The sequence below is a fragment of the Nuphar pumila genome, chromosome 1 (genome assembly GCF_984573655.1).
Source record: "Nuphar pumila chromosome 1, dmNupPumi1.hap1.1, whole genome shotgun sequence".
NCBI classification, from domain to species: domain Eukaryota; kingdom Viridiplantae; phylum Streptophyta; class Magnoliopsida; order Nymphaeales; family Nymphaeaceae; genus Nuphar; species Nuphar pumila.
Genome location: NC_143249.1, coordinates 6,645,417 through 6,717,505, shown reverse-complemented (window position 1 = coordinate 6,717,505; position 72,089 = coordinate 6,645,417). Strand labels below are relative to the sequence as shown.

The 72,089-nt window shown below is 37.3% G+C and overlaps 1 protein-coding gene across 6 annotated transcripts; it reads left to right on the top strand.

Annotated features, from left to right (window-relative positions):
• Nucleotides 1-27,263: 27,263 nt before the first annotated feature.
• LOC149847821 (uncharacterized) lies at nucleotides 27,264-53,914 on the top strand. Of its 6 annotated transcripts, none has more exons than XM_090002814.1 (17): nucleotides 27,264-27,448; nucleotides 27,612-27,946; nucleotides 28,112-28,162; nucleotides 28,651-28,887; nucleotides 31,130-31,228; nucleotides 31,325-31,380; nucleotides 31,689-31,800; nucleotides 46,932-47,111; nucleotides 47,275-47,535; nucleotides 49,208-49,420; nucleotides 49,505-49,699; nucleotides 49,781-49,900; nucleotides 49,986-50,381; nucleotides 50,474-50,572; nucleotides 50,670-51,208; nucleotides 51,454-51,501; nucleotides 53,612-53,914. In XM_090002814.1, the coding sequence occupies exons 2-16, from the start codon at nucleotides 27,815-27,817 to the stop codon at nucleotides 51,485-51,487; spliced, it is 2,724 nt and encodes a 907-aa protein (XP_089858940.1). In that variant the 5' UTR covers nucleotides 27,264-27,448; nucleotides 27,612-27,814; the 3' UTR covers nucleotides 51,488-51,501; nucleotides 53,612-53,914. The 6 variants fall into 6 exon arrangements, with proteins under 6 accessions (XP_089858940.1, XP_089859011.1, XP_089858862.1 ...); XM_090002885.1 differs by having other exon boundaries at nucleotides 27,598-27,946; nucleotides 53,617-53,914; XM_090002736.1 differs by having other exon boundaries at nucleotides 27,598-27,946.
• Nucleotides 53,915-72,089: the final 18,175 nt, after the last annotated feature.

Genomic DNA, 72,089 nt, shown 5'->3' with positions numbered 1-72,089 from the left:
GTCACATCACAGTTCCATTTCTCTTCTCTAGTTTAGCACAGATCATGTCCTTTGTATTCCTTCATTCAAAATGAATTTATTATCAGTGAATCAATTGACTAAATCTCTGAATTGTTCAATAACTTTTTATCCTAATTCTTGTGTTATTCAGGACATGAAATCGAAGATGAAGACTGGACAAGGTGAAGAAAGAAATGGGTTGTATTTTCTACAACCAAACAATAATATCCAAGCCTCTCTTACCACCAGAACCAATCATGAACTATGGCATAGATGATTTAGACATCCCTCATCTTCAAGAATGAAATTAGTAAAATCATATTTGAATTTAGCTTTTAAATTTGATGAATCTAATTATTGTGATACCTGTCATAAAGCCAAACAAACCAGATTGAAGTTTTCTTTGAGTGAGATTAATACAGAAAGTGCTTTTGATATGATTCATTGTGATATATGGGGACCCTATTCAAAGTCCACTTTTTCTAGTGCACACTATTTTTTAAGCATAGTGGACGATTTTACAAGAACAACCTGAGTTTTTCTTATGAGACACAAGTATGAAACTTTTGGCCTTATAAAAGACTTTTTTAATATTGTCAAGACCCAATTTCTTAAACAAATCAAGATACTTCGTTCTGATAATGGATCTGATTTCTTTTCAAATGAGATTCAAGATTTTTTCAAAAATAATGGTATGGTACATCAACATAGTTATGTTTACACTCCCCAACAGAATGGGGTAGTTGAACGTAAACATTGACACCTTCTTGAAGTGACCCAGGCTCTCCATTTTAATCAAACTTACCTATACGGTTTTGGGGTGAGTGTGTTCTAACCGTAGCCTATCTAATCAATCGAATACCAACACCTAAACTTGAGGGGAAAATGCCTTTTGAAAAACTATTTCATAAAAGACCAAATTACAAACACCTTCATGTTTTTGGTTCATTATGTTATGCAACCGACACAGGCCAAAATAAAAGCAAATTTGACTTGAGAGCCCGACAATGTGTATTTCTTGGATATTTAGAAGTGCAAAAGGCATATAAGGTGTACGATTTAGAAAACCATCAAAGATTTACTAGTAGAGATGTAATTTTCCATGAAAACATATTTTCTTATAAATCTATTGAAGAAAAAAAGGATGAAGTTGTGTTGCCTAAGCCTATAGATCATGCCGAAGATCAAGGAATTGTTACCATATCACACCCATTATAGGATCCAATACCTGAACTACCAACCCATGAAACTTCAAATTCTTCCACTCGACTAAGAAAACCCAATACGTGGTTAAAGGAATTCTATTGCTCGTTGATTTTTTCACCAAGCCTGAACATGTCTTCAACACAAGGGTCCAAACTAAGTACTCATTTTTCATTATCAATGTTTGTTTCCTTAAAAATTTTTTTTAAGTAAACATTATTTCTTTCTAGCCTCTATTGCTTCTACTCATGAACTTGGCACTTTTGAATAAGCAGTTCAGCATAAAGTGTGGCAGGATGCTATGCACTAAAAAATATGTGCTTTGCAAGAGAATAATACTTGGATCATTACCACTTTATTGACAACATGAAACCTATCGATTGTAAGTGGGTGTATAAAGTGAAACATAAATCTGACGGGTCAATCGAACGATAAGACACGGTTGGTCACCAAAGGAAACTCACAACAAGAAGGCCTTGACTGTAATAAGACTTTTGCCCCGGTTGCAAAGATGGTCACGGTAAGAACTTTACTCGCAGTTGCGACTGCTCGCAATTGGGTACTTTGTCAAATGTATGTTCAAAATGCATTTCTACATGAAGATGTATATATGGAGATTCCTCCAAGATATGCCCAACAGGGGGAGAATCGTGTGTATAAACTACATTTATCCCTATATGGTTTGAAGCAATCATCGCGAAACTGGTACCACAAACTTTCTAATGCTTTTAAAAGTTTCAAGTTTAAATAGTCTCATGCAGATCATTCACTCTTTACTTATGTTAAATACCATGTCTTTGTGGCAGTTTTAATCTACGTGGATGATCTAGTCATTGCTGGCAACAATTCAAGAGAAATTGATAAGTTAAAGTTACATCTCTCACGGTTATTTCACATGAAAGATTTAAGAGTTCTTAAGTATTTTTTGGGTATTAAGGTCATCCGCTCAGATAAAAGAATCTATTTATCTCAACAGAAGTATGCCTTGGATATCATAACCGAGATGGGCCTTCTTGGTGCCAAACCCGTCTCTTTTCCCATGGAGCAAAAACATGGTATGAGTCCAGAATACAGTGATCATATACATGACCCTCATCACTATCGTCATCTAGTTGGACGATTGATATATTTAAGTGTCACACGAGTGGACATCCAATTTGCAGTGTTTGTCCTGAGTCAGTTCATGCAGCAACCAAGACTCCCACATTTTCAAGCTGCCCTTCGAGTGGTTCGATTTTTGAAGTTACAACCCGGACAAGGAATATTGCTGCAAAGCAACAATCCTCTTCACCTTACTGCGTTCTGTGATTCAGATTGGGCAGCCTGTCCCCAAACGTGGTGCTCTGTAACCGAGTATTGCATATTTTTGGGTCATACTCCTATCTCTTGGAAAACAAAGAAGCAAGCCACAATTTCTCGTTCGTCAGCCGAATCGGAGTACTGTGCTATGACAAATGCTATATGTGAGGTTGTATGACTTAAATTATTATTGACTGACTTATGTGTTGAGTACACACAACCGATCACTGTATTCTGTCAAGCAGCTTTGCATATTGTCACAAATTCAGTGTTTAATGAACACACTAAACACATAGACATTGACTGTTATGTTGTGCATGAAAAACTAGCCCAAGGTGTTATTCAAACCTTTATCTTCACAGTCAAGATCAAGTGGCAGACCTCTTTACCAAGGCGTTGGGAAATGAAGCCTTTCTTCATCTTCTCGACAAACTAGGTGTATGCAATCTCCATGCACCTGTTTGAGAGGGAGTGTTCAGAATATCGGATTATCAGAACTCTCGTCTGATTAGAGTTCTGAATTTTCGACAATATCAAAGAGTTCAAGATATCAAAGTGTTTAAGATAACCTTATATAGTTATCTTATCTTACTTGTACATGTTTTACGTTTTTCACATGTATAAATACCCATGCATGCTGTATGGAATACAATGAAATAGTTTTTCCTCTATTTTCTCTTCTCTTTGTGTGTTGATGTTCACAGTGGCAAAGGACATGCACCTATAATTTTCAAACTCGTGATTAGTGACATCCTATCAACTTGGTGACACATTCACAGGTCGCCCTTACCAGATAAGTGCGGCTCTCATGGGCTGGAATTTGAAGGATTTTTGTAAAATACGAGTTTTAGTAGCTCGGATCCATGAAAAGAAAATGGATGATAAATCACTTTAGAGAGAACAAGAAATGGTTCTTGGCCTTCACAGTAGAACTGCCAAATGGGAAACCGAATTTTAGATTCCACACACAAACAAACTTGCACATAAACACACATATGAAAAAAATAGGGAACCAAACAGGTCGGATCATGAACAGATAAATACAATGGGGAATCGGATCTGGAACTGCCAAAAAATTGCAAAACCTCCATCAAAAGAAACTTTGTTAGCAAATTTGGGCTGCCAGGAAGTCCTGCCACCGAGCCTGCTTTAGACATGGCTGCTTCTGAGTGTAGAAGTAGAACTCCAACTTATTTGCATCTAAATCAGACCTTTCGAGCGGGTTCTCCTTCCATGCACATTGTACATGTTTGGGTCTGAAGGCTGGAAATTGCATTCAGCCTTCTAGGTTCTGAGAGGTGTTTTTGGAAGTACACGATTTTGGAGGCTGCTTAGGCTCATTTGATCAGCCTGGTGATATCCAATTCGAGGTCCAAACATAGGCTTCACTGGATCACCTCCACGCCGTGCTGGTCGAGCATTGTTCGTTAATGATGTTTCGCAAACTGGTTCAATATGGGCCCTGGACCCAAATCCATTTGTAACAATGATGACAGAAGATGTTGCCCGAGTCTCAGGGCCAAGCAAAACTCAAACTATTAACATCACCAACCACTAGTTTTTTTTCTTTCTGTTGACATGCAATTATTAAACTCATTAACCACTAACTAAAGACTTAAAGATGTCGATGTTAGGGTTTTGGTTGGATGTCCAACCAAACCCAAATACTTTTCCACATTCAGTATAAATTTCTGGATCCGGTCAATCAACAAGATGTGATTTCAGCTAGACTTTTGGATGTGAATCCAAATTCAACTCCAAATCTGACCAACTGTATTTACATCTAAGTATTAATCTGAGTAAGATAAATAGTTATCTAGATCCAGTTTGAATAGAGGCTTTCTTAATCCATATCCAAATCAAACCCTAAATCTGAAATAGGCTACGTGAGTCCATACCCAACACAATTCCACTCCTGATATGCATTTTTTAAACCATCGTATCTTCAGGGCCGGGAATTGGTGTGGGACGCCTCTCTCTCTCTCTCTCTCGCTCTCAACATTGTCAGAATCATAATCAGGCATGAAATTGAATTTTCAAAACGATTCAGACTCTGAACTGAATAGAGCTGAATCGGCCTTTTTTACTTTTTTTCATACAAAGTCATTAAAAATTTAAAAATATTATGTAAATATTAAAATATTTTAAAAAATACTAAACCATTTCAAAACATTTAAAATATTACAAATCGGCTGAGGGCTGAATCTGCTACAAACCATGTATCAACATATAAACTATTTTTTAATTTCAAAACAATAGAATCATAAAGTTAGCATAAATACCTATCCTTTTGAATCTAACTTCTATCATCCATGGTGACTAGATGCTTCTTTCTTTCGATCACTATCTTAAAGATTATACAAAGAACAATTAATATAGAAGTTAAAAATAAATACTTAATATACATATATATAATTAGTAAAATACTGGTTAAATATCTTTTTTCCTCACTCAACATTGCTTACTGTTGTAGGAATAAATACAGTGGGTACCAAATACCTGTTACTGCCAGAAATAAACAGTTTTGTGCCAGAAATGGCTTTCCTTCTAGAACAGAGGAGGTGATGAGCTCAAATCCAGTCACCTCCTCCTTCTAGGAAAGATTAGAAGTCATTTTTCCTGATTATATATCAGCTCACTCTATGCTTAGACAAACCAAGCTTGAATTTGCTCAAACTTGACCAAGATGAACCTAAGCCTTGCATACAATGTACTGAGTCAGATCTAGGTCAAGGATGACCTGGACCCACCCATATAACTAATGACCGGGTTAGGTCAAGGCTAATTCTTAAATTTCAGTTATCATATATATATATATATATATATATATATATATATATATATTAAAGTATATATATAATGTGTGTTTGTGTGTGAGCAAGGTCACAGTGGTTGGAGACCTTAAAACAAAAAAAATACACCCAAAAAGTATTTTTCAGCATTAGTATATGTTTTATTTGGAAATATTTTGTAAGGCTATTCGAATATAAGGAACAATTTTGACAAAAATATCGAGGATCTGCCGTAGGTATAGATATAGACATGTATCAAACCCACATTTCAGAGTAGTCTTAAGAACCGGTTAAGTGTTGGTAGCAAATGGATAAATTACGCATCAAACAACAAGTTTTAAAATCTTATGCTTATGCTTTATAATAAATGGGTTCAACACTACTACACTAGCATCATAATGATGCAAAACATAAAGAAAAAAAATCTGAAATATCAATGTCTATTCTGCATAATTGCAACAGAAAATCATAGTGCCACCAAGTGAGTATATAACTGAATGAATTTCACTTGTAAATTTCTTGATTTCTGGATGTCTTGGTTCATGCCAAGAATCGCAAATGGCATCCCCAACTTGAAACAGAGAAATGTTAATCATTCTGCTTTTAAGTCAAGTTGCAACTGATGTAATCACATGACCCAACTAGTTCCAGCTCACAGTCGTTATTACATACGGTAAGTTGCCTTGACCAAATGTGGCCACAGGCCTAGTTGTAATCAACATACATTAAAACTATTAACTATAGTAGTCACAAGTATGGCAAGAAGCCAAACCTGGTGCACCTAAAGAGAACGCACAAGGCATAGTGAAGAGGAGTTTAATTAGCAAAAGTAAGAGAATGCTGCTGCTACAATATGCAATTAGCAAACATTGAAAGGAAAACAATCAAATGCAGTAATGAGATCACCATCCAATTGATAAAAGAAAATTTCATCCACCATGTCAATGTAGACCCAATGACCATTATACTGAAAAAGTTTTCATCTTAACACACAAAATTTGAAAAGAAAAACTAGAAAATCCAAAAAATTTACCTTTTTCAACAGATAAAATACAGGAAAATGTAGACCATTACTTTGGAACGAATATGGTCAATATGTAATAAAGTTAGAAATAGAAACAAAGTATATGTAATAAAGATACAAATAGAAACAAAGTGATCATTAGAATATGATATAACCAATTTGTGTGTAACAAAAGGAAGGAAATAATAACGGGGGAGAGAGAGAGCATGAAAGTGTAAACTAAATTCTGAGAAGTATTTAATTGATTTGAAAACTTAGAACTTGAAGGATCAAAATCAAATGCTTTATTTTCTGTGAGACACAAATAGAAAAGAAAAAGTACAAACAAGAAAGGATAAACAAACATTTTATTTAGTATAGGAGAACTTTATAGAAAAATAAAACATGCAACCCACAAACTAAAAAGTACAAAGGAACTCATTTTATGAACCAATATGTACTTGAATCTACTGATCATTTAAGATATAAAAAAATTTAGAACATAAAATGCAAGAATAAGATATATCATGTGACACCTGATATGTCTCCAGAAGAAGTCATGTTTTTCAGGGATTAAAAAAAAACATAAAGAAAAATCCAAAGAACAATTGTACTGCACGAAAATAGGGAAGAAATTAGGAGGGAAAAAATTGAAGCAGCAAAACTGTCCATGACATTGCCTTTTGAAATTACTAGCGAAATAGATTAGAATAGATATATCACCATCGAAAAAACCATACTTTAAGCTACCAACATGAATTTAAATAAAGTTGCAGATTGCTCATTATATCCACCACACTAGAAGATAGAAACACGTTGAAAAAGGAAAATATCGAATTCATCGAAACAGAACAAGCATCTTAAGAAATTGATAAAAGGAGAAACAAGTTTTAAACGAATGAGGTCAATACACATCACCCAAACAAAAAACTTCTACAGTGAACCTGATAAAAGACAAAAGAAGAACAAAGAACTATCCACAATAACGAATCAGACTCCATCAACCAAAAAAGATGAACACATAATCTTAACCTATTCTTTGCAGCTCACACAAACAAAATATTTATATTAAAAACAACAAACAACAACAACAAGGTGATTATCACAGCCACATTTAATTCCATGACCTCAAAACCCAACAAAGTAGAGGCTAAATAAACAAGCATTTAAAATCAACCTTAAAAAAATCTCAAGATTTTGATTTTCTCCAATAATAATTTAAAAACAAAAACGCAATCAAATCCCAATTCTAAAAAACCAAAAATAACTTGATCGAGGCATTCTTATTTATTAAAAAAAAGGATCAACAATCGTCATCAAACCCAAATCCCAACCGCCGGATTTTGATCATTTCTATGAAAAAAATGGAACAGAACGGAACAGAACAGAGAGAGACCTTGGATATGAGGGATGTAATGGCAGTCCTGGTGTGAGAATCTGAGAAGCTTCCGCCCTTCGTCCACTTCCTCCTCTCCCTCTCTCTGTGCATGGTGCAGGGAATGAAAAGGATGTAAAGAGTGTCGGGCGGGATCGGAGGGGATAGAGAGAGAGAGAGAGAGAGGTTTAGCAAACCCCAAGAGGGAGAAAAGAGAACATAAAGAGAACCTGTGGAAAAAAATGGATATTAAGAAAACTTATTCACTGGCGCAGTGAAAAGTTATATTTCTCTGGCGCAAATATAAGATGCGCCAGAAAAGATATTTTTACTGGATCAGATATAATGTACGCCAAAAAAACAATACTTTTCATTGGCGCAGACTGCAATTATTACTGGCATAGCTCATGAAGTGTCTCTTTGTTGACCAACTGACAATGAGTAAAGTCTTGCGAAATAGACACTAATTATCTCCAGTGAACTTAGTTACTGACAAGAGTTTTTGTTTTATAAAAGGTACACAGAGAACTTCTTTTAACATAAAAATCCAGTATTGAAAATAGGCAACCATGAGCTACTCCCAACCATGATCACTTTTGTTGGTCATGCCTTATCCTCAAATGTGACATGATGAATGACTCAAGTATTTGGGTACCACGAGTTGCCATGCAAACTGTTTAAGGTCATAGTTGCAAAAGCCTTTGAGATGTCATAACAAGTACATTCCGTATGGTTTTTGCGTTCACAAAACTGACACACTACCTGGTCATCCCTCTGACCATCACGTTGGGACGGCCAGCCCAACCCCTCAACCTAGCCATGTGGATTTTCTCTTGCACCAATATTTTGATAATTTTGAAAGGAGTTAAACCAGCCAGCCACTCTTCCATGGCCACCGTGGCAACAAGACCTCGACTACACCCTTTGTGAAAGAAGAAGGTTGTTATAGATGTCTCTAACTTGCTGAGGAGGTTTATGATTCAACTTTTAGTCTCTTCTCTTATTAAGTAAGAGATAAAAAACCTTACTAAATTTTGGGAGTTTGTTAAGAGTAGAAGTGACAATAGTTGTAATAAAGCCTTCATACTCTTGGGTTAAACCATTTATTGTAATGAACCATATATTTGTCGAAAACTGATTCATCAACCACACATATGAATTCTGCAAGAAACTTGACATGATTCAAATATTCTAGCACGTCATTCTTAACATTATGTTTTAATTGGAGAATCCTAAGACTCGAATGAGACACATATGATTGTTCTAAGGCAATCCATGCATTTCGTGTAGAGAGGTTTTGAAAAATTTGCCCCAACATAGCTTCAGTAACAGTGGCTTTGATCCAACTCAACGTGAGTTGATCAGTCTGCTTCATACTCAGGATTAGTTTTGAGAAGATCACCTTCTCTTACATACTGATACCATGTAAAGACACAAAACTCACTTGAGGGCAAAAACACAAGCACACACAAACAAGGAAAAACACATGAAAATATTAAAGTGGATTAGTCCAATACCTACGTCCACTGACTCTCTCTATTTCATGCAGAGAGGAGAGGGTCTCTCTTCATTTAAATAGACGTTTCTATGATGGATATTCCAAATCAAATTGAACCTCTTATGATTACATTCAACTTTAGAAAGAACTCTATAATTTTCAATCACCTTGGAGTCCATATTGAGTTGAGATTCACAATTGGATCCAATAGAGGACCAATTGACGTTGGGATGAGTCCTACTAGGGAGAGGTGCCTTCTCATTAGGAGTCTTCACCTCACTGGGACTCTTCACATTACATCTTGAACTCATATTAGACTCTGAGTCTGGACTGTTCATATTGGATCTTGAATTCACATTGGACTTTGAGTGATCTGGATCAGAACCTATTATCTTAACAAAACTATAAAAAAGAGGGCTGCAAAAGTTATATTAAATCTAAAGAAAAAAGGTTAAAATTTTTGTTTTCAAAGTTAGCCAGAGTTAGGAGAAGAAAAAGCAACTAAGAACAATTTTTTAAAGACTCTTCTTGGATAGTGGATCCAAGATGGTTCCTAGAGCACGCCCTTTAACAACCTCCTACAAGTTGAACGTCTCATATTTATTGTTAAGCTGGGAACAAAAATTAGAAAATTGTGCAGCATGAAGAGGCTTAGCCAAAATGTAAGCAATTTGATCTTTGGACAAGTATTGAACATGCAACAATCTTTGAGCCACCTTCGCTTGAAAAAAATAAACATCTATTCAATGCACTTTCTTTCATGAAAAGTTGGATGAGCTAAAAGATATGTGATACAAACATTGCCATACCAATCAGTATGACTTGTCAAAATCAACTCCCAATTCTTGTAGAAGATATTGCAACCATGAAGTTTTAGCCATGGCATTATCCACCATTCTATATTTTGGTTTTGTGCTTGAACGTGACACTACATGTTTCTTTGAGCTCCATGAAATTAAATTTCCTCCAAGATATACAACATAGTCATATGTGGACCTCCTATCATCTCGACATATGACCCAGTCAGCATCTGAATAAATTGAAATCAACTTGGAGTTCGTTGGCCTAAGTAAAAGTCCAAATAATATCATATGCTTTAAAGAATGAAGAATTCATTTTATAGTAGCCCAATGCTCAGTGATTGGATGATGCATGAATTAACAAATCTGGTTAACTAAGTCAGGGTAACATACTGAAGAGCTTTGACAATACTCGGATAGAGCATAGGGTTATCAAATTCTTCACCAGCAGAAGTTGAGAGTTTGGTAGTTGACTCCATTGGAGTAGAGATTAGTTTGACATCCACCATATTCGTTCTTTTGAGAAGATCAAAGATATACTTTCTTTAAGACAAGAACAAACCTTCAGAAGTGCAGACGGACTATGCGAAAAAAATAATGTAGATGGCCAAGGTCTTTTAGGTCAAACTGCTTTCCAACTGATTCCACTAGCCTTTGAACAAACTCATTAAAATTCTCAATGATTAGATATCATCCACATAAACCAAGACATAAACTCTCAATTGTTCCTTCCATAAAACAAAGAGAGAAAGATCTGTTTTAGAGCAATTGAATCCTCTTTTAACAAGAGCATTACTCAACTCTTGGTACTAGGCTCAAGGGGCATGTTTCAAACCATACATGGCTTTATTCCATTTGTAAATATAGTTAGAAAAATTTGGATTTTCAAGCCCCGGTTGAGTCATGTACACAGTTTCTTTCAAACTATAATTGAGAAAAGCATTATTGATATCAAACTGTTTCACATGTAATTCAGAAATAAGAGCAATAGATAGAACAATGCAGATAGGGATGGCAGTGGATCGGGGCGGGTGTAGGGGACAAGGTCTCCACCCTTGCACTGTCTCAAAATTTTGCCCTCCATCTCCTCCTCCATTCCTGCATGGGTTTTGATTTTAACATCCATCCTTGGTCCATTTCCCATTTCATGTCCTCCATCCTTGGTCCAAATGGTGGCAAGGCAGAGAGGGGCCTTGTTTTCTCGATCCTTCCATCATTGTTGCCTTAGAGGAAGGAGAGAAGAGAAATGGGTGCTCGCACGACTCGTTAGAGGAAGGAGAAATGAAAGATTCAAGAAAGAGTTTTAATTTAAGGTTATGAATATATATATATATAAGATTTTATAATATGTATAAGGGTATAATAGTAATTTTTAATGAGAATCGGGGATGAGGCGGGGTCGGGGCAAGCGTAAGTCCATCCCTGCCTCCATCCACATGCACAAATTTTGATTTTAACCTCCATCCTCGGTCCATTCCCCGTTTCATGTCTTCCATCCCCGGTCCAAACGAGCAAGGCCCCATTTCCCTTAGGTCCATTATCATCCCTAAATGCGGATGGTGGTAGGCTTAACAATTGGACTAATGATCTTAAAAAAATCCATAACTTATTCTTGGTGGAATCCTTTCGCAACTAACTGAGCTTTATACTGTTGAAGAGACCCATCAAACATTCTCTTTATCTTATAGATCCATTTGCAAATCTGAGATGAGTCAACTAGTACTAGGGTCTATGTACGATTTTTCATGATCACCAAATTCTTGCTTGCATTCTTTTTATCTTCATTCATGGCTTGCATTCACCTGGGTAAGAAGACATACCCAGTAAAAGATTTCTACTATCAAGGCATCTTCCTAAGTTCGCATCTGAGTAGTCAGTGACCTCGAGGTGATCAACTTTATGATACATCAATATATAGTCTTTTATCCCTTGCAAATACCCAAGACTTTCTTAGCAGCCTTCTAATGAGATATGCCTGGATTATACTGGAATCTACCAAGCATCCCTACTATAAAAGAAATATCAGGACGTGAACAAGTCTGCACATATTTCAAGCTGCCAACAACTGATGCATATGGATAAGCATTCATCTGTGCTTTGCCAATTTCGTTCTGTGGATAATTCTTTAGGCTCAATTTGTCACCTTTTGATATGGGTGATAGTATCGGAAGAACGATTCTCCATCCCATATCGCTTTAATACATTATTTATGTAGGATCTTTGGGAGAGGCCTAAAAAACCTTTTGTTTTGTTTCGACGAATCTCAATGTCAAGTACATAAGCAGCCTCACCCATATCTTTCATATCAAAATGTGATGCAAGAAATTGTTTTGTCTCTGAAAGTAACTTTATATCGTTGGTTTCCAACAAAATGTCATCCACATACAACATCAATATAATGAACTTACTCCCACTTTTCTTAAGGTATATACATTGATCAATAATGTTTTCTGTAAACCCGAAAGTCACAATGACTTGGAAAAATTTAATATACCACTGTTGGGAGGCATGTTTAAGTTCATATATTGATTTGTTAAACTTGCAAACCAAATGATCATCTTCAGATAAACCAAAAGATTGTTTCATGTATACCTCTTTATTCAGATCCCCGTTGAGGAACATTGTTTTCGCATTCATCTGATATATCTCTAAGTCATAATGAGCTATGAGGGCCAAAATTATTCTCATTGACTCTTTAGTTTAGAAAGGAGAAAATGTCTCATTATAGTCAATGCCCTCTATCTGGGTGAATCCTTTAGCAATCAGTCTTGCCTTATGTCTCTCTATGTTACCTTTGAAGTTATTTTTTGATCTTAAATACTCATTTACACCCTACGGGTTTTACTCCCTTAGGTAACTCGATAAGATTTTACACTTGATTCTTAGCGATTGAGTTCAACTCTTCTTTCATAGCTTTTACCCAGTGCGAAGATTGTTTGCTTTCAACAACTTTCATAAAAGTCAACGAGTCATCATCTATATCTATGAAATCATCAGGATCCTAAAGGTACACCACATAATCAGGATGTATGACAGATTTTCTAACTCTTGTGGATCTCCAAACAAGTCATTCTTCAGGCTCAGATTGAACCTATTCATCCTATTTGTGCTCTTTTGCATTGTCCACAATAGGTTCACTTTGGATTTGTGCATCAACAATTAGGTGATCAACCACATCATTATTAGAGATAATAATATGGCATCTTTCAGTGTTTTCTTTAATAGGTAATGAAGTTGGATCCTGTATTTTCTCAAAACCAAGGTTTTGAAGTGCACTTAATCCTACTGAATCATCTTTAAAAAAAAAATCCTTGTCCGTTTCAACAATCTGCGGTGAATGAGATGGACAGTAAAACCTGTATTCTTTTGATATTTCTAAATAACCAATGAAATATCCACTGATTGTTCTTAGATCAAAGGCTTTAATGCGGGGGTTATACAACTTAGCCTCTGCAGAATATCCTCATATGTGCATATAAGACTGGTGATTTTCTACTTGTCCACAACTCGTAGAGAGTTTTAGGCACAGATTTCGTAGGAACCTTATTCAAATATGCATAGCAGTCCTTAAGGCTTCACCCCATAACTTCATGAGAAGTGTTGAATAATTCAACATGGCCCTGACCATTTCTTTAAGCGTATGATTTCTTTTTTCAGCTACACCATTCTGGTAGGCACTACCAGGCATAGTATATTGAGGCACAGTGCCTTTTTCTTTGAGAAATCGCGCTAATGGTCTTTTCCTTTGCCCCATCTCAGTAAACCTACCATAATATTCATCACCTATATCAGACCTGACTATTTTAGTAACTTTATCAATTTATTTCTCTACTTATTTTTTAAATTCTTTAAACATCTGAAAAATATCAGATTTTTCGTAAATCAAGTAGAGATACATATACCTTAAATAGTTATGAATAAATGTGACAAAATATTTTTCGCCTGTATAACAAGGGGTAAAAGGTCTACATGCATCCGTATGAACTATCTCTAATATCTCACTACTATGTTTGACACCCTCTTTATATGTGTTTATATGTTTAGCCTTTATGCAGGCAACATATGGGTCATTGTCGGTAAAATCTAGAGATTTCAAGATCCCTTCATTTACAAATCTCTTTATTCTTTTTTTTAGAGATATGACTCAACCTTCGATGCCAAAGCATATAGGATTTATCATTAATCATGTTGTGTTTATTCTCAACTAATGTGTATTCAAAAGTTAAAGACTCCTCAGATTGGATCTTCACGTTCAATTTATACAAACCATCATAAACTAATGTAGAACTAATTTCAATAGAATTTCTGTAAATGAGTAACTTAGAATTTTCAAATTTAAAGCAATATCCAAATTTATCTAATCTTGAAATTGAAATTCAGTTTCTACTATATGATGGAACATAAAAAACATCATGAAGATCCAAATCTATGCCTGTATTTGAAGTGATTCTGCAGGTCCCAACACCCTTCACATGCAAACACATCTTGTTCCCCAAATAGATGCTCTTCTCATGCATTATTGGTTCCTTTCTGCTCAGGAACGACTATAGACAGTTGAAAATATGAGCAGTATTGCCAGGGACAATTCATCAGCTATTTTCAGGAATTTATAATAAATTACATTCATGAGAAATAAATGATAAATTACCTTTCTTTTCCAACTACTTTTTGTACTTTATGCAATTTGTTCTTCTGTGTCCCTTCTTATTACAAATGAAGCACTTTATGGGAGTAGAGTCGGATTGCTTGCCTTGAGATATCTTATTCACTGTTGCTTCTTCTTAGCATTTTTCTTGAATGCATTCTTCTTTGGTCCTACCTTGGAGTCATAAGAAGCCATATGTGCACTTTGCACCTTCTCTCCTTTCAATTTCTCTTCATCTTCAACACACTTGGACATAAGTTCATTGAATAGCCATTCATCATTATGTGTATTGTAAGAGATTTTGAAAGATCCATACTCCAAAGGTAAGGACGTTAGATTCAAATGCACTAGGAATGAGTCAGAAATGGTCAGCTTCATGTCATTCAGCTGAGACGCTATGTTCCTCATTTCCAAAATGTGCTGGCGAATATTACTCCCTCCATAATATTTTATAGTTATAAACTTTGACATTAGAGTACTCGCTCTGGCCTTATTTAAACTCACAAATTGGGTCTCAATGGCACTCAGGAATTCTCTCATTGTCCTGCACTGTGGGATAGCACTACAAATATTTTTAGTCACTTTAGATTGCAAAAGCAACAGGCTAAGCCTATTTGAGCGCTTCCACTTTTCAAAAGCACTCTTTTGTTCAGCAATGCTTTGATCTGTCAGGGCAGCGAGTTTATCTATCCTTAGAGCCAGATGTAAATCCATATACCCTAATATAAAAAGAACAATTTATTTTCAATCACTAAAATTAGATTCATCAAGAAAAGGTATAGAACTTGAGCCATCTAAAATCACAGAACTAGAAACTGCATGATAAAAGACATATATCAAAAAAAAGCATATACGAGACAAACCTGGTAGAAAAAACAATAAATAAAAGGCCTTCGATATGCTTATTTTTGGGCGAGTGTAGGAGGTCATCAGAGTCCTACTTTGGTAAGATCTTTGACACGCATAATCACTATGTCTACCGACCATAGTTGGTAAAATTGTGGCTTATGTGAAGCTAGGCCATCAACATATGGTACATTTGGATACACATGTGCAATGTATCTCAATACATTTGCCTCATTTTACCCTACCTAAATTTAAACCCGATAAAACTACCTTTGGGTCGTTTATCATTTTATAAATCTAAGTACAACAATAATATTGACTAAAGCTATATGATAGAACAAAAATTTGACAACATACGTGTATTCAGTCACTTTGGTGACATGAATTCACTAAGTCATCTAGCTATCCTTGATGCTAATGATATACATTCATTTATGTATGCATAATTATAAATAAAATACATGAACAATAACAAAAGCCAAGCTTAAATGGGTAAAACCCTGGGTCCTCAAGCAGGAACCAGTCTGAAAACACTCTGAATCGGTCTGAAACAGTCCTGAACCGGTCATCCAAGGGTCTGAATTGGTTCTGAACCTTATGAACTGATGCTAAGTATGAACAAAAGTTCATAAAACCCTATAACCATATGCCAAAATCCTTGTATCTTCTTATATTTACTAAAACAGGGTCTTAGCATCTCAGAACCGATGAAAAGCTGGAAAGAACCGGTCAAAAATGACTCTGAATAGGTCCCAATAAGGGCCAAATCAGTTCCTGATCCGGTTCAGGTTAAATAGTGCTTGGACGCTTACTGGATCTGGGTCTGACTCGGTTATAACTGGATCTAGGTCTGACCCGGTTACTAATTGGATTTGGGTCTGACCCGAAATAAATCGAATCTGGGTCTGACACGGTACTAACTGGATCCAGGTCTGACCTGGTAACTAACCGGATTCAGGTCTGGCTCGAAATGGACCAGATTCGGATCTGACCGAGTACTAACTAGATCCGAGTTTGACTCAGTTACTAACCAGATCCGGGTCTGACTCTGTATGAGCCGGATCAGACCCATACCCAAACCTGATCTGATTTCACTGATTAAAATCAAAAAACAGAAACCTGAGGGTTTTTGTTTACAAAAAATAGTGAAAATAGGAAAAGGGTTTACCCATTCGGCCTGTCGGTGACCGATGTCGCCTGTCGGTGACCTGCCTTCCGAAGACCCATGTCGCCTGCTTGGCGACCCGCCTGCCAACGACCCAGTTGGAAAAAATTCCAGTGATCCCAATCTGCAGAGGAACCACAGGAAAAGAAAGAGGGCTTTTTAAACCCCTTTACGGCGATCACCGGAGAGGAGTCTGACAAAACACCCCCCCTTACCCATGGCGGCGATGCATCCTGGTGTCGACAACATCAACTTTCGGTGATGACCCTGATGGAAACCCCCTTCCAACGAAAGGGTTCCATCAACATCCAATCAATCCAGATGTCGGTCAACCAAACGACATGGAGGTCCGACGATAGCGACACTCCAACGATGGATTTGTGCTGTCAGCGATGCCGATGATCATAGCCTCTCAGCGCTCAATGACAGAGGTAGGTAGCAAAAGGGGGTGGGGGGGGGGGGTTAAAACCCCTTTTCAGAGGTTGACGAAAAATGTCGGCGTTGAAACGCGGTGACCCCGACAATGGCTAATCACCTTGCAGCCCGATGGCTACAGGCAAATCTAAACCTTATGGTTTTTTTTACTCTATCGCCCCACGACGATAGTCACCGTCTACCGACGACATCATGTTGCTCCACGGCAACCTGCTGTCGACTGCCAGCAACGTCGCCCCACGGTGACTCCGCTCTACCAGAAAACATTGTCACCCCCTGGCGACAGTCGCCAAAAAAATGCCATCGGGCTCTCACAGTGAAAGCAGGTTGTGGGCCCATAACCCAATGTCGGGTTCTTTCTGCAAGGCACAACAAAACAGAGGGAAAGAATGCGTACCTGAGGTGGCCATCTGAGAACCGAATGATGGCTGGTGGTCGGCGTTGGTGGCTGGAATGGGATGAGCTTCGCTCCTCAGTCGGACTGCATTCCTCCAATGAGCGCAGGCTCCTTCAGTAGTCGGTGAGCAGGATCTCTCTTTCCCTCTTTAGTCAAAAAAATTAGAATTAGGTAAATTTCTATTCTTTTTGTTTTTCTCTTGATACTTGCTTATGCAGGGTTGCTCATGGATACCCTCTTTATAGCTGCAGCAAGGGAACAGATAGGGTAATTGTTCCCTCCCTGTATGTTTATCAGAAGGAACACCAAAAATGAAAGTTACCAAAATGTGGGTAACTGCCACAAATAGTGGCTTATCCCAACAAAAACTAGAACTCCTTGACACTTTCCATGATTTGTTGTTTGTTTCATTCATGGTAGGAAAGAATTACATCAGAATTGCCATGTAAAAACAAATAAGACCTTAGGAATATTTATGCATGAGCACCATTCCAAGGTACCGTCACATAGAAAATGAATAAGTGTAAGGTAGGTGAAGGCGAATGCAGATCCAGTCATGAGCCTTATGACCCTTAGGGCCAGGCTTATGGATGTTGTCACCTGTCTTCTCTAATACATTTTCTCATTTGCCATACAACATATTGACCAAAATACCCCCTCTTTCTTTGTGAATACTAAGATGGATATTGGCATTCAACCTCAAACCCACTACCCATCTTCCAACCTCCCAACACCCTCTATGTAAGAACCACCACCCATCTTCTGACCTCCCAACACCGATTCTGCAAGAACCAACACCCATCTCTCGACCTCCCAACACCTAAATAGCTCTTGTGTTCTCCAACCCTTTAACCTTACAACAGATCCAATCAAAATACCCATTACCACCTTAAACCATGGGATTGCTAGAAAGCCCCAACAATGGAGGGTAGTAGGATTTCAATGGGGCTTTCTGGTGATGTGGTGCTAGACGGTGATCACTATCAAAGGTGAGGGTTTTGCGGAAGCAGATCAGGTCATGCTGAACATGAGCTTTTTGCTCATGCCAACATCGTGGCCGTCTGTTTGCATTTTGGATGAATGCTACGTAGCATATAACTGTTCTGTTGACTTTTTAACTTTTCGAAATACAAAACGGATGGCCACAATGTTGGCATGAGCAAAAAAGCTCATGTTCAGCATGACCTGATCTGCTTCCTGGTTTTGAACATGCAACGTCCCGACACAAGGTGACGTGCAGTAGCTGCTCCTACTAGATCAGCGGAAGCCCAGTTGGTAAATGCTAACATATTTTCTTGAGAGGAACTTGAGCCTTTTCAAATATTTACTAACCTATACAGTCAAACTAAATATGGGAAACCTATCCCTTTCCTATAATAAAGATGATCATCAAAACTGGAAACCTATCCTTTAGAAATGAATAGAGAGAAAAAGATGGTACTCTCAAGCTTTCTTGTCGAGCGAAATAAGCCTAGAATCTACATCCCCAAAAAAATGGAAGGTATCTTTTTGCATTCAAATTTTAGCAAGTAGAATTCCATTTTTTTTAGTTGAAACCAATTTATATGCAAATATAAAAATGAATAATTGCATATTTGGAAACTTATTATCAAATTTACTCACTCTAGTGATGGATTAGGAAAGGCACAAAAACAAGATAAGTCACAGAATTAATAGTCTAATACTATCATACTAGTGTTGGTTTAGGAAAGGCATGCCAGCAGAAAATTTAAATGCACCCTAAAACATAAAACCCTAAGTTTATAAATATCTCATATATTCATTTTAGGGATCTTACACAAAATGCTCTATTGTTGGTGTTTGTTTACCTTTAGTAGGGTCCTCAATACCATTGTTGATGGTGCTGCAAGTTCTCTCAGAAACAACGTCGATGGTGCAATATGTCCAGAGAAGGGAGAGGGCTAGAGGCTGAATGGCTGCACAGGTTGTCGTTGAAAGTTGAATGGCTTATGGCATTGTCGGCAGTCGACACTCTCAGAGCCTGCAAATGACAAAAACCGTTGAGTTGTAATTGAGCTCCGCAATGGAAACCCTATCGTCTCACATAGAGAGAGAAAGAGCTCACAGGCTCACAACCTTGGTGAGTCATGTGCAGGCCGTGTCGTTGATGATGTTGTTCGAAGACTGCAACTTTGCAAAGACTAAGTGGAGTTCAAGGCTTCAAGAGTCAAAGAGAGAGAGAGAGAGGTAATGGGGGAGACGTAGACCTCACCAATCGTAGCCACCTCTGTCTAGCCCGTCGGCCACCACCCCCCTCGTCGTTGCCTGCTGCACCAAAAGGGGGAGAGCCGAAGAGGCGACTCAAGCGAGAGAGGAAGTTCATAGTTTCAGCTAGGGGTGCACGACTCAACTCTAGCTTGACCATGAAAATAAATGAGTCGAGCTTGAACATAAGACCAGGCTCGACTTAGATAAATAAGCCAAGCTTGATCAAGTTGTTGAAATCAATTAAACTCGAAAAGCTCAATTAGGCTGGATATATAGTACATATATATATTTGTTATATGATACAAAAAGTATCTTTACTTTAATGGCATGATTGCGGACTCCAACTGTAAATTATTATATATTTTTTGTTGCCCTTGATGTAAAAAAGGCTTGTGCTTGCTATTTTAGAGGTGGTAGGTTCAAATCTCGCCTCTTGAAATATTTAAAGAATTTACTTTTCTAAATTTGATCAAGCTTGGCTAGCTTGGAGCTCGGAGCCTAGCCGAGCTTGGACAACATTGTTCAAGCTTACCTCCGAGTTTGAGTAATGATATTTTTGGTTGAGCCGATCTTGAACTACCCAAGCTTGGCTTATGTTCATCCCTAGTTTCATCTTAACCCTAAGCCCTAAAATCCTTTCTAACAAGGTTATATATAGATACTACTGAATCATTGATCATTTTAAGATTAATGGTTCATATTTAACTCATATATCTTATGTATATTAGAGCAGTGGGAGGCTACTCGATTACATCCCTACTATATGTTACCCGATTGCTTGGGACCATCAATTTTTTGGCATTTTTTTGAAATTATGACCTTATATATGTGTTCAAAATGATTGATTTACTAGAGATTGACACTTGGATCATTTAATTCTTATGCATGGATAGGTTTTTATACGGTTCAAAAAATAACATTCTATATTTTTTATAAACTTTTGAGGCTTTAAATACAATTTTCAACTAAATAAATATTTCGTATGCGAGTGGCGGTAATGTGGACTATCAATGATTTTTCGAAAACATAAACAATGTTATATTTTCAAGAATGAAGAGTCATAATAGTCACGTCTTCTTTCAGCAGTTACTTTCTATTACAGTTCACAAATATCTAAAGATGACAATCACACTGCCTTTAATACATCTAAATGATATGTTCAGACTATTGTGTGCAAGGACATTGATAATAGATACTTTAACAAAGATAAAAGAAAATATTTCAGTAATCTTATGCGCTTTGGAGAAGATATTTTTACCTGCATTTTTTATCATCATAGTTCACCTAGCCATTCATCTGTCATGTGAAGCCAAACTTACTGGACCAGTACAATATCGTTGGATACATCTGATTGAGAGATTCCTTAATAGATTAAAGCGAATTGTGAGAAACAAAGCATGGTCGAAAGTTTTCATTGCTGAGGCGTATATTTTCACAGGATGTGCAATCTTTTGCTTACAGTATCTTAGTGGTATTGATGCTAGATTTAACCGTCTGGATAGGCATGATGATAGGTCCAACACGACAACGATACTTGGTTTGTCTGTATTCTCACATAATATTCACGTGAAAGCTGGAGGCGGTTCACCGATTATACTTTCATATTCGAGACGTGCGAGAGTTTATTAGTATGTATTGGACAACTACGTTGAATGTGAATCATATCTAATAGAATACAACCAAATAATCCACAACTTGTGCAATAATGTTCAACAAGCTACAATATGAAAGTGAGTTCGTAAGTTGGTTTCTATAGAATTATGAGGACACACCTTCAGAATTATGAAGTCTTGTAAGAGGACCTGAGTGTGAATCACAGTCCTACCAAACTTTTGATGTGAAGGGTGTTAGGTTTCATACATAGTCATAAAGTCAAGACCGTAGGTATCAGAATAATGAGGTGAAGATCTCGTGTGAAGGCGATATAGGGAAGCCTAATGTATAATATTACAGTGTCCTAAAAGATATTATCAAAATGAAATAATAGCAAACAAAATTTGGTTTATATGTTTAGATGTGATTGGTTTGATAATAGGTGCATGCATGAGAATAAATACTCTACATGTATCAACATGTCTCATAGAGCATACGTGAATGATCCTTTTATTTTAACTTTTCAAGCTAAGCAAGTATTTTATATTATAGATCTCATAATTAGAGAAATACATATAACGCAGTAGATAATACCAAAAAATATGTATGAGATTCTATCATCTTCAGTTGAACAGAATGAAAAATAGAACAACGATGTGTATCAGGAGGACAATTGAGGAAGTGTTCATTCATTACCATCGACAAAGATTTTATACCGTTACACCGAGATGATTTTGATGATGATTGAAAAATAATATTTATATGTATGATTCATCATGACAATATCAATGTTATGAGAAAATCTTATTTAGCACTTTGTTGTGATATGTTCTGATATTGTAGGGCATTTAAGAAACTGCAACATGTTTTCATCACAAATAGAAAAGGAAGACCTATGTTGCTAGAAAGTCTTAATTGGTTGGTGAACTTATGACTAGACTCAGAATTTGATATAAGTGCAGTTGAACATCTACGTATTAATGTGTTCATAAAGTATCTAGGGTCACAATGTAAGTACATGTGTTATTGCTCTGTTTATATTTTTATATTTGTATGTAATATGACCAATACAATATCAAATTTAATATTGTTTTTGTATGATAGTGAATATTCTTGTATGATTCAATTTGATATATTGTAGTCCGATATAATATTGTTTGCATAAAATTAACAGATATTGTTATCTCCACGATGAGGACGTGTGCATTCCTCCTCCTTCAGGATCACTTCACCACCCGATAAGATTGAAAATAGATCACACTTAGGTGATACTTCATTGGAAAAAGATGAGCTCTCCCTAACACCACATTCCACTGCAACTCTAGAGTCATCCATGAAGTATTTCTTTAGTATAATTAAAATTTTATTGATGTCATTGCTATTAATATTTGCAAGTAAATACAAATGAGCAATTATAGGTTCTTCTCAGCGTAAACATGAGAAGAACAAATGTGTAGTGCACCTGTAGCAACTAAAGCAACGAAAGACTTCAGTAACTGTCAAGTCTGGGTCGTGTGGAGTGGTGGGCAAGGGCGCTTCACAATTCTGTAGGAGACTTACGTGCATCGTCAAGGAAAAGGCCAAACTCATTCACCAGTCATGAATAAAGGTCTCAGAGAACAAGAAGACGTTGTTGCATGAGACAATTTTTGTAAGTATATTGCTTTACTATATTTTGATAAAATAGATTAATCCATAAAAATAGTGTTAGTATTAACTATTTTTTTATAATTTGGTGCAGACAAACTTTACTTTAAACGAGTGATCATCGTGTTGCCATAGATAAGCAACTTCAACTATCATATAAAAGAACACGAGAAATGTCCTACAAGCATTATAAGACGTTTCAAAACTGCACCGAAGCAGAAGGACATCCTTCCAAGAGAATCAACTATGAAGCATGAAAATATCAATGTAACTTTTTCACCGAAAGCTATTGGACGATAAATATTGAATATAAATTTATAAGTAAATAAATATTTAAATTTTTATATTTTCATCTACTAATTGATCTTCGTTTGATTACCAGATGTCCAAGAAAAAATCACTGAACAAAGCCCAACAAATGGTGCAACATACCACTGGATCATCTTCGTACCTCAAGAAGTTTTATATGAGGGTAAGTTTCTTATTCTCTAAGTTTATTTTTTTTTATATAGTAATATAGTGTTAAATATGTTTGATGTAATATATTCTAAATTTGTTTTTTACAAACTCATGAGGGAAATGACCGACGGCAAGTGAGTTCTACTTAGAGACGCACGCCGATTCAGATCGCAAGACATTTGCCTGCAATGAAGCATTAGAGAACTATATAAAAAACTCACACTTTTTAGTGACACATTCATTAATTCTATTTTATACATTATTTTTAGTTATTGATAACCAATTATATATCATCAATGTGCAAAACAAACTGTGATATGTAAAGATTGAAGATGATGAAACATGTTATTCACGAGGCATGTCGATGTTGCAGTGAGAAGTCTTTGCAAAAGTCCTCAAGGAGTGGTCTGGACATGTGAGAAGAATTAATGCATTTGCCATTCCATCCAACGACAAAAGCTAAGTTTTAGAGTTATCTTCTTAGTTGGAGGCGACATAGTTGAAGCTCGAACGACCCAAACATCAACAACAACGAGAGAGAGAGAAGAACAAAGGATGAACGAGTTGCAACTTAGACAAAAACTTAACCGAAAAATAGAAGAAAATAGAAAGTTCAAAGATGACATGTTGAATATAGTGGTGTTGCTCAACCCAAACCCCCCATCCTAGATCTCTTCACGATTTTGGTATGCCCCATTTCCTTATCATTTCTCTCTCTCTCTCTCTCTCTCTCTCTCTCTCTCTCTCTCTCTATCTATATATATATATATATATAGAAAGAGAGATATAGATAGAGAGAGAGAGAGAGAGAGAGAAATGAGTCTGTGCTAAATGAAATATGCTAAATCAAATATGCTTGTCTTCTCAAAAAATACATGAACCCAACTCTTGTTGCTTGCTCGTCAAGAGAGATGACCCTCTCTTACGGTGGTGAGGATGACTCTCGTCATCTCTCTCTCTCTCTCTCTCTATATATATATATATATATATATATATATATATATATATATAGAGAGAGAGAGAGAGAGTAATGGGTATGTGCTAAATGAAATATGCTTTTATATTTATATTTACCATCATGTGAAGCTGCTTGTCTTCTCAAAAACTAATTAAGTGTGAAATAATGTTACCTAATTTGATAATAGAATTGGTTTTTTGAAATACTCTTATTTACTTATTTATTTTTTATGGCATTGTTGTGAAGACAGTAAATGAGTCACATTCCTCTCAAGGCATGTTCAACTTCGACTACAAGGTCAACCTCTATCAAGTGCTTTATTGGCATATCTTAAATTATTATTAATGTATAGCAAGTGAATAATATTTTGGTGTGTTTTCATATTTACTTGAGTGTTTGTTATTTTGAGCATTATGTTCTTAATAGTTGTCATAGGTACTAACATGCTATTTTATTTCTTTATGGCAAGGAAACAAAGAGAAGTGGGATTAATTCATTTGCACATGAAGCTCATTGGTTGATTAATTCACTATTGAGTGAGTCCATTAGGTGAGAGATTCTAGCCAATTATGTTAATGATTGGTCAACTTAAATTTTTGTTTCTATTAATAAATATTAAAAGCTATCATATACTTTCATTTGACTCTGTAATTGTAATTGTTTTAATTGTTACTGTTTGAGTGATTCCATTTGCATTGTTATTGTTTGAATTTTGTTGAATGTAATATTTAAATTGTTATTGTTTGAGTGATTCCATTTGCATTGTTATTGTTTGAATTTTGTTGAATGTAATATTTAAATTGTTATTGTTTGAGTGATTCTATTTACATTGTTATTGTTGAATTTTGTTGCATTGTTATTGTTTCATATGCAACTTTTATAAAAAAAAATTAACACTAATATAAAAAATTATTTTTGCAGGTTTAAGGCTTATAACGTCGACATTCCTTAGTCCTCGTTATAGGTCTTAAACCCGTCATATGTTTTATAACGGTGACTAGTCGCCTTTATGAGCTATCACAATGACATTTCTGTATCGTTGTTATAGGTCTTAAACCCGTCATAGCCTATAATAGAAACTTCATGCTTGCGGTTATCGACTATAATGAAATTCGACTATAATAAAATTTAATTCTCTCCATTATCTCCTATAGCTGCAACTATGAAGTCACCATTAAAGCTTAGTCATCGTTATAGGTTCATCGCCCTTATAAATTAAGATGTTATTGAGATGTATCCTTTAACGACAACCTATAATTGTCCCTGTTATTATTCAATAGAAGCCAAAACTAGACGACCACTTTTCATAGTCATTATAAGTCTATAACAGCAACAACAACAAAAAGAGCAATAACGGTGCCTTTTGTCACCACTATTGACCTTCATCCATGTAGTGTGTTTCTTAAGTATATTAAACACCTACCCATATTAATATATAAGTCCATCATGATTACTGGTCAAAATGTGCATCATCTTGTAAGGACACATATACACACACATATTATTGTGTGAAGTCTTTTCATCGCTACAATAAAGAAAGAAAATAAAAGAAAATTGCCAAACAACAAAATGCATGTATATGGCAAAATATTAAATGTTTATCATAATTAATCAATTCAATCTCATTCATTTGTTCCTTTCAATAGTAATGGAACATGTGCCAAGGTTCATCCAAATTTGCGAGGGTGCGTTTGATTGCACTAGGATCTCAGATTAATGGATTTCTTGTTCAACCCTCCCACTTTCAAGGGAGGATCATGTGCAATGTGATTGCACACTTTTGATGTGCTGCTCACCTGATCACCCACGATCTTTTAATCACATTGCACCTGATCTGACTTCTCCCACTTTCTCCCTGGGACTAAAAATCCATGGTTTAGTGTTGTTTTGACCGTTTGATTGGAGGTCAGATATATCCTACCTTATTCAAGCGTCTGCATATCTTTGGGTGCAATCAAAAGAACAAAAGTTTTTCTTGGTCGAACTTTGGGTTTAGCTTGAATAAATTCCCAATGCATCCAAGTCAACAATGGTCACATTTTTCATGTTCCGTCTTTTGGTACATGTAAAGAAAATAGAGCTGCAAATCCCACCTAAATTGTGAGATTTCTGCATTGTATAACTGAAATTTTGTTAGATTTGGAACGATCATGGTCGGTCTAGTTGGATCAATGCCGTCATAATTAAGATGCACAACAATGTTTGGATATATATATATATATTAATGGGTAGATGCTAAACTCATTTGGTGCTAAATGGATTTTTCAGGCTTTTTTCATTTTATTTTTAAATTCTAACCGTACAGATGTGATTTATATACTTGATTTCATAAGGATCAGCTCTTGAAGCTATTGATTCCAAACACATGAGTGAGTTTTTATAAAGTTCAAAAAATCAACGGTCCAAAATCTTTGTAAATTTTAGAGGCTCCAAACATCATTTTTTTCATAGAAAACACATGATCCAAGCATAAATTTTTAGTAAATCGACCATGCCCAACATATTTATAGGACCGAACGGCATAAAAAGCACCGAAAAAGCTGAAAAACCCATTTAGCACGCTGTATAGTACCAAATAGGTTTAGCACGAACCCATCTTCGTGTATATATATATATATATATATATATATATATATATATATATATATATATAAGCCCAACCCTTTAATCTTCTCTATATGAAAATACATAGATTTACCCATTTTTATAAGATTCATTACCGTAGGAACATGATCATAACCGGATCCAGGACTAGGCTCGAGTCTTCCACCAAGTCGTGCAAAGTCCATTTAACTATCAGTAAAGCACTCGTGGCGGAATCCCTTTGGATGGCGTCTGCCCTACCCCGCCTCCTGCGGGTCCCACCGGCTCTCTCTAGCGGGCCTATAAATGGCTTGAGGGCTCCCCCTTCATTTTATCCTTTCCGCTAATTGCGTACGAAGGCGTTTTTTTGGGTTCACGATTTTTCCGAATTCCGAAATCAAGAATTCCTTTCTTCCTCGACAAGTATTTTCTTGCATTTGTGTTGAATATTTTATTTTTTTTTTCGAATCATTTTTCACGATTTCACGATCCAGAAAGGCAACGATTGATCTTCTGCGAAGGTTAGTTCTTGGGGCGAAAATTTCTGTTATTTATTTTTCCCGCAAAATTTCTTAATTTCCATTCATCGAATCTCTCTCTTTAAAGTTTTTATTCAATCGCAAACGGTGGCCGGTTTTTTATTTCTGCTTCTCGATCGGTGATGGTTCAGTTGGTGTCGAATAGGGGGCGCTTGGTTTTCTAGGGTTTGCTGGTTCAGTGGCGGAGGGGTTTGGGGCGGCGCCTCGTTTCTGGGTCAGAATGTGATTCGGGAGAAGTGTTTTGGTGATGCATCGGTTGTTCTTTTAGTTCGAGGTGGGATTGGTGGATTTGGGGATTCGCCGCTGAATCTTGGTGTCCCCACGGCGGGGTTGAGGTGGTGAGTTCGCATGGAGGATGGGGGCGGATTAGCGGCGTCGGCCGGGCATGGCTCATCGTTGCCGGTTACGTCGTCATCGCAGTCTTCAAGGAAGGAGTGGAAGGCTGGGAACGAGTACCCGCTCCTTGATTCTGGTAGCCAGGTAGATGGGGAAAGAGTTTGGATGTGTTGCGTTTGGTGGTTTTCTTTGTTCGGTCTTCTTTTTTTTGTTGGTTGGATGTGCTCGGAAGTACTTCTTCTCGCTTGTGTACTTTTCTTTTCCTTTTCAACTTTTGGGTTGATTTTTGCTATTCATTCTTTCGGTCAGGAGTTGGAACGGCCCAAGTTGAGCCAATCGGATGAGAAAACGATTTATGAGGTTCATTTTGTTGCCCTTGAATCTACTTTGGCTTTCGCATTTTCTGTAGGTAATCAGTTGCATGCTCTCTCAACTTCGTTCAAAACGTTGTGTTGACAACTTCTTTACGTCCCTGTTTTTTCAATGGTGAACCAATCAGAATTTCCCCCCTATTTACTGTTTTTTGCGATTTCTTTGTTTTTTTTTTAAATTGGTTGTCATTTGGATCGAAAAAAGCATGAACTTCGACTAATATAGACATTGAAGAAACCTTTATTTCAATAGCTGGATATGTCGTCTGATAGAAAATGTAATACTGGTTTGCTTGATTTTGGAGCTTTCTAACATGGAAACCGTTTTCCCAAACAGCATTTCTTCTGATATGTATGTCATCTGATATAAAATGCAACACTGGCTTGTTTGATTTTGGAGCTTTCTAACTTGGAAACCCTTTCTCCCATTCATTCTAGCTGATATGGTTGATTTTTCACGACATTGTATCATGCAAGGTGCAGCAAGGAACCATGCCTCTGGATGTTGATTTTTGTTCGATTACTATAGATAACGGGGTTAGTGATGACCCATTGCAACATAGACTGCAGGACGTCACCAGACAGAGAGAAGAACTGCAGCAGATGGAGATTGAACTTAGAGCCCGGATTATTGCTAGGACCGAGATTATGGAAATGAGGGAAAATTTTGAGACACAACTCAAGGAGCATGCTGAAGCCTGTGCTAAATTAAAGGTGTGTTCCTTTTTTTCATGTTTGTCTCATATTTTTTTATTGTGTATATCTTTTAAATAAGCAGTCATTACTTCAATATGTAGCAAGTTTTCTTATGGATGAGAATAACGTGTTAATAAAAAAATTTCATTGATAATTAACCAGCAAACGAAGTTTAAAACCTGACCCTGTCACTTTAGTTGCTATTTTTGTACGAATCCTTTATGGCTAACAAGCTAGCTTACACATGCACTCACACAGGTGAACTTGATAACAGGTGTTAGGGAAATCCGCAGTTCAGCTGATTGGTATCTGGTAGCCTGTTCGTCTTCCATTCTAACACACACACACACACAGAGAGAGAGAGAGAGAGAGAGAGAGAGAGAGAGAGAGAGAGAGAGAGAGAGAGAGAGAGAGAGAGAGAGAGAGAGACCCTTTCCCCCAACCCTTTCTTTTTCATTTGTGAGTGGCAGGGAATTCTTGAAAATACACCATCACTTTCTGTTTTTAGGAAAGATGAATACTTTTGAGACCTCCCTGCCCTCCCTCTTTCCTTTTTCATTTATGCGGGGTGGAGGAGGCAAGTAGATTCTCATAAATACCCTCTTCTTTTCCTTTTGCAAAGAGGGATGAGAAAGGGGGCTTGCCCCTTTACCGCCTTTTTTTTACTTTAAAAATAAAAAAAGTTTTTTTATTTTTCAATTGATATGGATTTTATCCAATCCAAACTCAAAACATTATATATATATATATATATATATATATATATATATATATATATATATATATATATATATATATATATATATATATATATATATATATGCGCCCATACATTCGTTTTTTGAGGTTGCCGTGTGTTTATAAAAAAATTTTGAATGGGGGAAGAGGGGACTTACCTGGATTCGCTGAAATTCTTTTTAGAAATGTGGGAACACCGTATATGAGCCTCGATCGTCCTTCGCCTGACGGGAAGGTTGGATCCTGGCAAGTTCTCTGATCTCTGTAGCTCGAATTGCACCATTGAGATGCTTGAATATGCAATAAAGATCAAAGTATATTAGTATCCGTTATTTAAAATAATAAAAAACAAAATAAAAGAACGAACAATCGATTTGAAAATCACATTTTTTGAACTCGAGGGTTCGTTCAGCCTTTAGGTTCATTTATCCTGACGACGCTCCTGTGTAGGGATGAAAATGATTGCAGCTCCGACAGTACTTCGACATAGGTAGGACAGCTCGAGAGAAGAGGGTGTAAGGAGGCTGTAGCTCATTCTCTCTAGGGTTAGGGCTCAGATTGGGGAATTCCAGATGATCAGGCTCTGGACGGAGGCCCCTATTTATAGTTTTTCGAGTGGGATATGTGACACCGGGTCTTTCTAGATCCAGATCCAACCCAAATGGGTCTAAGTCTATCCCAAATGGGGATAAAACCAGTATGAAAGAGTCCTCGCCTCCTGAAAACCGCGCAGGAGGGGGGTTGGGGGGTTGGAATGAGATTAGATGATCCTCTACTCGAGGTGCAGGATGACAGAGCTGACAGCCGTCCCATAGGTGGGACGGCACCGGGCGTGGCCATCCCTGGGTACAAGCTAAGAGGGGGGGGGTCATCATGGATAGGGACGGCCGAGCATGGTGTCATCCCCAAATGGGATGGCCATACACAGGGGCCATCCCGCATGGGGATGGCTACTCATGACCTGCCATCCCAAAGCCTGGGTTTAGGTTTTGGAGAAAAATGGGAAGAAAATTAGGTGTCTACACCGTGTTGTATGCTCAGTGCATGTACCCATGTGACATAGACCACATGTTAATTCCTGGAACACAATCTAGAAGCACATGAATCATGTCTGGGCTGGTCCTCTTCTTATGCATGTATGCATGTAAACTTTAATTTTTTTGGTCCCATCCAGAAAACTGCTTAATAGTTAGGTAAGGGAATTCAACAAATAATTACAGAATAAGCTTCTACTTAGAAAAAGTTCAGAATTCCATTTACATGAAACTATTTGCTATTAAAAATCAATCTCTTGCCACCGTCTTTATGACAAATTTCATTAATCTGATTGAAGGTTCTGCACCTATCTTCAACAAACAAATTAGAATGTGCCTGTTGCATTTCCTTTTGCACAATACATCTGTAATGTGCTGCTAAAATTTTTGGTACCTTCATGACTTTGTTGTGTGCTGAAGACAGTGTATTGCTTTGTTTATGTTTTTAAAGAATGTTCTATTAACTTGAAGTGTTCTAAATTTAAAAGAAGCAACTCCAGGAAAGCGAAGATTGCATCCGTGACTTGGAGAAGAAGATGGAAGATAAGGACAGAGAACTTCGTGCAATTAAACTTGACAATGAAAAAGTTTGTTCAAGATCATTGTCTACCATTTTTTTATGCCAGTTACTTCTGTATTGAATTTTCATACCTTTTCTGCCTAATGTGTTTTTATTCTTTTAGGCATGGGCCAAGGAAGACCTTCTTAGAGAACAAAAAAAAGAGTTGGCCACCTTTAGGTATGCATATTAGCTCCATGGAGGGCTTTCTTTTGTTTCATGATGTGTGAATTATTGTGGATCAACACCATATTGTTATTGTCATCATCGTCATCGTTGTGTATTATTTTTCTGTATCTGCAAATCCTATAATGTGTTCCATTAGTGAAGTGTCTGTTATCATAGCGACGTGCTTCGACTTATTGATCACTGTATTAGTGCCTAGAGAAACACCAGTACTTCTACTGATAAGTTTATTACCTTGGAATAAGGGTCTATCTTTTCCAAAATCTGTGCACTTGATGTTGACTATTTTTTTATCATTACAGGAGGGAGCGCGATAATTCTGATGCCGAACGAGCCCAACACCTTGCACAGATACATGAACTCAAAGCACATATTCAAGAAAAGGAAAGACAATTTCTTGAGCTGGAGGAACAGGTCTTACTATTTACCTTCCTAGGATGGATATTCTTAACTAACATTACAGTTTCCATTATTCGGTTCTTCAATTTCAGAAACTTCATCTCATTTAGAAATGATAAACATTGAAAATAAGATTAACAAAGTGTAATGTTGTGCAGCTTGTGCTTCATTCCATACTTTGAGTTGTTTATGTCATGAGAATGACGTGAATCCTGATGCGCTCTGGAATGGATGAAGAACCAACAAATACAATGTATTTGAATACATATTCATCATAGCAATAACAATGGAACACAAGACTTAAAAAATAAATAATTTTATTAAGAATGAAATTCGAATAATACAAAAGAAATGCAAAATTACAAAGTGCCTCACTAAAATCACTCAAAACACTCAATACACTAAAAACTACCCATACAGACCTCACATATGCACACACACACACACACACTTATTTATAGAGGGGAGAAGAGAGCAAAAGGAGAAGAGAGAGCTCCTTCTAGTCGTTGGAGAGGGTCCTAGCCGTTGGACACCTTCTCCATCGGCTAGAAGTCAACCAATGTTGACTATATATATATATATACACACACACACAAAAGAATACATCCATCTTAATACCCTCCCTCAAACTTAGTGTCTCATTTTAAGTTTGCAATTACAAAATGAGAAACCCATTACATAAAATGTTTTCATAGACTTTAGCAATTTCTTCCACTTGGTGCTTCTTTAGAGGGTGCTCAATCATATGCTCCATTACAATCAAAATCATCAATTCTCAATACGCTCGAAATGTCTTTAGAATCATCAATATCGCAAATATTTGAAGAACCTGTAAAGAGAGCAAAACAAGAACAATCTAACAAGAGATAACTATATATATATATTATAGAGAGAGGATGGCCAAACACACAAAGATATAATATATAGAAAATAAGTCAATTTAACAATTTTTCAAAAGCATTTAGAGGATGAATTAATTTTTGAAAAAAACATTAATTTCAAACACGATAGGCATTTATCACTTTAATCATTCATGAAAATCATGCACACATATATGTCTCACAAAAAGCATATTACTACATATCAGTCATGAATTTTCAACATTATCAATATCACGAAGAATTAACTCACAAAGATATTTAAATAGCAAATCATTTTTACACGGCGGAAGATAAAAAATGATTTCAATTACTCAATCAAAGATTTAAGAAAAATCAAATACACATTAGATCAATTTCATTTTAGAAACAATATTAGCAAAAAAAAAACACTTATGGACCAATTTTAAGCAATAACATATGCTTAGAAAACAAGCGAAAAAAGGGATCCCAATGAGGATCTACGCAAATACAGTAGGAGTGTACAAGCACTAGCTTTACAAAAAAGTAATACAAAGTGAGATCATTCTGAAGAGCAATCAGATGCACATAATAGCCACTATGAGCATAGTAATGAAATGCTTAGAAAAGCATGTAATGGAGTGTGCGAAATTACAAAAACAAAGCGAAAAAGCTCATACAAATCCAAGAGTGGACAATACAAGGGTACGCATAATATAAACACAAAAGTGCAAAAACACAAGTCCACTATGGGACAACACAAAGAGCCAACGAAGGGCAACACAAACAAGTAAAAAATATATTCTTTAATGAATATATGCTTGAAAAAACATAAACTTATACAAATTATGCAACACAATCAATCATGGAATAACTCATACAACTAAAGCATAATGCAAAATGCATGAAAATATTTCAATAACCATTTTTCATAAAAGAGCAAATGAGTTTAGAAAAATTATGAAGAGATTAAAAAATCTCATACATCATAATGAATGAATTTTGCAAATTAAAACAATAGTTTGACCACCACAAGCAATCATCTCTTAGGATTCCAAACCTCAAACACCAATTGTATCAGTGACTAGAATAAGAGCATAATCACCGTGCTACTAAAGGGCCAAAGACACACATGAAGGCATGTATAAACATTTCTTGTCTACATATAATGACACTTAAAAACAAATGTATCAACCAGAGTTACCAGAAGCGCCTAGGTAAAAGGAGAAGCGCGCTTCGGAAGCGCGAAACGTCGCGCTTCCGAAGCATGAGGGGAAGCGTCTCCCTTTTTTGGGAAGCGCGCTTTCCATTTATGGGAAACACACTTCCCATTTATGGGAAACGCGTTTCCCCCACGCTGCCCCATTTTTTTCATTTTTTCCGCTTCCCCCTCGCTTCCGGTTCGCTTCCTAGGTCGCTTCTGAAACGGTTCAGAATTTTCTTCTAAGTGGTACCACACTTCCCCGCTTTCTAAATTTTTGAAAGTGCCTCGCTTCTCGCTCCCGCTTCCCGTATCGCTTCCCGCTCCCGCTTCCTCGACTGGTAACTCTGGTATCAACGACTAGAACAAGTGCATAATGCCAACGAAGGGCTAAAATCACACACAAGGTGTGAATAAATATCTTTTGTTTACATATAATGATACTAAAAAATTAAGTGTATCAGCGACTAGATCAAGTGTATAATGCCAACGATGGGTTAAAATCACACACGAAGGTGTGAATAAACATCTCTTGTCTACATATAATGACACTAAAAAATCAAGTGTATCAGTGACTAGATCAAGAGTATAATGCCAACAATGGGCTAAAATCACACACGAAGGTGTGAATATACATCTCTTGTTTACATATAGTGACACTTAGATGAAAGGCATAATAGGACGAAACACTAAAGGTAAAAGAGCTTGTAATGAAAACACACTAAGGTTATCAATAAAATTATTAATTTTAACCATCTTCAAAGCACCATGGTTTCAAAAACAGATAGCTATCACAGATAAACATAGTTATAAGCATCCACAATAACAATGGTCATACAACAAATGAGTGATACACCACACTTAGATCCATTAATCAAACAACTATAAGTTAGAGCCAAACCATAAGTTGACAATCTAAACTGACATAAAATGAGGTGCACACAACTCAGTCCAAAAAACATCTCTAAATCAACAAAAGCATGTATGGATTTAGAGGCCAATCAACTATCAATCAGATTCAAGACTGGTAACAATGGTCATATAACACACTCAGATCCATTGATCAAACAACTGTCGGGTAGAGCCAAACCATAAGTTGACAATCTAAACTGACATAAAATGAGGTGCACACAACTCACCCCAACACACATCTCTGAATTAACAAAAGCGTATATGGATTCAGAGGCCAATCAACTATCAATCAGATCCAAGACTGGTATCAACACGACGCTCATACATTTTGATAATTACAAATTGATAAGATGATTTGAGGTGCACACATAACTCACCTCAACGGTTAAATCGGAATACCAATAATAATGAGTTCAAAGGCCAACCAATAATCAATCAGATCAAAGACAAGTGACAATACATCATTCATAACCCTTGGGAATCTAGATTGATACGATGACATGAGGTACACACATAACTCACCTCAACTGTTAACCTTACCCAACAACGAGGCCAAGAGAGATGATGCATCATATATAATTCTGTATTGGACAAAATCAATGCCATAAGAAGGCAATAAATACTTGCGAAAATCAATTTCCAAACAGGTGAGTTCATATCAAATAACCAATTTGAAAAAAAGTTAAAAGAACAAGTTTTTAATGCTTGTGTATCTTGATAAATTTGGTATCTCTAGGCACAATTCTTTGTCCGTCAAAAAGTTAAAGAACAGGTTTTTACTTATGGTGTCCTTATCCCACTTCAGTAGACCTGAGGAGGCTGAGGGCATAATAACTGCTCCAATTGAGTAGCCTTCCTATGTTACTAGAAGTATGCTAATCTACTTTTTATTCCCACGAAAGTTTGCAATGCCTAAGTCTTTGTCTCACCAGCACTTTGTTGTTTTGCTGTTCCATCATTATATTCTAGTATGTTGCACCTCTTCTTATTCACTTCACCTGTCCTGCCTTGGTCACCACAGATGCAGGTTGTGGGTTTCAGTGCATGACTTACTTGGTTCTAGGTTATGAGGCATGCAGAATTCTTGGTTGTTGGGATAGGATTATTTGGCAACATATGTACATGCTTAAATACGCACATTTGTCGAAAATCAAAGCTATAATTTAGTTTTTGTTCTGTTTATTGCAACATTATTCAACAAATAAATGTGTATAAACATAAACACGTATATGCTTGTCTATCCAAATCATGGATCATGCACATCACGAGATACATATACAAAACCCATGAAAGGCTGGCTAGTGAGTTGGACGCAGGTCAGGTTCCAGCCTAAGCAACATCTTCTTTATCAGATTTACCTTTCTAGATTCGGATGTGACCATGAGCAGGATTGATATGGTTTTAAACCAATCATACTTGGATTCAAGTTTCAGTTTTCATCAAGATCCAATGTGGTTGTTACAAGTCAAAAAGGTTTGGGCATCCAACCTGACTGGATTCATCTATAATATGCTGTGTTTGCTGACAGCTACAGTTGAACAAGGAAAACTGGCCAAAACCATTTGGCTAATGTTTTTATTTTGTGTTTCAAGTTAATATACCTCTTTTAGATATGATCATAACTTTGCATTGGGTCAGATGATATGAGGACCGAAGTTAGATTTACAATCACACACTTGTGAATCCATTTCAAGATACAATTTTTGGATTTGGAATGGTAGATTCTTGGTTGATCCGACATGATTCGATCCCAAACCCAAATTCAAAACCATCTCTTAAGGTCAGGGTAGGATTGGTCATGACCTGACCAAGTCCAGCAATTGACAACCAGCTTGTGTTGCCATTTTCAGGCTGTTGTAGTCTATGTCACATGGGTGCGAGTGCGGGGATACGGCACTTTAAAAAACCTTGGGTGTGGGGGTGCGGCGGGGCAAAAATGTAAAAAATTATATATATATATATATATATATATAATTTTGAAGTTTTAACAGTTAACATTGTCATAATATCATTCATCATGCATGCAATATATCAAATTAACAATTCTACATTTTTATTCTACATCACAAAAACTAACACCGCAATTAAATCAACCTAAATATCAATCAAATAAGTAAAGCAGAAAAGAACTAAATTACTTACCAAAAGTATATCCTACAATGTATATGACGATGAAGTAATGGACATGGCTTTCGGTGATCCAAAAGCCGGAATGACAGTCGGTAGGGCAAGGCCCATGTCGGGAAATATCGACATTCGACAGGGCTTTGCCCTTGCTGGAGAATAACAAGCCCCCTTGCCAAAAAGATTGCCGGCAGGGGCAAGGCCCTTGCCGAAAGAGGACTGTCGGCAAGGGCCTCGCCCTTGCCGGAGAAATGACCGACGATATGGGCAAAGCTCCTGCCAGAGAAAGCTCATCGATAGGGGTCCTGCCCCTGCCGAAAAAACAATCGGCAGGGGCAAAAACCCCTACCAGGAAAATGGCGATCGGCAGGGGCAAGCCCCTGCCTGAGGAGATGGAGGGAGGCAGGGCTTCGCCCTTCCTACCGAAACTTTGAGCGACAGGGGTGAAGCCCCTGCCAGATAGGACTCAGGCGACAGAGAGGGGGAGGGGCACGACAGGGTTGCCGACCCTTCAATAGCACAGAGAGGTGGGAGGGAGGGGCGGTAGGAGCCGCCGGCCACCTGTCGACCCTCAGGTAGGCCCCAAAGTAGAGGGGGAGGGCGGCGGGGGCCACCGGCCACCTGCCGGACCCCATCCCGCAAACAGAGAGGGAGGAAGGCGCGGCAAGGGCCACCGGCCTCCTGCCGAAGAACACAGGGACATGGAGGAAGGAGAAGACAGAGGGAGAAGTGGAGGAAGAGGAGGAGCGTACTTGCGAGCTCCGACCATCGTTGGGGTTGCGGGTGGCATTGACGTCGGCGATCGCCGAAGGTCTGCGATGAGGGAGATGAGGAGGTGGTGTCGGGCTCCCTTGAGAGACGTCGGGAGGAGAGGAGGTGAGCGAGAGAGCTGAGGAGCACAGGAGAGGAGAGGAGAGGAAAGGTCCGGCGGAGGTTGTCGTCGACGGAGAGATCGACATCGGGGTTCGGCTTCGAAGTCGGGAGGAGAGGAAGGAAGGATTAGGGCAAAAAAAATTTGCCCTAATTCTCTCTTCGCAGCCCTTTTGATCGGGCATTTTTTTGAAGTCCGAAAATCTGACCAAAATGACCCAGGGTCGGATTGACCACACCGGGTGCCACACGCGCACTCGCACCCGCGTCGAAGCGGGTGCGGCACCTGGTTTGCCGAATCCTTGTGACTTAGGTTGTAGTAAATTAAAGTAGAGAATCAGGTAATAATGATGATCTCCCAGCTAACCCTTTCCTTTGCAGCTCCATTCCTTTGGCAGTTCTTTCAGATCTTTCTCGACTTTGTTAACTACCTTTGCATTATGGTTTTTAGTGTTATGTCATAGTCCTGATGATATCCTCCCAGTTCAGTTTTTCTGGCTGGATATACTACGTCCCTCCTATGTCACATGGGTGCGGGTGCGGCACTTTCAAAAAACTTGGGTGCGGGGGCGCGGCAAATATATATATATATATATATATATATATATATATATATATATATATATATATATAAAGTCCAAAAGTTGGACATAAATGACCTTGGGTACGTTGACTGCACCCAGGGTCAGGTTGATCGCATCGGGTGCGGGTGCGATGCGGGTGCGGTACCTGGTTGAAGAGTCCCTGTGACATAGCGTCCCTCATATCTATGCAGATCTTGCTACTTGTTCATTTTGTTTTTATTGCAAAATGAGTGTTGGTTTTGTTCGAGTTTGCTGTTCTGTTCACTTGTTATGGCTTCATGGGTTTAATGAGCAACAAGGCTTGAAATGGTTCAAAATGATGGTGGGCCATAGTTTGTTTCTTCCTTGCGTGTCTGTGTCATTGTCATTGATCCATCATCTGATTATTCATGCCAATGTGTCTGTGCTCACATGTATGCATGCACATGCTATATATATATATATATGTCACAGGGATTCGGCCAGACAAGTGCCGCACCCGCGTCGACGCGATGTAGGTGCGGTCAACCCGACCCTGGGTGCGTTGACCGCACCTAGGGTCATTTTGGTCCATTTTTTTATTTTTGTTTTTTTAAAAAAAAATTGCCCTATGAAATGGGCTGCGGAATTTTAAAAAAAAATTCTGCTGACAGCTGACCACGCAGCGGGACCCACCCCTTGCTGGATTTTGATTTTGATTTTGGCCTTGATTGTAACGCCCCGAAATTTTAACCCAAAATTTTAAGATTTTTTTTTCTTTTTTTATAACAGCGGAAACAAGAAATAAAATAGGGTTAAGCATTTCGAGACATTACGGTGGAGAGAAAACCCAACATATTTATTTTATTTCAATATCAATGAAAATTAACATTAGAGTTATAAATTATATGAACAGTTAAAAATTTCAATAAATCCAAACGATCCCTGGAACAATAAATCCAAAAATCTCGATCCGATGCCTCATCCCGCAGCCGCTCATAAACCATATTCTTTACCTGAAAAATAGTAAATTGATCTGAATTAGACTACCACGTCTAAGTAGGAATTACTGTAAATTTGGCAAATATACTAAGTAACAAGTATGCAAAGGATTTGTTTAATTACGGACAATAAAACATAGCATGAGAATATGAACATTACTAAACTACTGTATATTGTTAATTTAAGTTTCTAGCTAGAATATATGAACACTACCAAGACCAAATTAACCATTGTTGGAGTACAGAATTCATTTCATGATAGGGTAACATCATTTGCAGCATTTAAATAAATCATGGCCACCGATTCCATTGAATGCTTAAAAGTAAGTGAAGCAGACTATGCAACAACGAACAGACATATACATAAGCAAATAAAGCGGATTGTACAACAACAACATGCATAACAGTCATGTAACAACCACAATATGAATTCAATTATCTCATATCTACACGTTTCAGGATCTGTTTTCATCACGAGTTCAGAATATAACACATACTGAAAGAATATAGAAATGTTTCTCTAGTAACTCCACTCACTGTGATACCTAATTGTTCTAAATAGTGTTTATATTATCTTATCTTATCCCGCGGGTACACACCGGCCGAGACAACCACCACAGAAGAGAACGTTCAGGGGTATCTTATTCAAAGTTGTTTTATTAACCCGAACATTCTAACAATGACTAAAATCCCAAGGGAGCGGCCAGTGACCGAGAGAAACTCCCAAGGGCCAAAACCAAAACAGGATGCATCCCTAACTTCTGCAGAAGAACATAGAGCTACCACCTAGGACACATTTGGTAGTCCGGGTCCCCCAACTCTGAGGACTGGGACCAACGAGTCGCTTTACGCTCGAAACTAAACACATGTCCCCAGAGTTTTGTACCACCTACCCTCTCCAAGGTAAGCCCGAATCTGAGTGGGTTAATCTTTTCATTTAATTATTTTCCCGAAGTATGGGGCATTTCCCCACCTTCTTTCTACTATCATAGCAGTAGAATTCTCAACCTTAGTTATTTTACCAAGGGGTATAGAATAGTTCTCATCCTTTGTCGTATTGATTGCATAACCCACTCAAAGTGCTCCGGTGCCTTTAAACCAGTCAAGCACGAATGCCCCGGTGCCTTTAAACCAGTCGGGCAACATGAATTAAATTTAAGTTTCTTATCAGTATTATGATCATTATTCTAAATGCTTTGGTACTTTTAAACCAATCAGACACAAATGCCTCGATATCTTTCAACCAGTCAGGCTCACAAAAATTAACCTTTAATTTTCTCACCAATGTTATTGACATTGAGTACACGTTCATTAACCAAAGTACCTGCATCAGGTACCCAATCCATATTGCCCAGTTAGGCAAGATTCCCAAACTCCCTATCATTCATTTTGAATTCTCAGTGGACAGGGGAAAGCAATTCACATAACTTGACTGCATGCAACAAACAATTTCAATAAATGACATTTCATTAATATGTCTCATAGCTCTTCTACAGAAAGCAGTCAAAACTCAGACATTTCCAGATTTGAATATCAGCAGTTTATATGAAAAAAAATTCAGATAAAACCAAATTGCACATACACCCATTTCTATATCAAGTTACAATTCGATTTATTACTAAAGTGTAAAACATAGTGTTTCACAAATAGGTCGCATCACATATATCCAACTACACGTAGAAAGCCCACCTACAGTCTCATAACGAATTACAATTCTTAATGGCAATTAAAAACACTGTTTTTTTTTCAGGTATCTAATATCACCCACATTTAGCTACCAGGGTAGCGCGCATATACATCCAGCAAAAGGGTCGGCGGCTGTTGGGCTCTCAAAGTTTGTGCCGAAGACTATATTAAAGACTTGTTTTATTCACAGTTAGGATCACCATAGAAATACATGTTTACATCTGTGGGTGTGCGATGACAGGTGCAACAAAATGTGTCAGAAGCTGAGTGTGTGCGACTGCAGAATACAAACCTGGACATATATAACGGCTGGACACGTGAGATACTTAACACTTCCAACATTAAGTAAATGAATCTTGTTGTCACCAAATGGATATCTAACATGTTCTTCACCAGTAAGACAGAGGTGTTCCTTCTTACAGGAATTAATATTACAAACAGAATTTGATATTTATACACGGATTACAGAACATCCATCGTGGTGACTCATATGAGGTTTCATATGTCCAAGGGTGCCTTGTCAGTTCAGTTAGACCTCTCGACTGACACATCACAAAGGAAAATATACCTACTTGACTATTAAACTATTACTCAAACTTATATTGAAGTCCGTGACGAAAGTTAATATATGCATCTAACAGAAATTCTTGACAGAATTACAAAGTAAATTTTCACTTTCTGTTTACTATCTTCAGCCCACTTCCATCAAATGTTCAACGCCACTTCTATACAAGTTATATGTTGACAAGAAGTGCAGAGCTTAAGTTCAAAGTATAATTTCTGAGGCAACTCTCACAGATACTCCTAAAACATAAAAATCTTTCCAACCTAACAGTTTATGCTTACACACTTGAAACAAATCTAACTGTTTACATACTCCACTGATTTATGACATTGCATATCCCTTTAAAGAAAATTACAACTAAACAATTTAATCTCAACATAACACATGTTCAAGAAGGGCAGTTGGCCCAGATGGTATACCTATCGAGGCTTGGAAATGCTTGGGAGAGAAAGGTTTAGAATGGTTGACAAATCTTTTTAACTTGATTTGGCGAACAAATAAGATGCCTAATGAGTGGAGGAAGAGTACTTTGGTGCCTTTATATAAGAATAAGGGTGATATACAAGATTGCACAAACTATCGTGGTATAAAACTCATGAGTCATACTATGAAACTTTGGGAGAGGGTGATTGAGTCTAGGTTGAGGAAGGTTGTCATGATATCGGAGAATCAGTTTGGTTTTATGCCTGGAAGATCAACTATGGAAGCTATACATCTTTTTAGACAACTTATTGAAAGATATAGAGAGAGGAACAAAGATTTGCATATGGTTTTTATTGATTTAGAGAAGGCTTACGATAGAGTACCTAGGGACGTTCTCTGGTGGACAATGATGAAGAAAGGTGTTTCTCTCAAGTACATTAGTATAATTAAAGATATGTATGAAGGAGTAGTAACCAATGTCCGCACTTGTAGAGGGGTGACAACCAATTTTCCGATAACGGTTGGGTTACATCAAGGATCTGCTTTAAGCCCTTTCCTATTTGCGATAGTGATGGATGAGCTTACGAGATCAATTCAAGAAAATGTACCGTGGTGTATGTTGTTTGCTGATGATATTGTTTTGATTGATGAGTCTAGAGCTGGGGTTAATGCTAAGTTAGAATTATGGAGACAGACATTGGAAGCTAGAGGTTTTAAGTTGAGTAAGAGTAAGACTGAATATATGGAATGTCGGTTTAGTAAGCAACGAAGTAGTGATGGGAGTGTAGTGAAGCTTGGTGAGCAAGAAATACCGGTGAATGATTATTTCAAATATTTGGGATCCATCATTCAAAAGTATGGAGAAATTGATGGAGATGTAAATCATAGGATAAAGGTTGGGTGGATGAAATGGAAAAGTGCAACTGGAGTGCTGTGCGATCGTAGAATGCCATTGCGGTTGAAGGGAAAGTTTTATAGGACGACTATTAGACCCGCTTTACTATATGGTACGGAATGTTGGGCTGCCAAGAGACATCATATTCAAAAAATGAGTGTAGCTGAGATGCGGATGCTAGATGGATGTGCGGAAATACAATAAAAGATAAGATGCGGAACGAGGAGATACGTAAGAAGGTAGGTGTTGCACCCATTGAAAATAAGATGCGAGAGAATCGTTTACGGTGGTTTGGACATATTCGGCGAAGGCCTAATGATGCTCCAGTTAGAAGGTTGGAGAAATGGGAAAATATATTAGTTAAAAGAGGTCGGGGTAGGCCTAGGAAGACTTGGATGGAGATGATAGGAAAGGATATGAATGCTTTGAACCTCACCGAGAACATGGCATTGGATAGAAATGATTGGAGAAAAAGGATTCATGTGGAAGACCCAAAATGAATTTCTTTTTTGGTTCATATCGCTGACCCCAATTGTTTTGGGATGAAGGCATAGTTGTTGTTGTTGTTGTATAACACATGTTCAAGAAAACGAAACTCATATATGACATGCTACAAGAAAAATCGGTAACCAGCAATGCAACGTTCGATATCAATTAACATGGTAAAAATGCATTATTTTTTTTCTTTTTGGAGTTCATAATAGAAAAGAAAATTATCAAATACAAATCAACTCTCCTCCCACTGCGCCTCTTACAATATATGTACCCTTAAATATATATAAATATATACACGATTCAAAAAAATATCCCAGATCTGGATTTAAAACATGTTCTCAGCAGGCCCCTTTCGCAATAAAACGCTTTATGCTTAATGTTCTACATGAAATATCCAAGGCATAACTCTCAAACCCGTGTTCACTCTGCCTGATCCCATGTTGATCAGTCATACAAAGGGGTATTGACTAATTTGCCTTACATGAAAAGGCCCGTAGTTGCAATCCACACGAAAACCCCTCCAAAACTTTAAAATCTTTTCGATTTGGGTGTATTACAAACCATCACAACTTGAAACAAAATACACCCTCAACAATAGTAGTAAACCCTACCCTAAATCCCAAATTTTTTATTTGGGAATTCACGGCAAACCCAAAACCCCAATTTTTCGAGTTAGGAGTTACGGCAAATCCAAAGCATGCTTGAAAACTCAGTAGATATGTGAAATCACAGTAAAACCTACCTTGTTTGCTGATTTCCCCTCTCGTTTTGCCGTGAAACTGGGTGCAGCCGAACTCCTGCTCACAGACGAATGTGAGAATGGAATGGAACGAGAGGAGGGTCGTTGTTGGGTGGTGCTGCCGGAAAAAGGAGAAGCGAAGGTGGCGGCGATGTTACCCGAGCTCGAACAGGGGAGAATGTTGCAGGGAGGAAGAGTGCGGGAGGTAGAGAGGAGCGAGAGAGAGAAAATAGATAGCGAGAGAGGGATGGAAGAGGGGTTCGACTAAATGGGAGAGGAAGGAGGCGAGATATGGAAGGGTGCCACGAAAATCGGAAGGGGATCCGCTGTCCTCCCCTTCACATGGTGGCTGCGCATTGCCCCCTCCTCCTCCTCTTATGATTTGGCCTGTGTTAGGGTTCTGAACCCTAACACTCATTTTATCGGGCCTGTATAGTGCCCTCATACTTAACTTCGTTTTTTCTTTCTTTCTTTTTACTTAATGCACTGTGTGGTGCGAGGCATGGATCAACTGGATCCATGACCCGCGATCTCGCCACGGTTTGGATCTACGGCCCATCGATGGTTTGGGTCCGATATTTGGACCCATATGGATCCAACTACGGATCCATATATTTTTATTTATACTTAGTATTATTATTATTATCTTATTTTTATTTATTTATATATATATATATATATATATATATATTACACCCCAATTGGGTACGGTTTCGGTTTGGCCACCATTGAGACCCGCAACCCAAATCTTTAATGAAACCACTCAGTTGGGCAATTTGGATCTGTCTAAGGATTCAAAATATTACAAGTTTTAAAATATTATTTTCTTAATACATTTGGTTTATTCTTCGATACGATCTTGTGGGTCTTTCATAGGTTAATATAGATCCATTTACGTTATCCAAAATTAACATAAATTAATATGGATCCAAGATCCATTGTGCTTTGCCAATCCTTTTAAAAAAATTCGGATCCAGAAATCCAAAGTTTTGATCCTACTCTGATTTAGAACTATGGATCCAAATGAATTATTATGGATTCAGCTAAATGTACATTGATCTTTATGGTTTCAATACAAGGATCCAGATTAATATTGAAATTCTGATATCGAAGATCCAAATGCAATATTGTGGATCCGAACATCGCCTTAAGCTATACCAATTCCCACTAAAGTGTTGTAGAAATTTTCCCATTAAAATCTGATTTACTTCAAGGATCCAAATAGGTTATCCAAGATCCAATTACGAATAAATAATTAAAACAATAAAATATTCGTGTATCACCTTAATGACTTAAAATCTAAATTTATTTATCTGATAAAAATCGTGGGTATTACATTGATAGCTTCGGTCTCTTTAGAGTTGCCTATTCCCTAACGAGGACTTCCAGATTCTTCACCTCTCCCCACCCCTTGCTGGATCCCTGCAGGTAGTGATGATAGAATGAAAGGACGGAACAGCCGATGCCTGCTTGCTGCTGCTGCTGCTCTTGTTTTATAAAGGGGGCACTTGTGTCCACAACATCTGACGAGCTTTTTTGGCATCCCATGTTATTCCTACCTCCAAACAATGAATTCGCAGCGTTGGAAAACATACTGTTAACTTGGAAATGATAATCCATCTTCCTCAAAAATTAAAACCAAAATTCAAGAGCCTTTTGAAGTCTTTATCCTTCAACCATCCAGATCTTTCTTCGTCATGGATTTTCTCTCTCCACAATAAATGATAATGGTGGTGGTAGCCTTTGTGGCTATTAGTATTCACTTTTCTCCTGACGAGATGGGTGCTCTAGCCGTAGCCTGGTGTAGACCTCTCTTTTTCACATGTCAAATCCAATAAATTTCTTTTAGCTGTCATCCAGAGTCCAGACTGGCGATCTGTGTGCAGCTGTATATAAAATGAAATTTGAAGAACCCTAGGCAGTGGCGTGGCAATGGCGGTGGAGTCGTAGGCCTCGTGAAGACTCTCTGTCCAACAAACCACATCAAACCTTTCGCTTATATTTTTTTTTGTGAAGACCAGGGAGTTTCAGACATGATTGAATCATGACAGTCAGCAGAACGCAACAGGCTGAGTCGATCAGATTGCCAATCCTTTCGGTTCATCAATTTTGTCCCGTTGCGCCAAAGTACACAACAAGCAGAACGTGGGTAACAAGTCTTCAAACAAACACACTGGTTATAAGTCATATATATATATATATATTGCCGCACCCCCGCACCCGCACCCATGTGACATATATATATATATATATATATATATATATATATAGAACTAAGCATTACTACATAATTTTTTGGTTCGCTTATGTTGCTTTACAATATCTTCTGTCTGAACCTTTAATGCTGTTTCTTAATTCATATCATGTTTAATTCTAGTTTTTCAATGATAGTCTCTGTTTAGAGCCAATCATTGGCAGATAGCTTAAGCATTTATAAGTTTGACATTTTTGTCCAAATTGTTGTCATTGTAAGTGTGTATTTGAGGGCACAATGTTGTTTTGTTTATATTCTCTTGCCAATACTTTGTGAGTGCTGCTTCTTACCCAAGTTTCTGAGAACATTGGGAAAGTTCTTTATTTTTTGATAGGTATACAGATTTTGTAATTTCTTTCCAAAATTTTCAGTTTATTGAATATATGGTGTAGATTATGGTTTTTTCGTGGTGTGGTTTATGAAGGAATGATTTTTCCATCATTGTTTTATTTATTTTCTTTATTCTCATCTTTTAGCCGATGATGGCTGAATGTTTATTGGTTTAATATCTCAGGCATGCCAGCTTTATGTGTTGAGTGTTTTTGTTGCTTTTGTTAAAGATGAGCATGAAACTCATCTAACAAGTTGGCATTGCTGCAGCATAGGGTTGCCCAAGAAACTATCATGTACAAGGATGGTCAGCTTAGAGAGAGACAAGCGTGGATAGCTAGGGTTCAGGAAATGGATGCATTTCAGTTAACTGCCAATCACTCTTTGCAGGCAGAACTACGAGAGCGTATCGATCAATATAATCAGCTCTGGTTAGGTTGCCAAAGACAGGTTGAAATCTCTCTCCATTAACACACTCGCACCCTCCACACACACCCAAACTAGTTCTGGTTCTGATGTATTCCTTCTTTTCGGTTTGTTGATTGGTTTGGTGGCAAAATATTAAGTTCAAATTTCCTTCAGAGCATTTGACTGTTAATTTTCTTGATGCTAGTTGGCAGATATGGAGAGGCATCATATGCAGACCATACAGAAACTTCAAGCTGAATTGACGGAGGCACGAAATGGTATCTTTAGTGAAGATGTTAGAATTTCAAGAGTTAATGAAAAAGATTCTTCTCAATATGTACAGAAAAAAGGAAACCAATTTGATGTGAAGGATGATGCGGGTTCAAGTTCTAATTCTACTGTCCTGCTAAACGGGAACACAGAAAGTTCACCACCTTTTGCTCCAGCCATCAATATGTCACCCAAGGTAGGAGCTATGAAGAGGAGGTTTTTATTTTGCTATTGATTGTAAATATGTTTGCTTTTTTACCCAAGCTGGTAAGATTTATTTGTTTCTATTGTTTTGATGTTGTTCTTTTTGTGATCAATACTCTTATCTGAAAAGGTGAATTTGGCCCTAAGATCTTCATTAAGCTGCAACTTCACTCAGATAAGATGCCACAACTCTTAAATCTTTGGCAATCACATTCTGTGATGGCAGGACCAAGAAATTTTAGTTGTCCTTTTCTAACTGGTTAAATAGAAAATCTTCTCCTTGAGGTTACTGTCCTCTGGAAGTGTTTAATTGTTATTCTGGCATTTCGTTTAATGCAGTTGTGAAGATGAGAATGCCATCATGTGTCCTGGAGACAATAAAAATAAAATATGATATTCTTAGGACCCTGAAGCTTGATGTATCTGCCTCACAGATAGAGCTAATCTTGTCAAATTTGTGAGATTTGTCCTTTTAAGCCTCTCTTTCTGTTATAGTGATCTTAATGACATGCACAATTTTCACAGGAGGAATTGTGTCATGTTTGGTGCCAATATATGGATCACATATTACCTTGATGTCCTGAAAAGTCAAGGTCCATCTCTGTTTGATTCTAGTCTTTTCCTTGTGGCTGCAAGCAAATACATATTAGTCACCTGTTTGTTTACTTGAGAGAATGAAAGAATTTTGATTTTACCCTCTTGGATTTGAGACTTGAACCCCATGTAGTTTGGATGAGGGTGTAAATCGTACTTCCTTTATCAGGATTGGTCACAATTCTTTGTAGTTGCAAAGTGCTTTTCTTCAAGTAACTCTTTGTATCAAGCTCACTAGGATGTATTAGTCCCCTGTTACGTCTGGTGATGTTAGCTGGCGATTGGCTGCTGTCATCAAGACAGTTACTGGCCCACGAGGAGGAGGAAAGAGAGGAAATGAGAAGGAGAGAAAGACAAATAAAGAAGAAACTAACAGGAAAGAAGGAAGAAAATTAAGAAAGGAAGAAAGGGAGGGAAGAAAATTGAAGATTGGGAACAACAGAGAAGAAAGAAAATAAGGAAAGGTGCAAGAGGAAGAAGGAATGGAAGAAAAGATGCAAGAAAGAGGAAGAAGAAAGAAACAACTAGAAGTAGATGAACTGGTTGCAATATATCAAGAGATCTAAACCTACAGATCAGCACCAGATGGCTTGCATATCATGTAAATCGAGTTACAAAAAGGGAACGTACATAACAATATATTGCAGTCATCGTGACAAATACAGTACATTACAACTAACAGCAAATAAAACATAAACAAGTAAGCCATAAAGGTGATGTTAGGAGATAAAATGATGAAACTGTCCTTGACCATCCCAGGTACTGACGAAAATGCTCTGTTGTTGCTTCGTAGCAATGCTAACTATGATGCATGGTGTCTTGTCTTGTATCTTTTTATTACACAGTAAGGCCATTTAAACTTTTGTTGCAATTACTATTTTTGTTTCTTTTAGTGTTGGCTTTTGCTTCTGGAATTTGATGCTTTCTGTCGACTTTTGTTTATGTTATGCATTATGACTCTTTGGATGTTTGCAGAGACTTTAATGAATTGGTTGATTCATCTCTGCAGTTGCAAAATGTATGATTTATATCTTTCATGTTTTTATTTTATTTTAATTCTTTTTCTGCAGATTGACCATGCCCCTGGAGTTACAGTTCCGTCATCTGTTCTTGGTATGAATAATTTTCTTGCACCTGGACATGTCACTGCTCTGCATCCATATCTTATGCACCAACATGGTATGCCACACATGGTGCCAAACTCTCATATTTCTCAGTCTCACATGGGTAGTTACCAACCTGTGCCTTCTGTCCAATCCAACCAGTATTCGCTGAACCAACAGGTAACTCTGCAAGGATTTTTATAATATATATTTTAGTTTATTAAGAGCATACTGTTTATATTTTACTTTTAACCTTTTTTGCAGGCAGTGCCAGAGAATTCTAATACATCAAATCAGAACCAACACCATCCTCCTTCCCAAACAGAGCAGTTTTTGGCAGTTCATTTTGAGTATGAGTCTCCTGCGGAGAAACAAGCTAAAAGTGCTGATTACTTAACATCTCAGGAAGGTCCCCAGGCTTCTGCTTTTGGTGTCTCTGGGTCTGATGACAAAGAACAGGTTCAACTTGTTGGTTTTTTAGTATAATTTTAGCTTTTTTAAAATATTATTGATATCATTCTCTGATGTTCTGGACATCAGGGTTTGGAGTCAAATAGCAAATATATGATATCCCGAGAACCAAATCAGTGTATTCAGGAGGCCTCCCATTTTCATGACTTGAGTATGAACTCACCTGAACCAGTTAGTTTGGAAGAAAAGGTAGCTGATCATTTTGAGTGGGTTATTTTCTCTTTGTTCTCTTTCTGGTTTTAAGGCTTTTGCTTGTTTTCTGTATTGGGATTAGGCCTTTCCCAAGCACAAAGTTCTGCAGCAAGGAGATGCATCAGTGGGAGGAAATCCAGCTAATCGCTCACTTGTACAGGGTCATTTTGCAAATCTTCTTGACAGGCTTAACCATGTGAAAGGGGAGCAAGTTTTAACTGTGGAGCAGCCATGGGCAGGTTCAGTTATGACACGTTCCAGTGCATCAGATCATCCTGTTTGTTATGACAACATCGTGGAAAGCAATGGAAGCCATCTGATTTCATCTGAAGAATCAATTTCACCTTGTGCACCTTCAGGTTCTCTGATATCTGGAAAAGTTTTGGAACCTGCCCTTCTGGATGAAAGATCACTATTGGCATGCATTGTCCGTGCTATTCCTGCTGGGGCTGGTGGACGCATCCTAATTAGTACAACTGTAAGCCTTCATACTGCCTACTTCTTAAGTTACTTCTGTTTCTTATTTCTTATAATTAATCTTTGTTTGCTCCTATTTATTACTATTTGTAGCTGCCAAATCGTCTTGCGAAAATGCTTGCTCCTCTCCATTGGCATGATTACAAGAAAAAATATGGAAAGCTTGATGATTTTGTGGCTTGTCATCCACAAGTAAGTTTTATGCAGTTAGTATACCATTTAGGTTTGATTTATGTTGTTTAAATGTGCAGTGCTTATTTTTTCATTTCTTTGTTTTTTGCAATATTAGTTATTTGTAATTGAAGGAGATTTTATTCATCTTCGGGAAGGAGCACAATCAATTATATCAGCCTCCACAGCTGTTGCAAAAGTTGCTGCAGCATCTGCAGCTTTACCATCTGGTTCAGCGTGTTTATCAACTGTTTCCATTACTCCAGCTGTCCAGGTTCAACGGATGAGGAAGGTTTCACCTTTTGTTCCAAAATCTGTCAATGACATTTCATATATAGAACAGGCAGGACGAAGTGATTGTGCAGAAGCATGCCTTAATCCTTCTTACCCTTGGGCAGTACAAAATCAGGAACTTAATGGTGTTCATGTTGATGTGCTTCAAGGAAATGTACATCCAAATATAAAAAATTTAAGAAACAGAAAGGAAGTCCGGGCTCAAAATGGTCATTCCAAGAAAGTCAGCCATGAGACAGCTTCTTTACATGAAAATGTTGGTAAAAGAGAAAATTCAGAAAAAGCTAGTTTCGATGTTTTCCATAGCAAGTCACCAATTAATGAAAGGCGTGGTGTAAATATTGGAGTGAAACAATTAGGAAGGTAATCATTGTGGTATCTTAAGAGATGCTTCATTTTCCATAACGTGCATTGTAGTATGTCTTGCAACGACTTCTCCCTGTCCTATATATTTTAATCTTATTTGTGCCCATTTGGTTCAAAGTTCAAACAAATTTATGCATAGTATGAATTTCCATTTTCCCTTTTTGTAGATCCCAAATTGTTGGTGGCCTTATGTTTTTGGTTGAGTCACAGGTCAATCAACTTGATATGGTTTTCTTTTTCAGGGTTTCTGGGGCTGGATTGACTTCCAAAAGATGAGATGGTCATTTTTGGTATGATATGAATGTTCTACTGCAAATATTTCTTCATAGTTCATATATTGATGAGTTCCTTCTCTTTTCCTCAAATTTTTTTTTGATGAATTCCTGTTTGTTTATAATAGTTGTGCTGCCATGTGCATTGCTTGGTGTGCATCTCTTGAGAAAATCAATGTCATCCTAGAAACTGGTTTATTGTCATCTCGAGATATGTTTGAAATTGAAAGTTGTGGTCTCCATCTTAATGGTTATTTTTTCAAAATGCGTATTGATTGGTTATGCTCTATTTGGACTTCTATAATGTTAACGTATGGACATCCATGTGCAAAAGTTTTGGATGATTTTGTTGGGGCATACTTATTATATGTATCTGGTTGGTGTTACCATTGTTGTATGTGCAAAAGTTTTGGATGATTTTGTTGAGGCATACTTATTATATGTATATGGTTGGTGTTACCATTGTTGTAAGTATCGTATGATACATATCGTTACTTTTGAGTTTTGCGATACGATGCACACTTGTGTCGCGATACGAGTGTGTATTGTACCTGTATCAGGTATATCGTACGCTACACACTTGTATCATACAGCATTTTAAAAAGACCGAAAGTTGCTTTTTTCATTTTGGGTTTTAAATACCTTTTGAGGGCCGATTTCTCCATTTGTCTAGAGGCCACTAGAAAAGTATTTCCATCATTTTTTCACCCAAAAAAGTTGGTTAAGGTAAAACAAAAATGCATTTTCACCATTTTTCACTCAAGAAAATAGGTTAAGGTAAAAAATCTTTATTATAAGTAAAATTACAAAGCTACACTCAAAAAAATTTCTGCCTCGGGGGGTTTCTGCCCCCTACAACCCCCAGCCAACTTACAAATTTATAAATTGGATCTGCGAAAATTTAAAGATTTATATCAAGGTAGAAATCAAGCTTCAAACTCCAACAAAAATGACATAAGATGATCCGTCCTGGCAATGGAGTACTCAAGCAATGAGTGAAAATCGAGTGCAATTGCTGTTATTATATTTTTGTTTATGTAATATGAAAGTACAAGTCTTGTGACATGTTCTTAATTGCAATATATTTAATATTTTGCATTGTTCTTGTGAGATAGTTGATGTTTGATGATGTCTTATGTAGCTCATAGAGACATAAATGCTTCATATATGATTTTACGATTGTATTTTGTACAATTCATCATTGTTTCATGTGATATGATTTTTTTAGAATTTTTGCTACTTTTTTTTATTTTTTTATTTTGTTTGGATTTTTTGAAAAAAGATATTAAAAATTTATGATATTTTATGATACGATATGATACGGTCTTAATTTGGTTCCGACCGATACGGGTAACGATAAGATACAACCTTGGGTGTTACGCCTCATTGGGTGATATCTGATTGGTGATACCTAATTGGGTGCTCGTGATCTGTCACATGGAAGCAGTTTTAGTTAAATCCTCTCTAGATTTTTGCTAATTATGGGTAAATCTTTTTGAGGAACTGATGTTTATTGTGTTTAGTGCTTGTCATAATAAAAGGTTTCTATGTGAATGGTTGTGTTGATGTGTACTTTTTTATCAATTTGTCAATCCTAGGTATTGTGCCCAACCTATCATGCTCTCTTTGTCTGCTAAGAGCAGCTAGTGCACGTAGACGTTGCAGGTCCAAAACCCAATGGTATAGTTGTATAACTGGTAGGGGTCTGCCTAACCCCAGCTTGCCTTTCAAAAAAGAAAAATCCTAGGTATTGAGCCCAACCTATCTTTCAGTCATCATTGCTCAATCAGCTTTGTTATATGGCACAGCAATTTCACATGTCGTCAGTGTTCTTTTAATTTCTTTCTTTTTCTTTCACTGCTTCTTGTAAACCTTGCTGTGTTGGCTTCGTCTGCATATTCTACTTTATTATTATGCTTTCCTCGTGTCCTTGCTTTCATCTTTGTGATCTTGATGGTTAAACTACTGGATAATGATTAGACATTTTGTATATTGTGTTCTTGCATACTTGGAAATTTTATACTTTGAAAAACTTCCACAGCATGTCGAATTCTTTCCTGCTGCTGATAAATGTTTTCAAGCTTTTGTCTGTGTTGGAATCTAATTTGATTATGCTACGGGGATGAAGTGTAGGGCATGAATTCCTTACTAGACCACTGCTTGCTGGTGTGAGCATCGCTGTTTGGCTGTAATGATTGTTTTCTTGGCCCTGTGAGCTGCCAGGTATTGTTTGGGGAGGGTGTGCGGTTGGATGTCAGGCAAGGATATCTTGTTGAGGCCCCCCTTCCATCTTGACATTGTCTTTTTAATTCAAGAAATTTTCTGGTCTAAGGTTATGTTTTGGCTTTTCCATTTACTAAGCTTCAGATTTTCGTTTTTCTTTTTTTTTCAAATGAAAAAATATATGCAAAAAAAAAGTCCTGGTTTTTTATATGCTTGAGACTTGAGGCTTGACCGTTGAAACAGCATGGGTTTTGTTCCGTAAGTGTGGAATGCTACCCCAATACATGCACATGATGGGGAGGGGGAACAGGCATGTTCTGCTGGTGCATGAGAGAGAGAGAGAGAGAGAGAGAGTAATAAATATTAATGGCATTTGTTGGGATTTGGTTCATTTCAATAGAATGTTTGGTTTTCCATGTGTTCAGTCCGTCTGGTTTCTACCTGAGGCCTCTCGGTTGAGTTACTGCTGGTGGCTTTGGAAAATTAAAAAATGCTGGTGCTGGTGACACATCGTTCCTTGCAACGTTGTCAGTTTCACAAATATGGTATATAAAGGCAACTGTAGGCTGGGTTCCCTTTTGTCCCACAGAAGCCAGGATCTTAGATTCGAGTTGGCATTTGATGGCACATCGCATTTTGGCATGAGGTTTATGCTACATTAGTGAACCCTTGCTACCTGAGATCATCAAACACCTTTATAAGTCCAATTGGCCTCTTGATGCATTCGATCAACTTATCGTGCGAAAGTTTTGCAAAGGTGGGGGATGTCCGGCTAGAGTCAGGTGATAAAGGTGGTTTGTTTCGTCAAGGGATTACGTAAAACAGCCACCTTCATTGTATGTTTTGAATTGGACAGGCTTCATAATTTTACTAGTATTTCAACTTAAACCTTTTGCTTAACCTCTTTCCTGTGATCGAATGGAATTGCCATGGAATGAATTCCCCACACACTAACTAAATTTGTCTGCCTACACTCAAGCCTTTAGTTATGCTGTGGAACGTCACTCTCTATCCCATTTAACCCATATTTTCTGCCAGTGTGCCTCCAAGCGTGCCCCATTCTCCCAACCAAGTGGCTCATTTTATCCGTCATGTTCCTCCGTTGTGGTGAGCTAAAATCTCGGCTGCCCAATAATATATCATATCCTTCTCAGTTTCCTTCCATGTTTTTGTTGGCATTCAATTCTTTTAATTCATTTTTTCTTTTGTCCTAACTATTTTTCATCGACGCTGTCACACTTTTGTCTGACATGCTCTAATTATGTTATGCCTACCTTTTTATTTTTATTTTGGTCACTTTAGATGTCCATAAAATGTATATGGTTCTATTCTATGGATGAGCTGTTACAATGTCATCACAATGTTATGTGGTTACTGAGCCAATGTGACAAAGCACCAAGAAAAGCCAGAATGAATTGTATTGTATAAATACTTGGAAAACTGAGCGTGTTTAGATTTCTGTCAATCTATAGTCCATTTATGCGCACCTTTAAGGTGCCTCTTAGACGTAAGGTGCTTTCATGTATTGCATCTATGTTTTTGGCAAATTATAGGCTATTTTAAGGTACTTTGGTGGAGTGTAATCAAGTCATCACCAAAATCATCCTTATTGTCGATGAACCAGATTTTTGGGTATGGTATTGGGTCTGGACATGGGTCTAATCAGACCCCCACTATATGAAAACTATACCCGGACCCGTTAAGAACTACATGAACTACACTTGGGCCTGGCAAAATAATATTTTTTTATCATTTTTACATCGAAAATTTGTGGGTCTTAATCGAAAACTTGGGTTGGGCCTGGGTCTGGTATAAAATTTCACAAACTATACCTGACCTCCATGTATTAGTCGGACCTTCTAGTCTGGATCTATGTCTTAATCAGGTATTCTTATTTATCACTATTGTAAAACCAGTAAAATTTCAGTAATTATTGAAATAAATAAAAGTAAATTTTTTTGAGAACAAATATGTTAATATGATATTATTTAAATGGATTTAGTTCAAATGGGTCTTAGATCCAAACAAGATCATATGGATTCAATATTTAGATTCAGATATGGCAAGTGGATTCTGATCCTGAATGAATTTAAAACCCAATTAGAATTCAATTGGATCTTAATATATTCAAATATGGTATAACTTCAATCAAGATCCAAAAATTCAGTTGAAGGGTTCCAAAAGATCCAAAGTATTATTAAGATCCAACTCAAATTTGAGATCCGTTAGAAAACCCGTTTGTATATAAATGAATTAATGACGACAAAAATGCAATAAGAAATGAGGTGGTATTGTGGTGAGGTGTATTGCCTAGTTGCAAGGTAACTCGAGTTCAAATCCCACCACACACGTACGGCTTGGGCAAGGAAGTATTACATTGCTTTTTTTAAAAAAAAAAATCATACAATGATAAAACTCCTACATAGTTATAAATAAATTAACATAGACTTAACTTGCAACGAAATGAATGATGGTGCAATTAAGAGGTTTGTTGCCTCTTTAGGGACTTGAGTTCAAATCTCCTTGTATAAATAGATTTTTATTTTTTGGTACTATGATTGCCTTTTAACAAAATCTGAAATTTTAACTCTATGGGTTTCAAGATAGAATCAAGATAAAATTTAAGAAGATTAGGATGAGATTAATGACGGTTTCAAGAATATGAATTTTAACCATGAAAAATAAAAAGATAAGAATGAGAATCTCGATGGTTGCCAAAATAAATAAAAAGCCACTATTTTTTTGGGTCTCTCTCTCTCCTGCTTTATGCTTGGGCTCTAGAGGACAGCTGGGTGTCTGGGTCATGCTAGGCATTGAGGATAGGGACTTCACCTTCAAGGAGTTGTTGCTTATGTGAAGGAGCGACTGCAGGAGACGGACTAGCAGCTAAACCGCCTAGCCCAGCTAAACACGTGCTAGTCGGATTCCATCTTCTTCTAACGATCTGAGGTAGGAAAATGGTGGTGCTAGTGTTGTGCATAAAACTAGTATGCATAGAGGCATGCTGTGAGGGTTCTAAGCTGCAAGATACCCATCCAGATCATATGGATTTCGTAAATAAAGCACTTTATGAAACATATTTGATAAAAAAAGAAAAATGAAATGGGTTCTATTTATTTCTTTGATTTTGTTAGTTGCAGTATGTTTAACGTTAAAGTTTTAGGTTTTAAAATTGCTAAAAAAAATCTGTATAATTGTTTTTGTAGAGAGAAAAAAAAGAGTAAAGGAGGACACACACAGATTTGTGTTATTCTCTGCACACCTATGTTGTGTGCAGGAACACACAAATATATATCTTTCTGTGGCATGTCTCTACTATGGGAAGGAATGCACAGATCTATGTCGGTTTCCCCTGTACGCACCTGTTGTGCACATAAATACATAGGGTGCATCCATTTTTTCACAATATATCTCTGCTAGGCACACAAACACATGGGGTTGCATTCATATCCCAGCAAACATTGTTGTGTATGCACCTGTATGCAACTATTTTTGTTTTTGTGCATCCTTGCTGATCACACACACACACTTGTTTGTGTCCATGTGTTAAAAAAAAGGGTTAATCTAAGGTAGTTTGTTTGGGGCTGGATGTGATAATGTTTTTTGGTGTGTACACACTATAATATATATATATATATATATATATATATATATATATATATATATATATATATATATATATATATATATATATATATATGATCTCTATGTTTTTTGTATATATTCAGATCTTGGAGTTTTGCTTATATTCCAGTCCGCATTTTCATATTTTGCACACATTAATGTGCACACCTACTAACACACATTTGTATTTTTTATTTATTTATATGCTTATGGAGCTAGGTAGACTAGGGCGGTGAATTTTTTTGGCGGTGAATTTTTAGGGCGATTTTCAACTTTTTGAATATTTCTTGAGTTTTTTTCGGCAAAATCTTGGAAATTTTTTAAAAAAAATCAAATAAAATAAACTAATTTAATTTTATAAAATAACATAAGACACTATCCTGAGTTTTTCTGATAACTGAGACTTTCATGAAATCAAAACAATATTATTATGGGGATTTCAATATCAAGATATTTTGAAATACTATGATGGTCCAAGTAACAGTCCACTCTTAGTAACTAAAATAGCATACTATATGAAGACAACACAGTCATATTATAACTTGCATCGAACACTTTCAAGTTGTCAAACAATGGAATCACATTCAGAGTGAAGAGCGACCCAGACAACCAATTGTGACTGAGATTCAGGTGCTGGATCAATCCAGTAAATGTGAGATTATTTACATTTCTCGGAAACGACCCACAAAACTTATTGAAACTGAGATCAACATGAAGCACATTTTGCAATTGCTAAAACCAACTTCCAACATCATCTTGCAAGTTGTTTGAATGCAGATCGATATACTTTAACCGACGGAGCTTCTCAAAGCCTGAAGGGAGGCTTCCACTGAAATTATTTGATGACAGGTCCAGTTAAGCCAAACTCTGCAACTTGGTCAAGCTTGCAGGTATTTGCCCATCCAAGGAGTTACTAGAAAGATCCAAATATTCTAACCACGAAATTGATCCAACCTTCGGTGTCAGACCACCATGAAGACGGTTGTTTAGAAGTGAGAAATTGCCCAGCATTTTCAATCTACTGATCACCGAGAAATTGACACTCCCCACCAAACCCAATCTGGCAATGCGATCTTCGTGACCAATCCTGCTCTGCATTCAATCCCAAACCAATTGCTGGGGCAACCATTTGAATCAACAGAAGCTTTGTTCCAAGAATCCAAATGCCCAAAGTGGTCTCCCTTTATCCCTGTCTTGAACTCCAAGAGGGCATCTGCATCAGACTGTCCCAGTGAAGAATCTAAAGCACACAGAACCAACAACACCCACCCACAAAAAAACTGCCTCCTAACACCAAAGACCCCAAGAACATAAAACCCCCAAAAAAACATAACTTAGCCCTAACCCTACACTCTCTCCCCACAAAAAAAAAACTATTCACTCTAAACCAATAGAAACGAGATGGAAATACAAACTCTTCAGAAATAGCACAAGTCCCATGACACTATAGCTAAAAATTTCACTCACCCACAACTGAAATCCTAAAACTGCTCATGGATAGAAGCTTTAAAAACCCCCAACTGAATCCAATGTGAAATGGCAGCATGATTTCTGAACTCCAGTGTTGAATATGCATGGTCAAGCATAACATCCAAGAGATAGAGAGAGCACCTCTCGCCCATCGACGAAGTTGTCCCGTTGCAGTCGCCCCTTGCATAGCAGAAACCGTAAATGGTAACTAGGATTTTAAGCATTTTGAAAAAACCGTGAAAAAAAAACATAAAATGTGCGACAAAAATATCGATGATATATCGCGAGATTTAGTAAATCTCGAGATATTTTTGGGAGAAACTGTCAAAAAAAAAAATCTTGCGAGCTTTTGTAAATCTCGAGAGATTTACAAAATCTCGCGAGATTTAGCTGTTTAAAATTTTTATAGTTTTTCTTGCATTTTTTTGGCATGATTTTCGTAAATATGACGATATTTGTCATCATACATACACTACACTTGTATGACACCACCTCTTTGTGTTTTCTTCTCCGTCTCGTAACTTTATGTCACCTTGCTTTCTTAATTGGTATTGGTAGTAAGACAAAAATAAGGGTTGAAGGAGCGGCATGTGAGGCATTATTGGTCCTCAGATGAAATTGATAAGTAACATATGCAACTCGATACAATTCAATTATATAGAACTTATCGCAGTAATCATTTGGAAGATTGCCCTTATACAAAATGCATGCGATGACATGCTCGTAAGGAATCCTTTTAACCTGCCACTCTTCACAAAAACATTTCATACCCTCAAGATCAATATAGTAACCATGTTTCTAGTCACAGGCTTCGTAACAATGGTGGAGGCAATGCACTACTACCACGCGTAGTTTTTGTGCTTTTATTTGACGCTCTTTAATCTTTGTAATTACCTCAAGCACCATAATGTTAGTCATTTTCTCCTCGTTAAACCTTCTTTTCTCGTAAAGTTTCATCAATATTAGACAAAGCTTTTTAATAAGATTAAGGGCTTGTCACGTATGGAAAGAATTCATGAATTAAATAATTGTGCTATATTAGAGGTTAAACACCCATACCATCTAGCAAAAAAATAACGATTAGCCCAATATATCATTTTTATCTTATCAGCAATATATTTGTATGCTTCTTCGCTTTGCTCACAGATCTTTGAAATATAAAAATGATATTGTCATCTCGTGGGTGCTTTGGCAGGCACCACCAGTATGCATTAAGTGGTACGCTATTTTTTTTTTTTTGAAAAGTTCTCAGTCAGGTGCTTCATGCAATATCCATAATGACAGTTACGCCATGTGCTAGAGATAACATACAAAAGCCCTTTGTACCTATTTGAGATAATTATAAATTGTTGCTTAACTTTCGGCTTATCATTATCATAGATATTTATTTGGTTATTCACATGCCTCAAAAATCATTTTTATAACTTCTTCGACTCCTTATACACCACTCCAAATCCTACATAAAACATATCACCGAAAACATCAATCATGTGGGCAAACAACAAAATATTCATGTATTTTCTTTGTAGGAAGGTGTCATCTAACATAAGAAGTGGAGGGCATCCTTTGACAAACCCATCGATGCATGGCTGGAAGGATATGAACATGTACTTAAATCTACAACCTGTATCGATCTCAATGAACACTATTTATCCAGGGTTAACCGTCATCAAATAATAACAAGCGGGAAGCATCCTGAATGACTCCTCGAATAAACCATATAGCACCAACCTAGTCAAATCACGTCCAAGCTATGCTTGTTTGTAAGAAACCTTCACACCTACATGTGAATGAGGTCGTTCATGATTTTTCTTAGTGTCATCTTTAGATTATCATACAAGCGTCCGTGAATAACACATGAAATCCACTTTGAAGGTACTTTTTTCGTAATAAGGTTGCCCATTGATCTACCACATGTATGCTCGCTTTGATACCTCTTCACTTTAAAGAACATTGTTCGGTGCATCTTTATACAGTGAATCTTCTAGAGGCAATTTATCATAGTCCATAGGTTCTTTCTTATACATACGAGAGTGACTCTGGTACTGCTACTTTTCACAAATTTTGTTTTAAAGTTATTCTTAACCACATGATCTCTCAAAAACTCGCGACACTGTTCAAGATCAGTAAACCTATTGTTGCAAGCAATTTCGCGATCGTTTGACTCTGTAGATAGGTACTGGAACTATTTGCATTCATTAAGTTTTTTATTGCGCAACTCATCATACAACTAAGAAGCCTCTGCATCAATTAGTTTCAATTGCTCTTCATCGAATGTGAATCTGTTCATTGAGAACCAAGGTTTTGACTTCCCAAATGTCATTAGCGCATTGTTCTCGCCCACTAATACTTGTTTCAAATCATTACTAATTTGGTTCTCCCTTATCATTTTTGAGTTCGACCTAGCTGACATGATATACTCTGAATCATCTGATTCAGCATTGTGCCTGTCATCACTGCTAGCTCAAAATGACTGATCGGCTACATAAAGTAAATCAAAACTTGTTGTATCTATGACTCGCTTTGCTTTAAAAAATGCAATATTCTTGCATTCTCAACTTTCAAGATTAACCAAAAAAATAACACCTTCAGTTCAAGTATAAATTAGAAAGACAGTCAACCTTTATATAGATTTGTCATCTGCATTGGAAGGTTGGGTGTCATACAACATCATGCGATAAAGATCATTGTCACTGGTTTGTCCAAGTGGTTCCACATCATGTGCAGTGATCCTATCATCATTAACTATTTCAAACGATAGGATGCTCACTAGAGGACTAAGCTCAATATCTGGTGTCTGAGATAGATGCACATTATCCACAAGATGTTCATTATTCCATTCTTGTACGTTACTTCCAACCACATCTTGTAAATTAATTCAGACTGCTACTTGATGTTTAATTATGCATCTTCCAACTTCTTGTTCAACTTCGTAAACATTGTCAATTCATGTAGCTTTACTAGCAAAAAAAGTAATGTTGCCCCTATATAAAATTGACTGTATATCATCGTCGTCCAAAAGACGTATCCATATATCTTTACCACCTAATTTTAGAGTGCACTTATATTGGAGTTCAATTAACTCTTTCATATATCTGGTTTTTCAAGATATTAATGCTATACATTTCTTATAGCTAGTATTTTTAGAAACCATTATAGATCTCCAAAGAGGTTGCTCAGTGATACAATAATTTACAAAAACCATTTCAGCAGCTATCATATCTGCCTACATCAATCACACTATGTATCACTCAGTTAACAACTCTGAAAATCAACAACCCATAATAAACCATAACACCCCCACAACCCCTATTCAATGCTTATGCACAATCAATCCCAACCACATCTAACTAACTGAATGTGTCTTAGCCCCATTCAAATAGAGATAAATATTGACAAAACCACCAAATATTAACATGCAACAAAAAAAAACAACTATATGCAAAAATCCCTAAAGATCATAAACCTTGAATGGTAAACGAGAAAAAAAAAGCTACTGCAACCTTAATAGCTAACCGAAAAAGCGAAGGAGAATGATACAACAACCTTGTTTGAGGTGAAGCGAAAAACTTTCATGAGAATCGCCAGAAGGATTGGGTTTCTAGAGGGAGGATGATGATGATTGGGGTTACCACTCTTTTCAGATACATACGAGAAAAAAGAAAAGAAAAAAACCAAATGTGCATTTATACAACAACAACAACAACAACTACGCCTTCATCCCAAAACAATTGGTGCCGGCAATATGAACCAAAAAATAAAATCATTCTAGGTCTTCCACATGAATCCTTCTCCTCCAATCATTTCTATCCAATGCCATGTCCTCAGTGAGGTTCAAAGCATTCATATCCTTTCCTATCACCTCCATCCATGTCTTCCTAGGCCTACCCCGACCTCTTTTAACTAATATATTTTCCCATTTCTCCATCCTTCTAACTGGAGCATCATTAGACCTTCGCCGAATATGTCCAAACCACCGTAAACGAGTCTCTCTCACATTATTTTCAATGGGTGCAACGCCTACCTTCTTACGTATCTCCTCGTTCCGAATCTTATCTTTTATTGTATTTCCACACATCCATCTCAGCTACACTCATTTTTTGAATATGATGTCTCTTGGCAGCCCAACATTCCGTACCATATAGTAAAGTGGGCCTAATCGTCGTCCTATAAAACTTTCCCTTCAACCGCAATGGCATTCTACGATCGCACAACACTCCAGTTGCAATCTTCCATTTCATCCACCCAACGTTTATCCTATGATTTACATCTCCATCAATTTCGCCATACTTTTGAATGATAGATCTCAAATATTTGAAACAATCATCCACCGATATTTCTTGCTCACCAAGCTTCACTACACTCCCATCACTACTTCGTTGCTTACTAAACTGACATTCCATGTATTCTGTCTTACTCTTACTCAACTTAAAACCTCTTGCTTCCAATGTTTGTCTCCATAATTCTAACTTAGCATTAACCCCAGCTCTAGACTCATCAATCAAAACAATATCATCAGCAAACAACATACACCACGACACATTTTCTTGAATTGATCTCGTAAGCTCATCCATCACTATAGAAAATAGGAAAGGGCTTAAAGCAGATCCTTGATGTAACCCAACCGTTATAGGAAAATTGGTTGTCACCCCTCCACAAGTGAGGACATTTGTTACTACTCCTTCATACATATCTTTAATTATACTAATGTACTTGAGAGAAACACCTTTCTTCATCATTGTCCACCAGAGAACGTCCCTAGGTACTCTATCGTATGCCTTCTCCAAATCAATAAAAACCATATGCAAATTTTTGTTCCCCTCTCTATTTCTCTCAATAAGTTGTCTAAGAAGATGTATAGCTTCCATAGTTGATCTTCTAGGCATAAAACCAAATTGATTCTCCGATATCATGACAACCTTCCTCAACCTAGACTCAATCACCCTCTCCCAAAGTTTCATAGTATGACTCATGAGTTTTATACCATGATAGTTTGTGCAATCTTGTATATCACCCTTACTCTTATATAGAGGCACCAAAGTACTCTTCCTTCACTCATTAGGCATCTTATTTGTCCGCCAAATCTTGTTAAAAAGATTTGTCAACCATTCTAAACCTTTCTCTCCCAAGCATTTCCAAGCCTCGATAGGTATACCATCTGGGCCAACTGCCCTTCTTGATTTCATTTTCTTCAAAGCCTCTGCAATTTTTTTCTTTTGAATCTTGCGCATGAAGTCACGATTCATCTCATGAAAAGGAATAGAAAAGTCTCCAAGATCCAAAGCATGACTTTCATTAAATAGCTTATTAAAATAATCTTTCCATCTCTCCTTAATCTCTTCATCTTTGACTAAAACCCTATATGTTTCATCTTTGATATATCTAACCATACCCAGATCCCTCGATTTCCTATCTCTCATCTTTGCAAGCCTATAAATATCCTTTTCGCCCTCTTTGGTATCCAACTTGTTATAAACCTCTTTATATACCTTATCCCTTGCGTTCTAAACTACTTTTTTAGCTTCCTTCTTTGCTATCATATACTTCTCTAAATTCTCATTATCACGACTCTTACTTAGATTTCTATAACACTCTCTTTTAACCTTAATAGCTAATTTGACATCCTCGTTCCACCACGATGTATCCTTACCTAGCAGTGCACCGCCTTTAGACTCACCCAATACCTCCTTAGCCACATTTCTCATGCCACTCACTATCTTATTCCACATTGATTCTGAATCCTCCTCGAGACACCAATCAACTTCCTTAACTACCCGCTCTACAAACATTCATTGTTTAGTTCCTTTCATTGCCCACCACTTAATTCTAAGATCTATCCTATGTCTATCCCTTTTGCGGCATTGTCTAATTCTAAGATCTAAAATTAAGACTCTATGTTATGTAGTTACACTTTCTCCCGGTATAACCTTACAATCGATGCAACAACCCCTATCTCTCTTTCTAAGTAGGAAAAAATCTATCTGACTCGTATTAACCCCACTTTTAAATGATACTAGGTGAGACTCCCTCTTCCTAAACCAAGTGTTTGCTAAGATCATATCATAGGACAAACCAAAATCTAAAATTCTTTCTCCACTTTCGTTTCTTTCTCCTATACCATAGCCTCCATGGATACTCTCAAATTCATCCCTACTAATGCCTACATGCCCATTAAGGTCACCGCCGATGAAAAGCCTTTTTCCATAAGATATCCCTTGTACTACTCCATCTAAATCTTCCCAAAATTGACGCTTAATGGAATCATCTAAACCTACTTGAGGTGCATAAACACTAATAGTATTAATAATATCCGTACCTAATACTAATTTAATCAGTAAAATCCTATCACCCTTCCTACAGACCTCAACTACATTATCTATAAACTCATGACTCATAACAATCCCTACTCCATTCCTATTCATATTTATTCATGTATACCAAATCTTATATCCCCATGGTTCTATCACTTTTGCTTTCTCACCTGCCCATTTGGTCTCTTGTAGACATAAAATATCAATCTTTCTCCTATACAAAACATCTACTAACTCTACCAACTTACCAGTTAAAGACCCTATGTTCCAAGTGGCTAACCTAATTTTATGGTCTTGGACTAACTTCTTTACCTCCACCCGTCCAACAAAGTGAGGGAACCCTTGCCTATTTGACACCACACCCGGGCGTCGGTGTGACGCGTCGCTTCCGAGCGACGACCTAGCAACCCTTGCCCATTTATCACTGCCTCCAGGCCTATAGAGTACAGCGCATCGCTCAGTTGGGAACACCCCAACGAAATTTTCATATTGGTTCATATTAATAGGGTATGACTAAGTTTTTATGTTGGCTGTCACAGGCCTACCGCAACCCTCCTCCTTTATCCGGGCTTGAGACCGGCAGTGTATAACTAAACAATTATACACAGGCGGAGTTCCAAATGTGCATTTATATGGGATGAAATTTTGCAAGAAAAAGTAATTGTGTAATACATGTGCGATTGGAATAAGAAATTTTGCAATATCGAACAACAACAACAACAACTACGCCTTCATCCCAAAATAATTGGGGTTGGCGATATGAACCAAAAAAGAAAATCATTATGAGTCTTCCACATGAATCCTTCTCCTCCAATCATTTCTATCCAATGCCATGTCCCTGGTGAGGTTCAAAGCATTCATATCCTTTCCTATCACCTCCATCCATGTCTTCCTAGGCCTACCCCGACCTCTTTTAACTAATATATTTTTCCCATTTCTCCATCCTTCTAACTGGAGCATCATTAGGCCTTCGCCGAATATGTCCAAACCACCGTAAATGATTCTCTCTCATCTTATTTTCAATGGGTGCAATGCCTACCTTCTTACGTATCTCCTCGTTCTGAATCTTATCTTTTATTGTATTTCCACACATCCATCTCAGCATACGCATCTCAGCTACACTCATTTTTTGAATATGATGTCTCTTGGCAGCCCAACATTCCGTACCATATAGTAAAGCAGGCCTAATAGTCGTCCTATAAAACTTTCCCTTCAACCGCAATGGCATTCTACGATCACACAACACTCCAGTTGCACTTTTTCATTTCATCTACCCAACCTTTATCCTATGATTTACATCTCCATCAATTTCTCCATACTTTTGAATGATAGATCCCAAATATTTCTTGAAGCAATATCGAACCTTTTTAATTTTTTAGAATTTCGCAATACTTGTGATACTCGTCCATAATTTTGCAATTATCGAACTTTTGTAAATTTTATGATTTTCGCTGGTGAACGCACAAAACTTGTCACGAGTTTTGCAAATTGTTTGGAATTTCACAACCTTAGATGCGATTTTGTTGGCAAGTTTCGTGGGTATATTATTTTAGCGTCATGAAGTGCTAAAATAAAAAATTTGCACCTGCAAGGGGTAAAAGTGCCAAGAAAAAATTAAGAACCTAAGATATTGTCCATTCAGAGGATTTGGTAAATTATGGGGCATTTTTTAAAACACATTATTTTTGCAGTACATTATAGTCATTTTCTGTTAGATATTTTATCAATTTGCTAAATATGAACTGTCAACTTGAAGCTTAATTATAGTCCACAGGGGCCCTGCTCATCTTGTAATACCTACAAAATTTCTGAAATTTTAAAATAAATAAAGTGGGATCATTCTAGCACATTCAACATAATTAATTGTCATTTTCTGACAAATTAATTAGCTATTGTTTATCAATTAAATTGTCAATTATTTATCGATAATATCTTCGGATTTAATTAAGTTATTTGATATTTAAATTAAGATTTTATGAGGTTTTTAAAAGTATTTGGGTTCGGATCTCGATGGGGGATACAAGGCAATCAACCCCTATGAAATTAAGTTTGAAATATCCAATTGGAACACAGGATCCATTGGATCTTAAAACTATTATAGCTTGGATCTTGGGAGAGATCCAGACTGGTCAACCCATGTAATTGGGATTGGATCCAGTTGGTGGACCCAATCCGAGTTAGAACCATTGAGTTTGGACCTGAACTCAAATGAATTCATATTTGTTTTCGAGACTTCAGATCCAGATTATATGGATCTCTGACTGATTCAAGTTGAATGGGCCAACTTGGATAGGTGGATAGAGTTTCGACCTATATTAGGGTTTAAACTGGTTATAGATAGGATTTAGATTCATTTGAGACTCAAATGGATCTCACTAGAGAAAGTGGGATTTGGGTCCATTTGGGACCCAAATGGATATCTTATATATAGGGATGAATTAGATTTGAATCCAAATATCCAAATGATTTGGATTTGTAATCGAAAGACTCAACCCATAAGGAGATGGGGTTGAATCCAAGTGGATCCAACCCAAATCTCCCTCTCTTTCATAAAATCCATATGGGTTGGATCCACTTGGATCCAACCCAAACCCTCACTTCCCCATTTAATGCTGCCCCCTACCTATAACCTCCCCCAACTTCACCTTTAAAATCTATAAATACACCCCCTCCCTAGCGCATTTCTCGTCTCTCTCTCTCTCTCATTTTCTTTCCCTCACGCTCTCTGCTCACTCCCTCTCTCTGTGTTGCTCTGTTGTGCGCAGACCCGCACCCCACGCCGCCACCTTATGCCAGACCCACTCCTCCCTGCCACCCCTCTCCCTCCCTCTGGTTTGCTGCAGGCGCAACAAGTGCCTGTTGCTTGTCGCCACCCTCTGCTTCTTCTGCTGACCCTTTGTGGACACATCACCACCACGACAACCAGAGATGCCAACCACCACCTGTGCCCCTCTCCCTCCTGTGATTTCTTCTTCTCCTTTTGTCACCCTCCTGGATGGAACAGAGGGTTTGTCAAGAGAAAATTATGGAATCAGATAAAACGAAAATATTAGAGGATCAACCAATTGATGCTAATCCAGGAATTGGTTAGCGTCAATTGGGATTTTGGATTAGATATGATAACATTCCTATCTATGAAAATTATTTTCATTTTTACTGTAATTTTTTACTCTGTTGTAAACTATATATTTTTACCTCATGTAACAATTAAACGTATGAGAGAAAATCAGAGGATTACCTAATGGCCAAACTATACATGTTACACACTATGGCACAAGTCACATTTCCAAAAATCTTATTTTATACAATGTCCTTTATGTTCCTAATTTCCAATTTAATCTTCTTTTTGGCCATAAACTCACTGACTCACTTAATTGTGTTGCCATATTCTTCCCAATGTTTTGCGTTTTTCAAGAGCCAACCAAGAATAGGCTGATTGGAGCGAATAGTTTGCGCGGCGGATTGTACCACCTCCACACACCCACCATTCCTTCTCAAACCATGAATGTTGTGTCCCCAAATAAATACACTCTTTGGCATGAACGACTCGGTCACCCATCCAAGGAGCAACTTGCTGAATTAGCTCGAGATCATAATTTTATAACCAATCGTTCTTTACATATTTGTGATGCATGCCACAATGCAAAACTATCACGTTTACCTTCTTCTGATAATAATTTTAAGAGTGATTTCCCTTTTGACCTCATTCATGTGGACATTTGGGGTGGCTACGTTACACCATCACACACCGGTGCATGATACTTCCTCACCATAGTAGATGATTTTTCCCATTGCACATGGGTTTATTTGATGAGAATTAAATCTGAAACTTATTCTCTCCTAGTTAAATTTTACAAAATGGTCAAAACTCAATTCCAGATGGTCATAAAAAATCGTACGGATAATGGTACAAAATTTCTCTCTCACATGATGCAACAATTTTTTTCTGACAATGGCATTGTTCACCAATGCACTTACGTCAATACCCCCAGCAAAATGGGCGTGTTGAGCGCAAGCATTGGCACCTCCTTGAGGTTGCCCGAGCCTTGCGTTTTCAAGCTTGCTTACCAATTCATTTTTGGGGAGAATGCATTCTCACCACCACCTACCTCATTAATCGCATTCCCACTCCTCTCCTTCATGGAAAAATACAAAGCACATCTCGTTGCTAAGGGCTATACACAGGTAGAAGGATTCAATTTTCATGAAACATTTGCTCTTGTTGCGAAACTAGTTATTGTGCGATGTCTTCTTGCTCTCACTTCCATTTCTCAATGGCGGTTACACCAACTTGATATCAGCAATGCTTTTCTTTATGGGGACCTTGATGAAGAGATATATATAGATTTGCCAGATGGAATCTATCGCAAAGGGGAGCGTCAAGTATGTCTCCTAAAAAAATCTTTATACGGGCTTAAGCAGTCCTCGCGCAACTGGTTCAACAAATTGACTCATGCCTTACTTTCTGTGGGATTTATCCAATCTAATGTCGACTACACCCTTTTCACTCGGAAATGTGATTCTCGAATCACAATGGTACTTGTATATGTCGACGATATTATTATTACATGGAATTATGATCCAGATATTCTTTCTTTGAAGTCTTTTCTGCACTCGCAATTTCATATTAAAGATTTGGGTCCTCTAAAATATTTCCTGGGTAGTGAAGTTGCCAAGTCACCAGAAGGTATATTTCTAAGCCAAAGAAAATATACCTTAGATATTTTATCTGATTAAGGACATCTTGGAGCTGCCCTAAGTGATTTTCCCATGGATCAAAAACTCTGACTCACATCTGGTGAAGGGGAGTTATTTGATGACCCATCACAATACCAGAGATTGGTAGGTCGACTAATATATTTGACAGTTACACGACCAGACATAGTGTATTATGTTAATCTCTTAAGCTAGTTCATGCAAGCACCACGAACACCACATTATCATGCAGCCATAAGAGTATTGAAATATCTGAAGTCCACACCCAGGCATGGCGCCATTCTGCCTTCTAAAAGCAAAATACAACTAAAAGTTTATTGTGATTCTGACTAGGCCAGCTGTCCCATGACCCAAAGATCCACCTCTGGATATTTTGTAACGATTGGGGGCAGCCCAATCTCATGGAAAACAAAAAAGCAGAATATCGTAACAAGGTCATCCACAAAGGCAGAATACAGAGAGATGACATTAACCACTTGTGAATTGATTTGGCTTAAGGCTCTATTAGCTGAGTTTGGCTTCACACATGACAAGCCCATGAATCTCCATTGTGATAACCAAGAAATGCTTCATATTGCATCAAATCCTATGTTTCACGAACACACAAAACACATAGAACTTGTTTGTCATCTAATCCGGGAAAAGGTACAAGCAGGGATCATCAAGACCATTTTTGTGCCTACAAAAATGCAGATCGCAGATATCTTCACAAAAGCACTCGGAAGAGATCAATTCAGATTTTTGGTATCCAAGTTGAACGTGACATATCTTCACACGCATCAACTTGAAGGGGAGTGTCAAGAGAAAATTATGGAATCAGATAAAACAAAAATATTGGAGGATCAACCAATTGACGCTAATACAAGAATTGGTTAGCGTCAATTGGGATTTTGAATTAGATATGATAACATTCCTATCTATGAAGATTATTTCCATTTTTACTGTAATTTTTTACTCTGTTGTAAACTATATATTTCTACCTCATGTAATAGTTAAATGTATGAGAGAAAATCAGAGGATTACCTCTTCACAGGGTTGTCGTCGTGCTCCTTCGCCTCTTCTTCTTTTATGCTGGACAGGAGGTAAAATTGCTTCCTGCCGCTCTTCCTCTCCCAGAGTTTGACATCACCCATAAGAAAGGCTGCTATTCTGATGACCTTCCCTCTCGGTTGATTGAACTGAGCTTGGGCTGTGATTGGAGCAGCCTCTGTGGGGCAACTCGGCCCAACCGAGTGCCACCCAGTCTGGCAACTCAACCCAACCGAGTGCCACCCGGCCAGGAAGCTCGACCCAGTTGAGTTGCACTAACTCTAGCAAAGCCGAGCTGAGCAAAGGTTCAGCCCCGGTGACCATCTGTAGTCACCACCTTTATCGAAGTTTTCAGAGCCACTTCGCCAGCGTTGTCATCGCTTTCGCCGGACCTCGGCCTGACCCAAGTCGAGTGCCGCCTTGTTGGTTCTTTTACCATGAACCGCTGCCACCACTTGTGGTTTGCCATCACCTCATTTTGCGGACCCGCATAAGCGACATTGCATCATACGTGTATCGTGCGTACCTCCAGCACAAATACTGTGGTACGAGAGAGCCTTCACCTATGTTCAAATTTCCAAAAAAAACTGCACGTATTTTGAGGTAGGAAAATACATACGATGTTCATATTTGTTTGGTCCAAATATATGTATTTTATTTATGTCAATATATATATATATACACACACACACACTTAATGCTTTATTTAACTACGCGTATTTATATTTATGAGCACATAATTTATTTACGTATGCATAATTTGATTTGCATACACATGTTTTATGTACTTACGAGCACATGATTTATTCCCGTACACATAATTTGATTTGTGTACGCATGTTTTATTTACTTATGCTCATTTACCTTCACGAGCACATGATTTATTTACATACGCATAATTTGATTTGCATACACATGCTTTATTTACTTACGTGTATTTACATTTATGCATGCATATTTCATTTACGAATGCATGTTCGTATCTCAACTTATGAACACATGTTTTGTATGTTGATTTACATACGTATGTTTCATAATTTTTTTTTACGTAAGCATATTTTTATTTCGCATGCAATATGAATAAAATATGATATTTATATTCACATGAGTTGGATATTTTATATTCACATGCATTGAATATTTTATGAATATAATATGATATTTACGTTCGCATGTGTTGGATATTTTATGTTCGTATGCATTGGATATTTTACGAATAAAATATGATATTTA

Coding starts and splice junctions, on each gene's coding strand:
- LOC149847821 (XM_090002814.1), top strand. CDS start 27,815: ATGGAGGATGGGGGCGGATTAGCGGCGTCGGCCGGGCATGGCTCATCG. Junction 28,163..28,650: donor ATGAGAAAACGATTTATGAG/GTTCATTTTGTT, acceptor GTATCATGCAAG/GTGCAGCAAGGAACCATGCC. Junction 51,209..51,453: donor GGAGTGAAACAATTAGGAAG/GTAATCATTGTG, acceptor TTTCTTTTTCAG/GGTTTCTGGGGCTGGATTGA.